Source organism: Ipomoea triloba, chromosome 4 (genome assembly GCF_003576645.1).
Source record: "Ipomoea triloba cultivar NCNSP0323 chromosome 4, ASM357664v1".
Taxonomy (NCBI): Eukaryota; Viridiplantae; Streptophyta; class Magnoliopsida; order Solanales; family Convolvulaceae; genus Ipomoea; species Ipomoea triloba.
In genome coordinates, this window is record NC_044919.1 from 10,050,165 (window position 1) to 10,122,253 (window position 72,089).

Below are 72,089 nucleotides of genomic sequence, written 5' to 3' on the forward strand. Positions count from 1 at the left end.
TTTCAGAGTATTATCCTAAGTTTTCTTATTCTCCAATAAAATAAAATCTTCAGATACCAATGTGTCTTGCGTTTCCACTAATGAATGTATAAAGAAGCTCATGTATGGGAAATTTTCACAAAATGGAACAAATTTAATGATCTCAAAATGAACAAACACCAACACTTTCCCACTTCACAAAGATATATGACACTAAACAAACAAAAACACAACAAAACAAAACAAAATTGAAGCTCAATAAATCCCAAACTAAAATGAAATCAGAAGACAACTTACGAAATCGGGTAAGAAACACTATGTCAGGTACGACAACTACCAGCCTCCGGCAACAGCAGCTTCAAACGGAAATCGAAATCTGAACAATTCGACAAGACTGTGGGGATGAGTTGCTGTAATTTGTGTGCTTCCTCCACAGATACACGCCCTAATGAGAAGAAAACGAATATGGAAATTTATTTGTTTAGTACTCCTCATTTTATTACAATATACTACTTTTTTTTTTCTTTTGAAATCATACAATATACTACTTGTTTATGCATATTTTCTAAACGAGTCAATTTCATTTTTTGTCCAACGATTTATATAGGTGGCAATCCATTTAAGTCTTTTTTTATTAGAACATTCACTTTTAGTTTTAGTATTATTGTTGGTCCTTTATTAACAAAACAGTTAAAATATCGTTAAATATAAGAGCATTTCGCACTTTAATTATGGATGTTTTCAAAAAAATAAACATAAAAAATACAACTAAAAGTGATTAAAATGTCTTTGTATTTGACGATATTTCGAAGATTTTGTTGATGAAGAACTAAAAATGGTCATGCCACAATAATACTAGGACCAAATGATGATGTTCTAATAAAAAAGGACTAAAAGTAGATTGTCACCTATAAATCTAGGAACAAAAATTAAATTAACTCTTTTCTAAACCTATTGAAGCATTGGATTCGAATTCGTGACCTTTCATTTGAAAAAGTTATAGAAGTGTTATTGAGTTACAAGTAGAGCCATCAAAACGGACTTAACTTGCCAGGCTAACCCGACTTGCCCCGAAAAAAAAAATTGATATTTTAGGCCCATATTTTGACAGGTTTTTAACCTATCACGTCTAACTTGCGGACTTGGCAGGCCGGCAGAAACCCGCCACGCCTGCCTAGTATGTATATATTATTAATATAAGTGTTTATATAAACACCATTTTATATTACAATTATATTTCATTTTTTTAACACTACTACTGACTCTATTAAAATATAAATAAATAAACATATATAGCATAGGACGTAGCGGAGGTCTTGCATTTTTCTAGAAAGATATATAGGAACTCAGCTTGGCTTGTTAGTACTCTCGTAACCATGTTGATGTCAAAGTTACAACCCCGGTATCATCCAACTGGAGATTAACTGTTTTTTACGGCCACCCGGAAAGATCACGCAGAAGAAAATCATGGCAGTTTCTTAGAAATTTAAGGTTCAGGTAAGATTTACATGGTTAGGAGTAGGCAACAGGGACATTTTGATTTTAGGTGTGTTGCAGTTTACAATTCAATTTATTTTGTCGTTTGAAATAATACAAGAAGATAATTATTTATTTAGATTCAACTCCTTGCCCTCATTCACAATAAATTTGAATATGATTGAGTATATCATCTAACCTACATTTAAATATTTAAGTTACATTTTATAATTGTGATATTAATTCGATCTAACATAAAAATAATTAAAGAAAAATAAGAAATAAGTCAAGGAAAAAATTACAGAAAGCAAATGTCTTGTCTTAGTATTCAAGTTTAGTACAAGATGATTGTCCCTTTTTTAAATAGCATAGGCTTTATACCAAATATATGATTTAATGCACGCGTGAGTAATGATTTATGGTATGCCGCCTTTGCTTGCGATTTTTAACTCCTTTATCCTAAAATTAAGATTATATAAAACTTTCATACAATGTAATTCTCTATAAACTTTAATTTTCACATTAAATAAAAACAAAAATTACAATATAAATGGTAATTAAGTTGGCATTTTTTCTATTACATGGATAAAAGAAAATACATAAGATTGCAAATTGTCTTATAAGTTTGATACTAGTGTTATCATAAAATATTCGGAGTATGTCAAATGATCCATAGGAATAAACCAAACCGAAGCATCAAAATGTTACTGCCGGTGTGCGGAAGTTTCAAATGCAAGGCAATTTCTGCCGGCACAACACAAAACTTTTTAGGCCATGTTTGGTAAATGGCTGTTAGCTGATTTTGTTAGCTGATTGGGTTAGAAGGTATAGGTCCTGTTTGGTAAATGGTTGTTGGCTGTTTGGGTTAAAAAGTATGATTTGTTGATAATATTAGCTGATTGTAGAAAATTGTTTGATAAATTGACTGTTAGCTGATAGCTATTTGGTATAATTTATTTTCTCAAAAAACTAATTGAAAATGTTTTGAGTAGCCTTTTGAATTTTAGCATTTTGGAGTTACAAAAAACTTATTAACCAAACAACTAATAGTGATCAAATAAGCCAAAATTGGTTGATAGGCTGATTATTTACCAAACAGGGCCATAATTAATTAATAATATTAGCTGATTGTAGAAAAGTGTTTGGTAAATTAGCTGTTAGCTGATAGCTGTTTGGTATTATTTCTTTTATCAAAAGGCCAATTGAAAAGGCTGCTTTGAGTAGCCTTTTGAAATTTAGTACTTTGGAGTTACAAAAAGATTATTAACCAAACACTTATATTGATTTTTTAACTAAGTCAAACAACTAATAATGATTAAATAGGCTAAAATTGACTGATAGACCAATTATTTACCAAACAGGGTCTTAATCAATTCATATCTTCTATCATGGTCAAAACGGTAAAATATAAGATATACAGGCAACCCACATTCCTAAAATCCAATAATGAGTCCATGGGATTTAGTGTAGTTGGTTTGTTGTCGGACTTAAAGGTCATGACTGAAAGCGGTAGTGTGGTGGTTTGAATCTTACTGAAAATATGTGTAGGAAAAAGACTCAATGATGATGTAAGGTCTGAATTGCATGCGCATATAAAGACTAGGATATGACCAGTAGGCTGATTGCATGACTCATGATTTACCTCCCAAGAATTCTAGGGGCGGAGTTTTGTGGGTTTAAGATTAGTCCGGCGAAGTTGGGATCACCTAAGAAGTTTTTTTTTTTAAAAAAAAAAAAGAAGAAATCCAATAATAATATAGCACATACCATCAAGTCAATCCAAATTTCAGTCATTGGGAGACCTTGACTGATCAGACAAAGACCCCTTGTGTGGAGAGTGTACAGGTAAAGGTGAAAATTCGAGAACGGACCAAACATCTCGTGATTTACCTCCTCCAACCGCTATTTGGCAAAGGCTTTAGGGCTCAAAATTAGTCTACTTAAGATGAAATACTTAATGTATAAAATATATATATATATATATATAAAGGACTTTGATGGTATCTCCACCTCTCAAAAACTAAACAAGCGCTTCCTCTTCCAAATATAAAAGTGCACCCAACCCTCCAAAAACAAAAGGGTGAAAACAAACAAACCTCACATACAATACCATTTTTCATCTCTCATTCTTTTCTTTGATTGTCTCAAAACTCTTCCTCTCTCTCCCTCTAGGCTCTAGCCTGAGAGAGAGAGCAATTAAGAAGCAATTCAACCAATTCAATTATGGGTTGTGGGGAATCAAAGCATGCCACTGCAACAGCTAACACTGCCATTACCAAGAGATCTTCCTCTTCAAGAACCAATTCCAGGAAGGAGAGTGCCCCATTGGTTCAACAACCAAAAGCACCTGGAAATGATGGCACCAACAACCCACCTCAATCTGCCCCTGAAAAGGGTGACATTAATATTATTCATATTATAAAGGAGAGCAAAGGCGAAGGCGAAAAGGCCCTCGAGGCGGCCAAGGATGGTGATGAGGGTGTGGAAGGTGCAAAGGAGACAATTGATAAAGCCAAAGTGGAAGAAAAGGAAAATGGAGCACAGGCCAAGGAAGGATCTCTTGAACAAAATGGTTTAATTTGTTAACAAACTTTTATATATTATATTCAATCATCTCTATATATCTTGCTTTCATAACTTCTTATTTGCATATAATTAATGATATAATGATGTTATGCATTATTTCATCCACAGAAGGTGTTAATACAAATGAAGAATACAGCTGCTTCTGAGGCAAAAACAGAAATCTAACCACAACCATAAGAGAAGATTGAAAAACCAAACTTGGAGGTATATATGTAAATTCATCTATCTGCTTCATTCTCAACAAAATAACATTATTCACCTTAATCATGGTGGATTCTGTGTATCTTGATGCCCGGCCCCTTAATAGTGGAATGATTTGTATTTTTTAATGGCTGGATAGTTACCATTTAATTAACATCCTCATTTCATTTAATTTATAACTACTCCTAATGACCCACACCATTTCTTTTTCCCATCCATATAGACAATTAAAAAAATATTTTTTTAAATGTTTTTACTTTTCATAAATTCAATTCAATAGGGACTAACAATATTTCAGCAAACGGGATGGGGCATGTATGGTCAATCACCTCACATGACCACTTCGGTTAAAAAACAAATAAGTAAATAACCCTATGACTCGAACTATTAACTCTCATTTAATTCTTGAAAATGACATCAAATAATCATATAGTGTTAAACATGCCCACATTATCTTTTTAAATTAAATTCATTGATTAATTACAAAGTGTGCTGGGGGGGGGGGGTTCAGTGTTTATTTATTTATTTATATGTATATAATTTACAAATATGTATATATAATTTATACATGTGTGTATAATTATACATAAACGAATATAATCTATTAACAAGAACAAAGTTAAAATATTTCAAAATAATTCTAAATTACTTAAGAAAATAAAGATAATCACATTACCTTGAAACATTATCATCATATCAACTTTATAGTATAACAATACCAAATAATCTCATAAATTAAACCAAACAAGATAATATAACATCATCATACTCATATTACTTAAGTAATTTTATATTACCTAAACCAAACGCCTCCTAAAATTTCCATGCAACATAGCCGTCCAACATGTTTTATCATGTTAGTGTCACGTCAGTGACGTTACAAGTACAGATTCCGGTGGTTCAAAATCTTTAAAATTGGGCCAAATAATTCAGTTTTTTTACTACAAAATAGCATTTCGTCAAAGCACACTATCCTTTGAAGGGGAAAACCCAAAACTACAACACAAGTAAAAAGAGTCAATGGCCGCAAGGACGAGCGATGATCATACGCGTTCTCAATAGTCAATAGGGGCGGAACTATTTTCGAAATCTCCACAACCACCGGATACTATGCATTTTGGACAAAGCTTCTACTTTGTTCAATTGGTAAACAAAAACCGCGGTCCTGTCAATCCGCGATCTGCAGAAGAGCCTTGCCTTGCAAGATTCTGAATGCGTGAAGAGAGATCCTCAGCCTGAACAAATTTGCAAACAGCCACATATGTTAGGCGGGTTGCTATCATCAACACTAACAGCATAAACGAATGAATTCAATAACAACTATATTACAGCCAAAACAATGGGATTGATTACTTTCCACATTAATGTCTAACTTCAATGCACTCAACTAACCACCCACGCTTAATTTCTAGCGAATGAGAACACAATGCAAGTTGTATTTGTACCAAATGTTGAGTCAAATAACGTGGAATGGCATGCCATAACTCTGCATATTTATTAGATACTCAATAAATTGAACCACCATATGATGATTTAATAAGTAGATAGATCGGGGGCAACCCCAGCCAAATTAGTTAGGCTGTGATTTGGTAACCACAAGGTTACAAGTTCGACTCCCAGCGAGAATGGCCTATTAGGCTTCTTGGTTTGAGCCAGTTAAATGTCATCCGATGCAAAGAGAACTTTTCAATGGATGAAAAAATGTATACAACAAACATTCTTGCAGTCCACGGGGGAAAGTTAAAAAAGACAAATTTGAAAGAAACCAGGCAAAATAATGTGTGTACTGTATGTATAGTTATTACCTTTTCATCAATCCAGACCAGTGAACTCAACTGATTGTTCAAAATGCGGACAACAACATCAAGTGGATTCATGCCATCGGTTAGTTCTCCACCCTACACAATAAAGAAAGAAAGATAATCATCTAATACAGTCAGCATGCAAGATACCAATGTGAAACAAAGTCCTCGGAAGAAAATCATCAAATAGGAGGTATGGGACCTGGTTTGCATTAAGAGAATTAATGATCGACTTTATCTGCTCCATCATCTTTTCCATTTCCCTCTCTACAAATTCTGCCTGTTCATACCTAAAATAAATGCCAAAATAATAACCATGTTATTAAATACTTGATTGATACCAGTGAATACATCTTTACATTAAAAGAAAGGTATCCAATTACAAAATGCTGGGAAACTAGGAATTGAGTTTGACAGGTCCATATATCCATATGCTTTGAGTCCACAAAATAAGCTAAAATATTAACACTACAAAACAAAGTATTGCCTTATAAACTCACATTGCATCTCTTGTATATGCAGCTTCATCATCAAGAAGCATTTCACGCTCATCTTTATATATCCGTTCAGCTTCTTCTTCCATACTCTGCAATGCCTTGTCAACCTAACAGCAGATAAAACAAATAAGCTTCTGAAATAGCGCCAACCTTCCATGAAAAATTCACAAGCAGCTTCAATGCAATCAATCAGTGAAGCCAATCACCCACAGGTATTATAATGCAGGTATACATGCATGCATACATACATACATAGGTATTGGATCAAATAAAAAGAGACGCTCAGGTAAAAAATGGGATGAGATCTCAACCCTTGATTTGGTCCAGATCAACACCCCTGATCAGCCCTTGATCTGGTCCAGAACAATTTCGAAGTTGAGGTGCATAGATTTATACTACAAAGTGTATAAGTTTTATACTACTAGTTTATAAACTTATGCACCTGTAGTATAAAACTTATGCACTTGTATAAAACTTTTGCACTTCAAAGTTAGAGATATTTACAAAAATGACACCACATTTTTCCTAACTAATTTTGAAAGTGCATAAGTATATAATATCAAGTGCACAGGCTTATACTACAACGTTTGAAAAATTCTCCTTTTTTTGGGTCGTTGATCTGTCCAGATCAACAGCTCAGATCTCATTCCATTTTTTACCTGGGCAGTGGGCACCTCTTTTCACTTGATCTCACCCCTATATATATATATAAGAGTACTATAGACATGAACATTATAAGGCATCTCCAACACTGATAGCAATGCAGAGGTTTCAGGGACTCAAGATGCATAAGATAAATATAGGAGAACCCCGCTACTAACATACCTCATCTTGATGTGTCTCAATTAACTCAAGCTGTCGCTCTAGGCTAGCCTGTGTCTCAACAACCTTTGCAACTTCACTCTGACACAAAATAAAGTGCAGACATTGAATGAAATATTCCACAAAAACCACACAATTAGATGAGATCGCACCATATTAAAGCAATACTTTGTAGATGCCAAAGATGCCAAAGATGAATGTTTTATAGATACCAAATGCACATGGTATGGAGAATTTCAACTTACATCTCCAGTCTATTGCATTCTGGCATTACATTAAGTACATTAACAATTCTCATTTACACTAAAGAATATAAAACCTCAAGCTTAAGGAGGATATCACGGTTTTGTAAGATCCTCCTGTCCCATTCAGCAATTGCATTGGCTTGCTTTCGGAAATTAGTCGTGCGCTCCTGCAGCTCTGCATTCCATTCCTTGATGACCTTCCAGAAACCCAAAAAAAAAAAAAAAAAAAAAAAACACACATAATAACACGTTTGCTATTTAGACAGCTCTATACAACAACACAAAACACGTGGAAAAGACCCAAATGCTATCAAGTATTAGATAAATTGATATCACAACAAATACCAGTCTAATTGATATTTGATAAATTACCTCCTCTATAGTTTTTCCGGTAATTTCAGATGGTAACTTAGGTGAGGTCCCCGTTGCAGCACCTGTACTCAGTGTAGTCCTGTAGGAGAAAGTGGCAAACCAGAAGAAAGCAAAGCAATCAGGTCCAATATTGTAAAGATAGTCTTCTAAAATATACACAATAGGAAGAGATGCCCAAAAGCGGTTTGTTTATCATCTCTTTACCATACAATTAAACCTCAGTAAGCACACTTATGTTTGAGCAATCTGAGTATGAAAAGATATTAGATTGGGTAGAGCCCCATACATACCCACTACTAGTTGTTGCTATTGGAGCAGATGATGTTTGAGCAGCAGAAGTGGAAACTGAAGTTGTACCAGCAGAACTAGAAGTGAGTCCACCTGAGGAAAAGGTTTACAAGAAGAATTTTAAAAAAAATTGAATATTTGAATTGCATCAAAGAAGCACTACACATAAGTGAATGGAAACAAAAGAAATACCAAAGGCTAAGAATGAAAAAGGAGGAATACACTAAATATTAATCATAAAAAATTCCAGGAAGCAGCATGAAAGATTGAAGATCATGTTAGTATATAGTTTTTATATAACCTTTATTAGGCTCTAAGGATATTTTGTAGTTCAAAATAGCATTCATTAACTAACGAGATTGGTTCAGTCCAGTCTGCTTCTATTTTCCAGTTTATGAGATGTTAAAAAAATCTTAATATGGTTACAGAATTAACTGCAGACATACAAACCAGTCATTTGGACAACAATGTCTTATATTATATCTAGAACTTGTTTGCAGAGTAAACACAACAAATCTAAAAGTTGCACACCAAGGATATTACTATAGTAATTAGATAGCAGGATTATATCCCAGACTAATTTATTACCCAAAAAAACTCACCAAGGACTGGTAATGAAGTTGACTGCGGTTGTGAAGATGGAGCAGTTGATGGTGTTTTTAAAGACATTGAAAAAGAGCTCGCAGGCACAGTAAATGAAGGTGCATTCGTGGTACTAGAACCAGAAATAGCAGTTGCACTAGTAGCTGCTGAAGAAGAACCAGCAACAGCAGGAAATGTCGAAGACAAACCAGTGCTAGAAGCAGCAGAAGATGCCACACTACCAGCAGGAATTGAAGCACTGGTGGTTGTAGTAACTGTTGAAAACTGAGGTGATGAAACAGTTGAAAGGTTTAAAGCAGCAGGCTTTGAAGCTACACTACTCGAGGTAGCTGACACTAATGTGGATGTTTGAAGACTAGATGAAGTCCCAAATGAAAAGGCAGATATACCCGAAGATGATGAATTCAAGCTAGGAATTGTGACTGAAGAAACTGAAGTGGTTGAAGCAGTTCCAGCCGCATTTGAAAATGAAAATGTTGAGCCTGAAGTGGGCAGGAAGGGTGATGAAGATGCAGAAGATGCAGAGGAGCTTGAACCAGGAGTAATGGAAAATGAAAATGTAGGCACAGCAGATGCTGTCGAACTCAAAATTGAAGCACTAGATAAGGAGAATGCTGGCATGGAAGACGTTGAAGTCACACTTGAGGTGTTGGCCAAAGAAAATGCTGGTGCCGAAGATGCTGAACTTGTGGTGGAAGCTGTTGGGAAAGAAAATGATGGTGCAGATGATCCTGAGCTTGGGGTGGTAGCACTGGAAAATGATATTGTTGGTGCTGAAGATGAAAACGAAGATGATGCCAAACTGCCAGCTGCTGTGGTGGGAAACAGAAAACCAGAGGCAGAAGAAGCTGAGCTTGAAGCTGAAGATAACGAAAATACTGGGGTTGGCGAAGCTGATGATGCTCCAAAAGCAGGAGCTGATGCCCCAAACGGTGATACAGTAGAGGGCACTGTACCTGAATTAGATGAAGATCCAGAGGTCAAACCTGTACCAAACAAACTTGGTGAGCCTGAGGAAGACCCAAAAGGTGTTGAAGCTCCAAAAGAAGTTGTTGCTCCAAACATTGGGGAACTAACGGAGGTTGTGGTCTGGAGGGAAGAAGCTCCAAATGCATTGGAAGTGGTAAACGCGCCAGATCCAAATGGTAAAGTAGAACCTGTAGTAGCAGATGAAGCTGTGGTGGCAGAAGAACCAAAAGAAGGGGTAACCACACCAGATCCAAATATATTTGTTGATGCTCCGGAACTGGAATTAGCTCCAAATGTGGTTGGAGTGGTACCCACACTAGGTCCAAATGGCAAAGTAGTACCAGTAGTAACAGATGAAGTTGTGGCAGCAGAAGAACCAAAAGAAAATGAGGGAGCAGAAGAGGCAGTGCCAAATCCAAAACTGGTCGATGAAGTACTGAAGCTAGGGTTTGACATAGAAAACCCAAATGGGGACGAGGATGAGGTGGTGGCAGCGGCACTAGGGGTTGAGGTGAAGGAGAAAGGTGAGGAAGATGATGAAGTGTTGGAAAAAGAGAAGCCCGTGGCCATTGTACTAGAACTAGAAGTACACCTGCAGAAAATGTTTATAACATTAATAAGTGAAGTACACCTAAGAAGCATTGCAAAAAAATTCATTAAAACAAAAAAAAATCCAGAAAGCTAGGGCATATATTCACCATTACAATTAGTGCTAGGGATAACCATGTTTTATATAGATCTATAACTTGACTGTGAAGTACACAGAACAAATGTAGAATTTGTGTACTTTATCCATTTGAATTCAAACACTAAACTAAAAAGACAGACAAGAATGCCAGAATTAAATTAAACTAAAAATTATTAATTTTAAAAACACTAATGACTAATCAGGTCTTAAGAACTTGGTATTATCTCAAAAACTGGTTGCTAAATTCTATTAATGCCAATGCTTTCAATCATTGGTTATTCCAAATACTCAACATTAAATGCAGGATACAAATAAATAGATTTTTTTTTTAAAAAGGCTTTTCCAAATAAATTTTAGAATAAATAATGGTACATGACACACAAAAACAGTTTCCTCTGATTGCAAACTAATTTCTATTGAAACATTAAACAAGCAAGAAATTGATTAAGTGAATGAGTGAATCAACTACAACCGTGAAAATGCATATGAAAGACAATCACGTCCAATGCATATATTACAAAACCAAATCAAACTATAGAAATTTTAAATCAAACTCCATGAAATGCTTCAAAGAGTTCGAATGAAACCCAAAACCACAATAAACTAAGTTTTTGCATCCAAATACAACAACAAAAGTTCAGCTTTAGAGTGGCATAATATTTAAATTATTTGGCTATCATATCCCAGTGCTAACTGTCAACCTAAAACAACCACCATCCATGTTACATCCAAATCAAAGAACCTGTTCATATTAAGAGATTCGGGGAAGTGGGGAACCAGCCAAATGGGATAACTTCATGTATTAAAAACAAAATTAATAATGAATATTGATACAATATTAATAAATACTTTATACAAGGATTGAACAAGCACAAAGCTTCCTGCCAGTCCGAGAATGCCAAGGGAAATTGGGAAAATTAGGGTTTAGGGTTTAAGAAAGTTAAAAAGTAGAAACAGAAAACTTGAGCAGCGATGCTTACTGCGACGACGCAGAAGATGAGAATTGGAGAGTGTGACTTCGACACCGATGGCCGACGGGAGCAAATGGCCGACGAACTGGACGACGGTCGACTGAGCGGCGATGGAACTCCGACGTCGCAGCGTCGATTGGAGTGCTGGGTGAGTGGTGATTTGCGATATGCGAAGGGATAGCGGTGATTTGCGGAAGATTATATGGGATTTACTTTGCGATTTGCGAAGAGTAGACTAGTAGCGGCAATTTCTTTTGTTTTTCAAATTTAGTTTGTTTCACTCAAAACTCTAAATTGTTTGATAAACACCGTAGCAATTAAATTTTTGTTTTGAAAAATAAAATCAATTTTTTTTTGTTAATTTTAGAAAAAATTGCCAAATCAATCCCTTAAACTTTATACAAAAGTCAATTCAAATCTTGAATTTTTAAAAATTACAATTAAATATAACAACTCATAAATTTTTTTTACGTTCAAGCTCAAATAAACATGATAAGGCTTTCACAATTAGTGGTATTTGGTTTAATTTTTGAGAAAATTTTGGTGATGTGAAGGAGAGAGATAGGTTGAGGTTTTCAGGCAAATTGAGGGTTTTTTCATAAAAAATAGCCCCACAGCTTTGGAGTGACAGGCTCACATGCTCGAGTGAAGGCAAAAAGTGGCGCCTATCTGGCGCGTGAAAGGCAAAAAATGGCGCCTAGCTGGCGCGTGCATTACATGCGCCCGTTGGTCGCGTTAATAGACTTGTTTTACTTCTTTTTTCTTTTTTGAAATCAGCATTTGTTTTAATTTTATTTTCCTTTTTTCTCACCCTTCTCATTATCTCATCCCTAATTACACCTGTAAAATTTTCTTAAAAACCTCACACTATTAAGGCCTTCCCCATTAGTGTTTGTTGGCACAGATTTTAATTTTAAGAAATAAAAACTTAAGCGTGTAGTTTTTAACAATGGGGTTATTGCATTTTGGAGAAGTTTTTCTCCTGCAACAACCCCCAATATGTCAGATTTTTATTTAAAAACAAAAAACAAAAAACAAAAGTGAGAACTGAGAGTGGGCGCCACTAAGGCAACGGCCATTAAGAGCATCCATAATAGTTGGGTTTTTTTGTTTTTTTTTTGTTTTTTGTTTTGTTTTGTTTTGTTTTTTTTTTTTTTGGTTTTTGAGAAGTTTTTGTAAGTGTGATTAGGAAAGAGAATATGTGAGGAAAAAAAAACGAGACAAAAACAAAAACTGACAATGGAAACAAAAACAAAATAAAACTGACTTTAAAAGTCAACTGGCGGGCACTCTGACTCGCCTAAGAGGGTGTGAATTTGCTACCCAATCGTGCAATTCACGTTGCTTTAATTTTTTTCTTCTTCACATCAGCTTCCTTCTTCAACTCATGGTTTTTACTCTGCCAAAACCCTCCAATAAACCACAGGTATGGATGCTCTAATTGGTCGTTGCCATTGTATAATTATAAATTTATTTTAATTTTGATATGTGTAATTTAAATATAATAAAAATAATAATTGTAATTATAATTTTTATAACGATAATAAATAAATAAATAACATATAATGATAAAATGGTGGGTCCACAAAAAACTGAGAACAAAACTTAACTAATAGAGAGAATGGTTTTTTAGATTGAGTGAGATAGTGGATGATAATGTGAATGTTGGACCTATAAAATACTTGGAGTAAAAACCCAACTATTGAGGATGGCTTAAGGAAGGTCTAACCTAATTATGCTGTGGACCCAGGTCCACCTTGCAAAGTGGACCTAGGTCCAAAACTACGTCGTTTTTGTCTCTTTTTTTTTTTTATAGTAAACATATTGCTGAATATAGAGTTGTCCAAAAATGTGTGAATGTAGAGGTTTCAAAGTGTGAATGTAGAGTATAGGAATCGTGAATGTACAGTTATGATTGTGTGAATGTAGAGTTGCCCAGAAATGTGTAAATGTGAAGGTTTCAAATTGTGAATATAGAGTATAGAAATCGTGAATGTAGAGTTATGCATGTGTGAATCTGTAATAGAGTTAAGAAGTTCTAGCAACTTGTAGCCATGTAATGTGTGAATGTGAAGTTTTCAAGTTGTGAATATGGAGTATAAGACCTGTGAATATAGAGTTTTGAATGTGTGAATGCATAACAGTGATAATATAGTTACTAAACTTATAATCTTGTAATGTGTGAATGTGGAGTTTACAAAGTGTGAATGTAGAGTATCATATAATCATGTAATGTGTGAATGTAGAGTTTACAAAGTGTGAATGTAAAGTATAGTGTATGTGAATGTGGAGTTTACAAAGTGTGAATGTAAAGTATAGTGTATATAAATGTAGAGTATAGTGTATGTGAATGTAGACCCAAGTCCACCTTGCAAGGTGGACCTGGGTCCACGGCATAACTGATAAAATAAAAACCAAGAATGATTGACTTGTCCGCCTTCCTCTTCTTCGTCTAATCGTCTCCAAATATGGAGAGGAAGACCACGTATTTTTATTACTTAAGGTGCGTGTTTTATCATTTAAGGTGCGCCATTTTTAGTTTATGCTTCTTCCTTCCAATCACGCATTTGCACTTGGGAANATGGCGCCTAGCTGGCGCGTGCATTACATGCGCCCGTTGGTCGCGTTAATAGACTTGTTTTACTTCTTTTTTCTTTTTTGAAATCAGCATTTGTTTTAATTTTATTTTCCTTTTTTCTCACCCTTCTCATTATCTCATCCCTAATTACACCTGTAAAATTTTCTTAAAAACCTCACACTATTAAGGCCTTCCCCATTAGTGTTTGTTGGCACAGATTTTAATTTTAAGAAATAAAAACTTAAGCGTGTAGTTTTTAACAATGGGGTTATTGCATTTTGGAGAAGTTTTTCTCCTGCAACAACCCCCAATATGTCAGATTTTTATTTAAAAACAAAAAACAAAAAACAAAAGTGAGAACTGAGAGTGGGCGCCACTAAGGCAACGGCCATTAAGAGCATCCATAATAGTTGGGTTTTTTTGTTTTTTTTTTGTTTTTTGTTTTGTTTTGTTTTGTTTTTTTTTTTTTTGGTTTTTGAGAAGTTTTTGTAAGTGTGATTAGGAAAGAGAATATGTGAGGAAAAAAAAACGAGACAAAAACAAAAACTGACAATGGAAACAAAAACAAAATAAAACTGACTTTAAAAGTCAACTGGCGGGCACTCTGACTCGCCTAAGAGGGTGTGAATTTGCTACCCAATCGTGCAATTCACGTTGCTTTAATTTTTTTCTTCTTCACATCAGCTTCCTTCTTCAACTCATGGTTTTTACTCTGCCAAAACCCTCCAATAAACCACAGGTATGGATGCTCTAATTGGTCGTTGCCATTGTATAATTATAAATTTATTTTAATTTTGATATGTGTAATTTAAATATAATAAAAATAATAATTGTAATTATAATTTTTATAACGATAATAAATAAATAAATAACATATAATGATAAAATGGTGGGTCCACAAAAAACTGAGAACAAAACTTAACTAATAGAGAGAATGGTTTTTTAGATTGAGTGAGATAGTGGATGATAATGTGAATGTTGGACCTATAAAATACTTGGAGTAAAAACCCAACTATTGAGGATGGCTTAAGGAAGGTCTAACCTAATTATGCTGTGGACCCAGGTCCACCTTGCAAAGTGGACCTAGGTCCAAAACTACGTCGTTTTTGTCTCTTTTTTTTTTTTATAGTAAACATATTGCTGAATATAGAGTTGTCCAAAAATGTGTGAATGTAGAGGTTTCAAAGTGTGAATGTAGAGTATAGGAATCGTGAATGTACAGTTATGATTGTGTGAATGTAGAGTTGCCCAGAAATGTGTAAATGTGAAGGTTTCAAATTGTGAATATAGAGTATAGAAATCGTGAATGTAGAGTTATGCATGTGTGAATCTGTAATAGAGTTAAGAAGTTCTAGCAACTTGTAGCCATGTAATGTGTGAATGTGAAGTTTTCAAGTTGTGAATATGGAGTATAAGACCTGTGAATATAGAGTTTTGAATGTGTGAATGCATAACAGTGATAATATAGTTACTAAACTTATAATCTTGTAATGTGTGAATGTGGAGTTTACAAAGTGTGAATGTAGAGTATCATATAATCATGTAATGTGTGAATGTAGAGTTTACAAAGTGTGAATGTAAAGTATAGTGTATGTGAATGTGGAGTTTACAAAGTGTGAATGTAAAGTATAGTGTATATAAATGTAGAGTATAGTGTATGTGAATGTAGACCCAAGTCCACCTTGCAAGGTGGACCTGGGTCCACGGCATAACTGATAAAATAAAAACCAAGAATGATTGACTTGTCCGCCTTCCTCTTCTTCGTCTAATCGTCTCCAAATATGGAGAGGAAGACCACGTATTTTTATTACTTAAGGTGCGTGTTTTATCATTTAAGGTGCGCCATTTTTAGTTTATGCTTCTTCCTTCCAATCACGCATTTGCACTTGGGAACATGCCAATACCACCCTTATAATTACCTCAAAATGATGCATCAAACACAACTTCTACACTCCTAGAATTGGAAGAAGAAAAGATGAAATGCATTCACAGATCAAATTCTGAATAAACAACCATTTCTCATTTCTCATTTCTCATCTAAAGAACAACAAAGAGCAGCAGCCACATTCTGATCAATCAGTCACAGAACATCACCAAAAAAGTAGTTGAAGACAAGGAAATTTGCAAGATAACATGCCACTTCGTAGTATTTTCAGGGGCGTGATTGTCTTCTGTACACAAAGGGGTTAAAGACGCAATTTGTAATATATCTGATACGAAGTACTGTAATAACTAGCATACGGTTTTACTCTCTTATACTGAAATATTCAAACTCCCCATTAGATCATGAAAATAGAACTTCATGTTAGGATGAAAATCTACTCAAAAGAACACCGTTTTAATTCAGAAAACATCCCGATTCCCCGTTAAGAACAACCCCATAAAGTTAGGTAGTGGGCACTGCCAAAATCAGTGCAGAAGTACACATTGATGTCCTACATTCATCATACATCTGCAACTTATCTACAGCTTTATATATATATAAAACACAGATTCACACACAAAGATGCGGGATGATGAGAAAGTCCTCCATGAACCCGGAAAGCTAAGTCACGCCTTCTGCCAGTATTTCAGGTAGCAAATTCCATCCTCAGAGATGTAGCATTAATGACTACATAAAGAGAAAACAGGAAAGTTTAATGAACTTTACGGTTCTGCCAACTGAACCTTCTAGGAATAGCCAAGATACGAAAAAAGTAAGCCAAACGCGATGATGGAAAAGATAAATGTGCAACCCTAGTGTAATAAACATGCAACAAAGTACAATGGAGATGCCATATTAAATGTCAGTGATAAGAGAACCAAAATGACACTCAGCTGTAACTATTATCAACTAACACTTATCTTACCTAATATGCTTCAGAGACAGTATTAAATTACTTACCACAAGCAAGTGATCAAGGGAGTATCTTTTTCTTCATTTTTAACTTCTTTTTTTTTTTTTTTAATTATTAATAGTTTATTTTACTGGTCATGTCAAGTGCTTAATGAAAAAGGTGGTGTGTTAAAATAAATCCATATTTGAGTGATTCAGTCAAACCTTAACGATCTTTAAAATAAAAACAAATTTAGTTCAATTTGGGGAAAGGGTGATTAAACTAGTCAGAAGTTTCAGTTGTATTATTCAGATCTTGGGGATTGTATAAATACCAGTATGGGGCAGAAAGAGCCAATCAAGAAGAATATTCAGTGATAAGATACACCATCCCTGCCCTGATCCCATGTCAAATGCCCATTTTATCTGTACAAAAAATCATTTTTACCTATTTCCCCTTTTTTGACCATAACTAAATTCATCATAAACTTGACAGAAATAGCAGTTTAAGATTAGGAAATATTTTAATAGTGCATTTATCTTTCCATCAAAACAAAACATGTAAAAATGAAGGGTATCCTTTTGGTGGTGATAGAGACACGGGCATTTTAGTTTTAAGGCATAACCCGTGAAATTTTAGTCATTTCAAGTTCTCAGATGATAAATTACTACCTACAACTGAAAAATGGGTTAACTTCTCAAAAAATCAAGAGAAAAAATCACTGAAAATTGTTTATTCTCCTAACATACTATAAAAACAATAACATATTATCAAGTATTAGTTGAGCTTAATTTTGTCAATAACTAACTGCCATTATACAACAACTAAGTCCTCAAGAGAACATCCATTTTATGCAAAAAGTGATAAGCATGAAGATGTCAAACCCTTATGAAATTAACAATCAGAGATGGAAAAAAAAATGATTTGATTTTCTACACACTGAATGTCCGAATACCTTTGATTAGTCTCTGCCTTCTTTACTGGTGCTGTTCCCTTCCAGGCGTTCCAGCTTCACCATCACCATCAGCAACGGGTGAAACTAAGCTTTCTACATAGATATCCGCTTCAAGAATAGCACTGAAGTTAATAATCTCGGGATACCGAAGTGCTTTACTTTTGGGATAAAAAACCACAATGGTTGATCCAAGCACTAGTACAACTTCACCATTCTTAGATATGCAAATCGGAGAAGAGAACGTTCGGTTCCAAGGATCATACAAGGGTGGAATAGTGAACATCTTAGTCCAAGACTCATTCACCCCATATTCCCTCATAACCCACAAATCCATGTGAGCCTTCTCATACTGACAGAGCACACAGAGGGAGCCACAAAGCACTCCCAATGTCAAATCCGGGTTACCTTCTCCGAAATCGGGCCGCCCCACCTTTCCATAAGTTTCCTTAGCTAGGTCTAGTGAAACAATTTCCCAGCCACTACTAGCCCCAAAAGGAGACACTGCCCAATGAATCTTGCCATTGGCATATTTACCTGCTTCATTCAATAAAAACCCACCCTTCAAATCCTCAATCTTCCTCCAAAAATCGCCTTTCATACTATACACCATAACCTCAGTCTCACATGAATTAGTGGCATGAAAGACACAGAAAACCCCAACCACCTTATAATCATCATTCAACTCATCATACCCAAATCCATACATAAAATAGAACCCAGCCTTCAACTTAACACCAGGATCAGGCACTTTCTTGAATTTTCCAGTGGTAGGGTTCCATATAAACAGATATTTCTCTTCAATGGCAATGCAAACCAGACCATTGCAAGAACCAATTATCCACACTGAATTATGGGGAGTTTTCATGGGATAATCAATATGAAATCCCTCGGCCGGACGCTCTGACATTACAGATTGAAGGGAACATTGCATGACAGAAAAGGATCGCGGCCCAGCAAAACTACATAGAATTCTGTGGTGAGCGTAATCCTTCCTAGAAGCCGATGCTTTGAGATGCAATTTCACGAATTCGGAGCTGGAAATTAGAGCGCACCATGGTTTGGATACGCACCTGAATCTGGAGAGGGATTTGGCAGGCAGTCTTGAGAGGATTTCTGAAAGAATCTCGGGAAGGAGCGGAGGGAAAACGAAGAGTGGATTTGTGTTAGAAGATTGCGTTGAAGTTGTGGGGATTTGGGTTTGAAGATGATGGGAAGATTTGCTTCTCTTTGGCTCTTGATGCGAAGGGCTTTTACATTTGGGTTCCATTTCAGCACACTCTGCACTCTGCACTCTGCACAGAGATTTGATGCTTTAGGTTTTGGTCCGTGAGGGAAATGAAACATAAATATCACTCAATTTTCGTAGTCATGACCAAGGTTCGGTTCAGGTTCGATTTCGGTTCAAAATGGATGATTCCCGATTTCGAAATTGGAACAGAACTTTCTATCACGATTTTAGGTACAGTTTCGGAATCGGCAGTTTTGATTCACCGAATTTAAAAAAAAAAAAAAAAAGAATTGCTCAATTTTTTTTCTTTTAAAATTGTATAATTTGACAATTAATATATTTTCTTGAAAACTTTCCATTCGAAAGTGTTTTTAAAATAGTTATATTAAATATTTAAACTTCAAAGTTAAACTATATTTAAAAAAAATTGTTATAGTTGAATTTTAAAATATTATTTAAAGTTTAAACTTTAATCAAATAATAACTAAACTTTAACCAATAGTTAATAATTAAAATTGTGGACTTTGGACATGCATGATGAGGTTGATGAGATCAAAGAAGTTCCCGAACAAGACAAGGAGTAAAGTCATATAACTTGGGATTGAGAATCCCTTGTAATAGCTTTGCATTAGGTTCAAATTAAGCCCTTTGTAGTGCTAGTTCAACCAATAATACGCAACATTTGAAGACACTGTTTAATGTTTATTTGGTGTTATAAAAAAATTAATTTTTTACAAAGGTCCTGTTTGGTAAATAATCAGCCTATCAGCTAATTTTGGCTTATTTGACCAGTATTAATTGTTTTGTTAATAAGCTTTTGTAACTCCAAAATGCTAAAATTCAAAAGGCTACTCAAAGCAGCCTTTTCAATTGGCTTTTTGAGAAAAGAAATTATACCAAACAGCTATCAGCTAACAGCTAATTTATCAAACAACTTTCTACAATCAGCTAATATTATCAACAAATCATACCTTCTAACCCAAACAGCCAACCCAATCAGCCAACAGCCATTTACCAAACAGGGCCAAAATAATTTCCAATTTAGAACGGAAATCGGCGGTTTCGGTTCCAAATATTATGGAATCGGAATCGGAACCGTCTGTACAGTTCCGGTCTGATTTCAATAGTGCACAGTTCAGTTCGAACCGAATCGTGGTCATCCCTCGAGAAGCTCAATACTTTTTATATTTCTCCTGTATGTTAATTTATTCTAAATTTTTTAATCATGTCTGTAAAACTTTATAAGTTTGTTATACTATTTGAACTATGTTGGATAAAGATCTCTCTTTTTTGGATTTTTTTAGATTTATGGAAAAATTGTAATTTATACCCCTCACAAATATGCCAATTATCAATGTAACTCTTGACTGTGATTTAAATGTTGTCCCTCAATTTTCAAAGCGTGACATATATTCCCCCTCTCTTAATAGGAAGAAGGAGAAACATGGTTGTCGGCGGAAGGAGAACAAATGAAGAAAGAAAAATAGAGGGAAAAAAACATGGTCTTCAAACATGAAAAATGGCGGGTAACCACATTTACAACACTAATAATAGAGGAGCAATATATGTCACATCTTTAAAATTGAGGCATTTGAGAGACAACATTTACACCACCAATGCCATAAAATTAAAACTACTCCTACATTTATGCTCTTTGCCTGTTTGCTATGGATTTACATTGTCATATAATACACTGTCACTAAACTAAAAAAAGAAAGAAGAAAGTTCTACTCACTTGTAAAATTACAAGTGCAATTCTCTGACCAAAAATTTTAAGGGCACAAAGTGCATATTCTTAAAGTTGTATAAGAAAATACTTGCCTTGGTTGGCAGCATTGAAGCAGTAGGAAAACCAATTATATATGCTGTTGGCAGCATTGAAGCAGTAGGAAAACCAATTATATATGCTAAGCTATGTAGTTCAAAATGATTGAAGCAGTAGAAAAATCCAATTATATATGCTAAGCTATGTAGTTCAAAATGATTGAAGCAGTAGAAAAATCCAATTATATATGCTAAGCTATGTAGTTCAAAATGATTGAAGCAGTAGAAAAATCCAATTATATATGCTAGGCTATGTAGCTCAGTTTATATACCTAAGACCAAGGGACCAAGGTGCATGTACTGAAATATATGCTACGCTATGTGTTTCAAAATGACTATTACAGTTTGTATACCTACCAGAACTAATAGAAGAAAAACAAACAAAAATAAAATGAAAGACCATGGTGTACTGAAATAGGTGCGCTTTAGTGTTGCCAAGTTGCTGTTAAAGTATGAATTTACATCTCTGAATTGGGTTGACAGATAGCAATTTCTAATATTGATAGTGCAATTTTCTCCCAATTTGTGAAACAGACAAAGGATGTCTTGGTCATCCTGTGAAAAACTGGTGATAATTCCATCTTGGCCAAGAAGAGTGACATCTCTGGTGGAATTGATCAGGCAACTCATGAAGGCAATATAAGCTGAGAAGTGTGTTCGAATATGGGGGGTGCACCGTTCCAGTGCGATGCAGTTGATGAAGAGGGTGGTGGTGTAGTCATTGATGGCAATGGACGGGATCTGAAGTGTGGCTTTCTTGAAATTTATTTCCCGGAAGCTGTTTGCTTTTACTCGCCTGATCTTGATTCCAGATCTTTGTAGCAGCGTCACGCATTGGATTGACTGATCTGAATATGGTGGTGTGTATGTTGCTGGTTGTTGGTTTACAGTAGATGGCAGATAGCTTGAGTGAACCAAATCAAGGAGATGTTAGGGTTTTGCAGTTACTGATAAACATTTGAGAATTTCTTCATCTCTCCTTGGCAATTTCAGATTGAAGAATTTCAAGGCAAGTAATTCTAGTGAATCACCATTGATAGTCTTCATAAGATCATACATCATTTCAAGAATGAAAAATGGGGTTTGATTCTCAAGCTTTAGTAGGTCTCTGGTGACAATTGGAATAGAGAAAGTGGGTTCGTCTTCTTGGCTCGTGTATAAATACATATACCCAAGAATAAAGCAGCTATCCAGTATCATCATCTCAACAAAGTCTGCGCTTGAAATTAGAGTAGCATCTGCGCTTCTTTCCAAGTCTGACATGGATCGTATGATCTTGTCCAGATCATTTCCGTTCCTCCTGGTGAAGGATAGGACATAGTCAAGAAAGCTCCATTTGTAGTTCTCAAATTTCAAGACCGTGTCTCGATCACGATGGTAAGGCCCAATAGACACGATCTCAGGCGCTATGGTGTTAGCGCTGACTTCTGTGAGGCTGGGAGGCACTCTGTATATACATACTGAACTCCTGCGGCTTGTTGTCCTCTGAAGAAAACTTCTCCTATCTTCCAGCTGTTTGTGCATCCGGGCTAACGTTTCTGCTTCAATCCTGCTTTCAATGTCATCATTGTCAGGCTGAATAGCTCTATGATCAGATGCCCCAAGAGACATGATTTATACCAATTAAAATATAGAGAAAATAAATATGAGAGAAGAAATATGTTGTATCCTCTTTTATGGGGTACTATTTATACATATTTTAGGCTAATTCTATAAAGAATAAGGGGTCGTTTACTTCATTTTTCTGTTTTTCTATTTCCAATTTTCCATTTCTCCAGTTTTCCATTTTTCCATCTCCATTCCTCCAGTTTTCCAATTTTCCTTCTCCATTTCTCCAATTTTTTCATTTCTTTAGTTTTAGTATATAGTTTGATTACAAAACAAAATACAAAAAACTTCATTAAATACAATCATCCCATATAACATTTGTATATTTATACAACAAAGATAATAATAATAATAATAATAATAATAACAACAACATCGATAATAATAATAAATTATTATTATTATTATTATTATTATTATTATTATTACCAATAATGATAATAATAATAATAATAATAATAATAAAGAAAACGGAATTAGGCGTAAGAGAAAATGAAAACAATAATAATAATAATAAATTATTACTATTATTATTATTATTATTACCAATAATAATAATAATAATAATAAAGAAAACGGAATTAGGCGCAAGAGAAAATGAAAACAATAATAATAATAATAATAATAATAACAACAACAACAACATCGATAATAATAATAATAAATTATTATTATTATTATTATTATTACCAATAATAATAATAATAATAATAAAGAAAACGGAATTAGGTGCAAGAGAAAATGAAAACAGTAGTAGTAGTAATAATAATAATAATAATAATAATAATAATAATAATAATAAAAGAAAAGGGAGTTAGGCGCAAGAGAAATAGAAATCAGAACTGAATTACCAAAAATATAATAATAATAATAATAATAATATTAATATTAATAAAAAAGAAAAGGGAGTTAGGCGCAAGAGAAATAGAAATCAGAATTGAATTACCAAAAATTGGCTTAGCTGTGCACAAGGGAGAAATTCAATGAAGAAATATGCGTCCAGTAGGATTCGAACATGGGACCTCCGTGTAAGGTGAGCACTGTTCACGCGTCTTTTCTCCATTTGAATGGAGAAGTCTGATTCCCTACTCTCCAAATTTGTATAAGATTTGGAGAAATGGAGTTGAAAATGGATTTGAAAAAATGAATTTAGTAAACAATCTCTCCATTTTTTCTTTCTCCACTTCTTCATTTCTCCATTTTTTTGAAAAATTTTCTATTTTTCCAAGTTAGTAAACAACCCCTAAGAATCTTAGACTATTTGGAGTCCTTAGGAATAGTAAGTCCTAATTATTTTGGGAATGGAGAATAGTCATGACCACGATTCGGTTCAGGTTCAATTTCAGTTCAGACCAGGCAGTTCTCGGTTTCAAAATCGGAATCGAACCTTCTATCACGGTTCCAGGTACGGTTCTGGAACCGGCGGTTTTGGTTCACCGGATTTAAAAAAAAAATGCACAAATTTTTTTCTTTTAAAATTGTATAATTTGACAATTAATATTTTTCTTGAAATTTTTCCATTCTAAAATGTTTTTAAAATAGTTATATTAAATAATAAATATTTAAACTTCAAAGTTAAACTATATTAAAAAAATTTTTATAGTTAAATTTTTAAAATATTATTTAAAATTTAATTAAATAATAACTAAACTTTAACCAAATAATAATTAATAATTAAAATTGTGGACTTCAGACATGTATGATGAGGGTGGTGAGATCAAAGAACCTCCCAAACAAGACAAGGAGTAAAGCCAACCAATGATACGCAACATTTGAAGACACTGTTTAATGTTTACTTGGTGTTATAAAAAGATTATTTAAAAAAAAAAATAAAAATTTACGATTTAGAACGATAATCGGCAGTTTCGATTCCAAATATTATGGAATTGGAATCGGAACCTTATGTTCCGCTTCCAAATCGAAACCGAAACCATAACCGTCCATACGATCCAATTTCAATAGTGCACGGTTCGGTTCAAACCGAACCGTGATCATTCCTACATTTTCCCACTACTATATCCACTTCTTTGTTTTTGAGTCTTTGTCTCTTTTATTTATTTATATTTTTCTCAATACTATATGTCTATACCCACTTCTTTTTTCTTTTTTCTTTTTCTTTTTGTGATTTTCTCTTTTATTTGGGATACTAGTTTTTTTTCTACACTTGTGCTCAATATTTAAACCCAATTAGTAAATCATTTTGAAATAGATATAATGCATCTTTTTCAAGTTGTCGAAGTTTCATAGATATTCGAGTAAAATTTTTGTTGTGTATGTATTTTAAATTAACACAAGAAATTCAAATCCATTGTAATGAATATATTCCACTATAATTTTAAGGGTACTCAACATTGTATTACAACTTTTTTGTCTTTGAAAATGAATAAATTTTTTTTTTAAATGTAGTCTTCTCCTGATTAGAGATATATCCCTTATAGATTTAAATTCATATATGGATATACATAGTAATTGATTTCAACCATCTCAATTCAACAACTTTCACATATTGATATCCAAAAATCCTATCTCAATTCAATTGCAAATGCATTATGTTGCTGTTCATTTATAATATTAACATAAATTATATAAACTAACAACAAAAATTAACAGAAAAAACGGATATAAACCAATGTTATAACTTGAATTGAAACTTATTATGTTTTTAGATAATAGTCAAATATACCCCTCTATTATAGATTAAAATGTAATTAAACACTTCAATTAAAAAATCTAATTAAACACCGTAACTCTTTACTTTTATGCACTTTAGATAATGCTTTATAAAATTTATATAATTAGCTCAATTTGCAAGTAAACTCAAAATAATTGTGGGTAAAATTGATTTTTTTTTTATAAAACAAAAATAACAAAGTATTGACTTCTTTGTCAAGCCGGCAATTTTCTCCATCTAAGGCCGACTTCTATGTCCAACTGAATGAGAGAGCCATGATGGCTTCTCCGTCCAACTAGACAAAGAAGCCAGGTCAATTTCTTCGTCCAATTGAACAAAAAAGTCAATATCACTTTTTCCGTTTGATTAAACAGGGAAGCTGCGGACGAAGATTTTTTTTTAATTAAATTAAATTTTATTAAAAATATGTTTTTTTAACTATAATTTTTTTATACTGATTGCAGGGTAACATGTTAGTCAACCCAATTGCATCAAAATGAGGAGTCAATGTGTCTCATTAGAATTTGTCTTGGTTTAGGGGTTTGATTATACTTTGATTTATAGTTGAAAAACATATTTGACCCTTATCCCCTTTTATTTTTACTCTGCATTTCATATAAAGGTGTCACTTGTGATTTTTTTTTCCCGTTTAACTATTGAAATGATTCATCACTTTATAATGCACTTTTTTTTTCTTTCCTTTGTATTTTTCAAGGAAAAAGCATCTAAGAATTGATAAAAATTCTTTTTGATCTTGTAGTATCCCTCCGAACCTTTTGGAGTGAGATGTTTGGTGTGGTGGTTATGTAGTACAGGATGGTAGAAGATTCGACTATATATAATGACAGTCATGGTTGTTGTGGTTGGAATCATCTTATTTTCATTGTCAATCCCTTCTAAAACTCGAGTGATAACGACAACTTGAAAGTCCTTTGTTATTGATGATGATTTGACTTGCTTAGCCATTGTTGCAATTGTGTTCAAGAAAATGATGTTCCAAGGTATGGTTTCTTGGCTTGTCAATTCTATGTGTTCAAGGTCTCTACGCGAATTGAGTTCTTGTCGTGCTTCTCCATTGTCTTTTTCGATTTGATTTTGGAAAAATTTACTTTGATCCTCATAAATGACGGATTGTTCCCCCTTATTGTTTTTTGAATGTATGCGGACATCACAATTTTTTTTTGTTGGAGGGAAGGGATTCTAATTGCGTTTCGTGCTCTTGTTGTGCAATTTCATATTCCATTCCTCATTCATTTGCAAATTTTTACATGCTGGTCACTTTCTTTAAAGGCAGTCGACATAAGTTGCTGGCATGGTTGCTAGATTTAGTTATTGGAGTGTCATCGGAATTAGCCGGAACCCTAGTGATTGGCTATTACAGGTCATTAATAAGTTTTGAGCTTAGATGCATGAAAATAACATGTTACTGGACTTAATTGTAACTTTTAAAAGTTCATGAGTCCAATTGATTTCTCATATAAAGTTTATGGACCTATTTAATTATTTTTCCCAAAAAATGAGAATAAGACATAGTAGCTTCTAATAGTTGGCAAGTGTGTCATATTAAAGAGTTTTATAGTCAAATATTTTTTGGTATGACTGATGACATCATTGATACCATTCCAAATGAAAGGTTTAAGGTTTGAGCCCCCATTTCAATTAAGATATAAGTTAGATTGTAGTATAAAAAAAACAGAGTTCTATGTTTCGTGAATGCGGACTTGATTATAGCAAATTAGCAATATGGAAAATTGTAATTTATGTCCTTCCATAATATGCCAATTATCAGTGTCACCCCTGAATTATTAGTGGTGTAAATGTTGCCCCTCAATTTTAAAAAACGGTACATTAATTGCCCCTCCCGTGGTGTAAATATTGCCCCCGGTAGGTACGGAAGAGGCAATATATGTACCATTTTTTAAAATTGAGGGGCAATATTTACACCACTAATAATTCAGGGGTGACATTGATAATTGAGATATTATGGAAAATTACAATTTTCTCTTTTGCAATATGAATAATGGATGTGATATGTAAAAAATAAAAAAATCAAATTTGGTCGATTTTAAAATTAATATTTGGCTACTTAGAACCTGGAATAAGCAAATTTTGGCTCTTCTGCTTTTACCGCATTGTTTGAGAAAATGCAGGGGTTTTGGAAGGTTGGCCGGCTAGCTAGGGTTTTGAGGAATCCATCGTCAATTCTGCTCAACTCCGAACGACTTCACTCACCCACTATCCACGCCATTGATGCTTCTTATAGCTCTTCTCTATGGCGCTGCTATCCCACAAACCTTCTTTCCTCCTCCTACTCAGGTTTACGCTCCGCATCTCTCTCTCCATCTGTATATATGCGTTAGCGTGTGAATCTGTAATGAAAGAAATCATTTTTGTTTTTGGTTGTGAAACTTCAAATGCCTAAGTAGAATGCAATTGGAAGACAAATTACAGATGTTTCTTAAATCTCAATGGTTAATTGACGTCAGTATAAGTGAAACTTGGGAGCTTGTATTTGCAAATGGCTTGTGAAAATTGAAAATTGCTTGGAACTATAGTTTTTGCAGAAAATGCCGATAAAATTTGAAATCTAATGATATAACTTCAGTTTTGAATTACAAAAGTACAAGTGTAAGGGAAAAGGATTTGGAAGAAATTTCTGTGCTGCCTTTTATTTGCTTACAAAGAGTATTTAAAAACAACGCTGCGAAGAAACGAACTTCACGGCGAAGAAATGACTAATAGTAATGGGAATTTTACTTGAAAACATGCTATGGAAATGTCCAAAAAAGTATGGCTAGTTGCAACAGAACATGAACATTAAAAGAAACAAAAATAAAGTAAAATTGAAACCAAGTCCTCATATCTCGTTGCTGTGGAATTAGGCTTAGGCTGACGCGCAAACCCCTGTGGCAAGCTCTCATCATCTAAAATGTTCAGGTTCTTCTGGATATTGCAGTTTAGGAAAAGAAAAATTAAAGATGTAGAAATTCACTTGACTGAAAGAGAAAATTAGTGTGTTGTTTAAACCTGGAGAGTTAACTAGTTAAGCTACATATAAATAGATAAATTTTGGATCTTTTTTTGTGTGTGTGGTCTACATTTCACATTAGCTTTGTGGTAATTTATTTTTACTCAAATTGTTTAGTCATTATATTCTCCCTAGCATCTAAAAAGAAATATCTAGCACATAGATTTACTAATATTGATATTATGGAATATCAGGGATTTCTGGAAATCCCATGGAGATGGAATCAAAACTTCAAAGAGAAGTGTTGTCATCTTCTATATGCCATATGATGCAGAGGGTGTCATATTCTTCTGAAGCAACTGTAGTTGAAAGTGGCTCTACAGGTGATAGTTGTTTTATGAATAGTTTGAGCTCTGTTTCTGGAAGAATAGTTGGCCAAGCTAACTTACATTGCTGTTCTAAATGCAGAAACTGCGAAGGAAATATATGAAAAGATTCTGAAATCTATTGTGGATAAAAAATCGGCTCCCCCAAATGCTTTTTTATGGTCACTAATTGAAAAATGTTCAAACCATGATGATATTAAGCTTCTCTTTAACATTTTACAGAGACTTCGAATATTTGTTAGTTATTCTTCCTTACCTGTAAATTGATAAGTGCTCCTATCTTTGATTTTAATTGACCCATTTGGCTGTATTTTATGCATATGTAGAGACTGTCTAATCTACGTATCCATGAAAATTTCAATTGTGCAATCTGTCAGGAAGTTACAAAGGCATGCATACGCATAGGTGCCATTGAGTTTGGTATGAACACTGATATGTTCAGTTCTACTTTTAGCTATGAACTTGAGAACTTTGTTTGAACACTTTTTTCTAGAATCATTATGTCTGCTTTATCATGTGCAGGTAAAAAGGCATTATTTAAGCACAATGTGTATGGATTAAGTCCTAATATTGGATCTGCTCACCATTTATTGGTATGTAAGGATTTTTGCTTCTATGAAGTTTGATGTTATGCTTTCATAAACAAAAGGATACATGTATAAGTACCCAATGGGGTAGCTCAAGTGGCAAGTGAGCTCTCTTTGTGGGGAAGAATTTTGGGCGAACCCGGGTTCGATTCCCACAAGTGACGATTCCCCCTGGGCCAGCTTCTGTGCCTCTCGGAGCGAATGCGGGTGGGCCCGGACCATTAAACGGACGGAGAAAGACCCGGTGAATTTACCAAAAAAAAAGGATACATGTATGCATATGCATACATGTGTGTGTGTGTGTGTGTCTGTTTATTTATTGATTGTGGTTGCACCACAAAACTTTCATGCAGAAATTTCTTGTGGTTCTTTATTTGCCAAGTCTGGGTTTTATATGACTGCAGATGTATGCTAAAGAGCATAATGATGTTAGTCTCATGGTAGATATTATGAGACTCGTGCAGAGTAATGATTTACCTCTACAGCCAGGAACTGCAGATTTAGTTTTGAGGTATGCAACAATAATGCCAAATTCCAACATCCTTGTATCTCTACTATTCTTTTGGTACTCAAAGCTCTTCCTTCTTTATAGTTGCATAAGTCTTACAATTTTTTAGGCATAAAGTTTTGCTAAATCCACACTTCTTACGTGTGGAACAATATTGATGAAGACGCAAGACACCCAAAATGAATAATCCATTTGGATTAATACTGTTTCATATAATATTAAAGCAAATGTATTTAGGTACAGAGAAATGCATGAGACTCATAGTTATCCTCATTGGATATGGCTATTTGCAGGATTTGCTACCAAAATAATAAGTGGGAGTTAATGTGTAAATATGGAAAAAGATTTACCAAGGGAGGAGTAAAGTTGCGTCAGGCTTCATTTGACTTGTGGATGGACTTTGCTGCAAAAATGGGTACCTGCAACCTCCTCAATGCCTATAGTAGTCTACTACTCTACTAGTGTATAACTTAATATGTAGGGGAAATTTATCCATTTTTAACCCTCTTTCATTAAAGGGGGTTGTTGAATGTTGATATGTTCCACTAATATTTTACTATCCTCTGTAGGAGATGTTGATTCTCTTTGGAAAATTGAGAAGATAAGATCAGAATCCATGAAACATCACACAATTTCCAGTGCATTTTCATGTGCTAAGGTAACGGTTTGCCATCCACTTTTATCCCTAATCTAGTTGTATATGTCCTCTATTCCTGCTTCCCCGTTTTTGATTAAGCAGATTCATAGGGATATATAAATGCATACTGCATAGGTATATTCATGATATAAGCTACACATTTATTATGTATTTCACAGGGTTTGTTGATTGGTAACAAACCTGAAGAAGCTGCTGCAATCATTCAAGTATTTTATGAGGTAGGTAATAATTCCTGAGTGATTTATAGGAAAGTTGTTACATCTTGTTCTTCCATGGAATGTAATAAAATAAAAAAGCAACGACTCTTTCTCTCAATCTACCTCCGTCTCTTTTAGGCTTATAAGTTTCAACAGAGCTAGAGTCTCTTAAATACTTCAGCAACAAATTTCCTTGTGGTTAAGGGTGTGTTTGGTAGCTCGGATTTCTGGGCTTTTGGTGTTTGGCAGTTCCTGGAAAATACAGTCAACGGAAAACAATTTCCATTGACCAAGATGAGGCCATTTTTTCGGAAAATGACTTCCGTTTTTTTTTTTTTTTTTTTTTTTTTTTTTAAATAATAATTAAAATGTAAAATTATACAATTTAATTCATTTTCCAGAAAATGAACCAAACACACAAAAACAGTTTTCGAGAATGCAACCAAACACCGGAAATGAAACTATTTTCCGGAAAATGACTCATTTTCCAGAAGTCATTTTCCTGCTTTCCAAACACACCCTAAATGTGAATATTGGTTGAACTTTTTTACTGTTATCTTGTATATTTTTACATTACTGTAAGCACCTGGCAGAGTTTACCTGACTCGAAGAGGCCAAGTATTGTGGCTGAACTTCAAAAGCTAGCAACTGAGTGGCCTTTGGAAGTTGTAAAGCGTCAAAAAGAGGAGAGCAGAAAGGTAAACCTACCTAATCTGTGATGTGGCAGTAACATTGATATCTCTTTAGGAGACTTAATGGATGTGGTTTATGGAAATGCTTTATCACACCGTTGTGTTCATTAGGAATTGGCTAGCACTCTACAAAATGGTGTTCCTGCCATGATCAATGGACTATCAAGCATAGGTGCAAATGTGAAAGTAAATATGGATGATCTGACCCGAGAAGGCGTGTTGTCTTGACCAAGGGAGGGGAACATTTTGCGGTCATTTGATGTCTCATATTTTCTATACTTGGTATACTGGAGAATGAGCAACTACTAGAAAGCATGCCGAAGTTGACCTCTCTTTGCAAAAGATGCAACGATACAAACCTTTATAGGCTTCTACCTGACTTAAGAACACTTATTATTAGTTTTTTCATTTGAGGCTCTGTATCAATCTTTCTGAAAGTTTGGTGTTCTAAGGTTATTAGTAGGAGTTTCAGTGGGCTTACTCAATTCAAACCATGTTTTTCTTCTCAAACTCCAAGTCTGAGAATAATATAATGTCCATTGCGTGCATTTTTCCTTCATAAAATGTATGCATAACTCATTTTCAAAAAAAATGTATGCATAACTCTAAGAATAAGGTTTTTGACTTTTTTTTTTTCCTGCATTTTTGGACTGGGTTATAGAATTGGTGGAATTGTCAAATTTCAAATTTTGGTACTGAATATTCAGGTTTTCGATTATATTTGTTACAGAAGATAATGCTTGATCTTTTTTCCTTTTTGTTTCAATCCTTGAAGATTGACTATGTTATAATATAGTATTTGTTTATACTTATTTTTCCAACCTATTGATGTACAATGAGTCAATACTGTCTCCATTGAGCCATACTTTTCCAACCTATTGAAGTACAATGAGTCAATACCGTCTCCATTGAGGTTCAAACTCATGTCCTCTCATTTGGAAGAGCCACTTTATGTCACTATTATAATTTCAGTTGAATTGAGGTTAGTGTTTGGAACAATTACAATTTTAGTCTCTCTCTCTCTCTTTTTTTTTTTTTTTTTTTTTTTTTTTGAAAAATGTCGTAAGCAAAAAATGGAGGGGCATTTTTCCTTTTTAATTTTTTATTTATTAAAAAAAAAATTTAGAGTTGTCAAACAACGAAAAAGGAATTGAATATATTCTACCATTTTCATCCATATATATATGGCTCCCAAAACGATGATGTATACAAATCATATATTCTTATTTTCTGTAACAATCATATCTGCACACTGCACCCATCCAAAAGAAATTCCAAATATCTGCACTCATCCTTCCGTCTCTATGCACAATTTCACTCCATAATATATTTCATTTTTTTTTTATATAAAATCTTTATTCTATTCATTACTATCGTCAGACAAATGAATGCATAATTTCCTCCTCTAGTGGCTGTGCTCTGTTTCTAAATTTTGAATACAACGTGACTCAATGTTTTTTTTGAGTTCTCGACCTACTAAAGAACAAAGAGTCAACAGATGACTCCACTGAGGCTCGAACCCACTTCCTTCCACATGGGAGTGTACACCGGATGCCGCTTGACCACAAGGTCTTTGGCACAACGTGACTCAATGTAATTTAAGTTCTGTTTGAAAATTTTAAAAATATTTTCTAAAAATGGATTTCTAGAAAATGACTAATTTTCTAGGAATAATTTAGTTTTCTAATGTTTGGATGAAAATAAGAAAATTATCTTTTTTTTTTTTTTTAATTTGTTTGAAAGTTGAGAAATTGCATTTTTCCTATTCCATTCATTTTCTTGAAAATGAACATGTTATTTGTTAATTAATTAATTAATATTAATAACAGTAATAATACCCCGAATAATTGGTAGTGGTGGTGGGTGTGGTTGTGGATAAATCCTGAAAAATAAAAAATCTGTAAAATGTCTCCCGACTAAAAATTTAGGAAGACATTTTCTTAAAATTTGAGCATTTGTTATATTGATCAGGATAAATATTTTCCTTAAATATCCAAAAACAAAATAATTCATAAAATAATTTGCGAAAGTTATTTTTAAGATTTTCAAACAGACTATTAAAGAAATTCTCTATATATGTATGCATGTGTATTGTGTGCGAGCACACATGTATATGTCCGATGCATGTATATATCTTGGTTATTTAATTTTATTTCTATATTTTAATATTGTATAAAGAATCATATGCTGTAATAATATAACCCAAAGGGTAGCTCAACTGGCAAATGATAAACTTCTTCACGGGAACGATCTTTATCCAAGACAGACCCATAGTATCTCGTGGTTTACACAAAAAAGAATATAATTTAATAATATAAGCATGAAATATGCATGGTTACTAGAGTTGACATATTTTGTTTATTATTCTATTCATTTGTGCCAAAAAAAAAGAGGAGTACATCATAAATAAAAACAAAACTTATTTGTTTACCAATAGAAATAAAAAAGGATCAAAACATGGAGATTAAAAGACTTCATAATAATGTATAACAAAATTTATTAGTCTATTAGTTAGTTAGAGTGAGGCACCCTACCCGCCTTGTGTGTACTGTGTACATATATATAGAGGACACAAATCAGATCATAGCATGCATGCACTAAGTGTCAACCTCCACCATACAAAACTACAAAATTACACTCTATAATATATAAAAGTGCATTTAAGAACATATATATCTTATGATGATATGTAAACGTATAACTCATAAAAAACGAGTGTATTTTATAATTTCTTATGGTGCACTTTTAGCTGTTACACATTTTTTGAGTGTACTTTTACATATTATAGAATGCAATTTATAATTTTAAGTAATGTATTTTTTTGTTTGCACGTTCTCACATGATGCGACATATATATATAATCAATGAAAATGTGTAATTGTGATATTGTACTAATAAAAAAAAGAAATAGTAATAAAGCAAAATTTATTAATAGCACATACAAAATAAAGGGGGGAAATACCCTCAACAGCTTGCAATACAAAAAAGAAGCCGCAGCAGTGGTACAACACATTATTCATCATTACTCATCATTGCTCCATATCTATAGAGTTAGGAAAATTGGAGCAATAACTATATATCATATATATATGCATTATTCATAGACCCGATTTCTGACGACGAACTCTAAATTTTAAACCACTTTTTCTAGATATATAAAATATAATCTCGAACTTTCCCTAGCCACTTATGTTTTGACATTTATTAAAGTATTAAAGAAAAATTGTATTTTTGATCCTTTAGTTATACTCATGGTACAAATTTGGCCCATAAGTTATATATATGTATGACCATTTTAACCCTTATGGCTTAAGTTATGCGTGAAATAGCTATTTTAGTCCATCGAAAACTATATCTTCCACCAATATGTTACTTAATAAAGTGTCCTTTAGAGACTAAACTCGCCATAACTTAAGGGTTTAAAGTGGTCACGAATATAACTCAATGACTATTAAGTCAGTACCACGCGTATAAGTAATAGTACCAAAAATGCAATATTTCCAAGTATTAATATAATTAAACCCATAATGCTCCTGCTTTCTTAAGCATTGGCTTCAAAGATCTCTGGAGATGAAGGGTCATGACCTCACTCTCTCCCCCCACCAACTGGCCGCCGATGAACACCGCCGGAACAGTGGGGTTGCAACCGAGCGCCGCCAGCGCTTGCTCGACGTCCCGGCCCCGGGGCATCTGGTCGAGCTCGTGCACCGCCGGGTAAACCCCAAGGTCACTAAAAAGCGCCTTGATGGAGTGGCTCATGCAACAATAGCTCTTGCTAAAAATCACCGCCGGCTTCTCCGTCACCATTCTCCTCACCCTCTCCATTTTTTTGGGCTCACTCAAATCTGGGTACCTGTCTGTATGTGTTTGCTAAGGTTTGGTGGGAATGGTGGCCGGCAAGAACCCGTATTTATAGGGTGATTTGGGGCGTACGATATTTTGGTTGGTTGTGGTTTTACGTACGTAATAAGACGTGTGTTTTTTTGGGGTACATACGTAAGATGTATCATTACTCATTAGTTGATGTGATGATAGTGATTGGTGTGATGCAGATTGCCACAAAGATATGCAACTAGAAAAATGGAGAGAGAGAAAAGAAAAAGCTGTGTTGTAGGTAGCTACTAGCTAGCATGCATGCGATAACGATTCTCTGCATACGGAAATATAATGGAGAATTGACTCCTTTTTTGCATATATGATACTCTATATATCTTCAGCCATAACTCTATATATCTTGTACTCTTTTTTTATTTAAAAAATAGTACTTTTAGTCAATCAAATATACGAGCTATTTAATTTAGAACAACCTCACAATGAGAGTTTTTTTTTTTTTTTTTTTAATGATGTTTATGGTGACAATTAAGAGAGATGAAAGAGAGAAGAGGGAAAAAAAAAGAAAAAAATTTAACAATTTTTTAAAAGTACAACAATATTTATGTGTCTAGCTGGTGCGTGTAGCTAGGTGTGACAGGTGCACTTAACTTTTAAATTTTTATTACCAATTAATAGGTCTTACAAAAAAAATTAATTTGCAGGAGAAAAACCCACCTAAAAGCTTTATCTCTCATCGGCGAAAAAATCACCCCTAATTGGAATTGCCACTTATGACAAGAAAAAATCAAACTCAGGTTATCCCAAAGTTCTTCCACACAAAGAAACTTCTTTGCCACTTGAGCTACATACTCCTTTGGGTTTTTTCACCTCATGGACTAATTTTACCACAAACTTAATAAGTTAAGGACTGTTTTAAAAAAAAAAAAAGAAAAAGTTAAGGACTAAATATGGTTACACCTATAATATAATTGAGGAATTACATTAATTATTTGCCTACTATTTGATGTTCAAAGTTGTCATTTTTTCCCCTTATATCACATCCCAATATATCCAAAAATAACATTAATTTAAATGAATTTTGAATCAAACTATATATTACCAAATTATATAATTTTTCATATGGTATAAAGTATTCCCACGAATATTATAAAACTAATAATTTGAATTGATCAATATCACACCATAAAATTTACGGAGTAACTCCTATTAAGAAGAAAACTTGACCTATAAACCTCTCCTACCTAAAACTTTGCGTTTATCCAACATTTTGGAATAATTCTTTCTCAATCTCAAAAAAGAATATTGACATTTTCATTTTAGTATATTTTAAAAGATTTTAGTTTAGCTAGTAATTATGCTTGAATTGTGGATGAAAAGTAAAACTTGGGCGGTTTGTGATGGGTTATATATGTTATTATTGAGGTTTGCTTTCCAAGTGGGATGAGCTTTCCACTTTCAACTTTGGAACTGTGTTTTGACCATTATCATTAAAGTTTTTACCATTGAGAGTGGCTGCTGATTTAACCAAGATTTCCCATGATATTATTGTAGATAAAGGAATTGAATATGTACTTAGATTATAAAACACTTTGTGATCGACTGGTATAACTGTGATTTTTTTAAACGGGATGTCACAGGTTTAAACTTAGTAGAGTTGTTGAATCTTTGTACTTCAGTAGGTTGAGAAAATATGTATAAACAATGAGTAGTACTAAAAAAGATATACGTACATTACAAATTTACAATGTTTGTAGATAAGAATTTTTAATTTGTTAACTGACCTGACAATTAATTATTATTTTTTAGGAGAATTTTTTTAATTTAATTTTTAATTTTTAACCAATTATGGCTATGTTTGGCAAACCTAGCTGAAAAGGTAGCTGAAAGCTGAAAAGTGGCTGAAAATTGAAAAGCTATAAGCTCGAAGCTGGAATCTGAAGATTTGTTAAGCTAGCTGTTATGCTTAAAACTGTTTGGTGAAATTAGATTTTGATAAGCTGATAAATGTAAAAAGACTAAAAAGGGCATCTTCACACAATTTAAATAATTTAAATTTAAATAGGTTTGTTTAATATTAAAATATAAAATAATGAACTCAATATATTTTAATAAAATATAAAGTAAGAACATATATTTGAAAATATATAAAGTAAAACAAAATGTTTATAATTCATAAGATTAGTTCATAAAAAAATTAATGTTCAAACACAAATGTCAAATTGAAATTATAACCAAACATATTGAAGAGAAAATAACAAAAGGATTTTAATTGGGGGAATACATGATGTCATTTATTTAAAATAATAAGGATAAAGATGGAAAAAAGTTAAAAAGCTAGTAGCTTATTTTGAAAAGCTACCTAAAGTAGCGTTTCAAAATAAGCTCTTATTTTAAGCTACTAGCTTATTTTGAGAACATTACCAAACAGAGCTTATAGCTTATTAGTAGCTTAAAATAAGCTATAAGCTCCTAAATAAGCTCTGCCAAACAGAGTCTATATAACTCATGTAATAAGCTGTATACGTAAGTTAGGTTTTTTGTTTTTTGTTTTTTGTTTTTTTTCAAATTATGATAAATGAATTTGTTGTTTAGAGCTATTGTATTAGATGACTCTGACCATATAAGAAAAATTAAATTTATTAATTGAAAACTTTGTAGGTAAATTGATGAAATTCAAACGTATATACTTTACCTGTGAATTTTTGTAAGTAAATTAATAAAATTCACAAGCATCGTAGGTATTTCAGTATTTTCTTGTATTTAGTGATTTATTTTTGAGAAGAACATTGTTAGATCAATTTTCAATATTCATTCACTACTTAATTAATGGATTCTGTCAAAATTAATCAAATGAGACTGCATCAATATGTGAAAAATTATGAGTTACTCCCATTTTTAATTTGGTCATAGATTAATAGGTGACATGACAGTTCATTTTTAGTTTTTTAATCAGAACATCCTCATTTAATTTGGTCCTAATATTATTATTGTGGCATGACCATTTTTTGTCCTTCGTAAGCAAAATCATTGAAATGTTGTTAAATACAATGATATTTCGACCTTTCTTATAAAAATTCATAATTGAAGACCGAAATGCCCTTGTATTTGATGAAAATTAAACTGTTTTGTTGATAGAGGATAAAAAATGGTCATGCCACAATAATACTAGGATCAAAAGCGAATGTTTTGAAAAAAGAGAGACTAAAAGTGGACTTCCACCTATAAATTTAAGATTAAAAATAGAATTAACTAATATATATATATATATATATATATATATATATATATATATATATATATATATATATATATATATAAATTTGTGTAAATCTAACATTAACACTAGGACTGAGACATAACCCAGACTCTGTACTTGGAGAGGTTTTTTTTTTTTTTTTTTTTTTTTTTTTTTAAATTTCATATGGCTCAATACTAAATTCTTTTGGTTTATTTTGACAAAATATACATTAAAGTGCAATTATATTCAAATATAATGGGTTCTTTTTTAAAGATAACTACTACAAGTGATCTACCAATGGCACGTGGTTCAAGTGAAAAGGATTTGAATTCTCTTGATCAAGTAAAGTCAAATTTGAATTTAAATCTTGTAAATAAAATAAAATGTATTGAGCATTGCTTGATTCGATAAAAATTTGAAATTCTAAAGGAATTATGATATAAGATATAGCTAAGGGTTGGATGAGAGCAAATATGATTATGATTTATGGATGAAACATTCTATATGGGACGCACCTTTCCAAAAAGGCATCTGCTGAGTTGGAGAGAAAGAAGTTGGAATTATCCAATTGGGAAACTTTATTTTGTCTTGGAATATAATAAAAAGGATTGGCATCTAATTCACTGCCCCAAAGTGCAAAGGGCAGCCAGAGAAAGAATATTGAGGACACAAATTTGTATGTAATTCCACCACACATATCATCCCATTGCTTGCCCACTCCTATTCTCTAAACACACTTTACCAAAGTCTTTTTGTTTTCTTAGCTTGGCACCTCATATATATCTCTTCTCATTTTGGACTATATGCATACATGCATTTGTTTTTTGGGATATCATGAATGTACATTATAATGTATGTGCTACAATTAATTACTCCGTAATAGATAAATATTGTTAGGTGAAGGTTTGAAGAGCCATGGCGCTAGCTACTACGTAAATATAAGAAAATAAAATTGCACATTCGCTACTAGCTAGAACGTCTGATGTAGCAATAAACACATGATAATTAGTTTCAGACCAGCTGGTAGGAGTCTCAAGTCCAACATCTTGCCAAACGGGTATTAATTAGTGTCAAATTAAACTTACATCTTGTATTCTTAATGATCATCATAAGTGTAATTTATTTTTGTTTCTAAGTATCTTCACATTTAAAAGCACAATTCCACTAAAACAATATATATATATNTATATATATATATAAATTTGTGTAAATCTAACATTAACACTAGGACTGAGACATAACCCAGACTCTGTACTTGGAGAGGTTTTTTTTTTTTTTTTTTTTTTTTTTTTTTAAATTTCATATGGCTCAATACTAAATTCTTTTGGTTTATTTTGACAAAATATACATTAAAGTGCAATTATATTCAAATATAATGGGTTCTTTTTTAAAGATAACTACTACAAGTGATCTACCAATGGCACGTGGTTCAAGTGAAAAGGATTTGAATTCTCTTGATCAAGTAAAGTCAAATTTGAATTTAAATCTTGTAAATAAAATAAAATGTATTGAGCATTGCTTGATTCGATAAAAATTTGAAATTCTAAAGGAATTATGATATAAGATATAGCTAAGGGTTGGATGAGAGCAAATATGATTATGATTTATGGATGAAACATTCTATATGGGACGCACCTTTCCAAAAAGGCATCTGCTGAGTTGGAGAGAAAGAAGTTGGAATTATCCAATTGGGAAACTTTATTTTGTCTTGGAATATAATAAAAAGGATTGGCATCTAATTCACTGCCCCAAAGTGCAAAGGGCAGCCAGAGAAAGAATATTGAGGACACAAATTTGTATGTAATTCCACCACACATATCATCCCATTGCTTGCCCACTCCTATTCTCTAAACACACTTTACCAAAGTCTTTTTGTTTTCTTAGCTTGGCACCTCATATATATCTCTTCTCATTTTGGACTATATGCATACATGCATTTGTTTTTTGGGATATCATGAATGTACATTATAATGTATGTGCTACAATTAATTACTCCGTAATAGATAAATATTGTTAGGTGAAGGTTTGAAGAGCCATGGCGCTAGCTACTACGTAAATATAAGAAAATAAAATTGCACATTCGCTACTAGCTAGAACGTCTGATGTAGCAATAAACACATGATAATTAGTTTCAGACCAGCTGGTAGGAGTCTCAAGTCCAACATCTTGCCAAACGGGTATTAATTAGTGTCAAATTAAACTTACATCTTGTATTCTTAATGATCATCATAAGTGTAATTTATTTTTGTTTCTAAGTATCTTCACATTTAAAAGCACAATTCCACTAAAACAATATATATATATATATATATATATATATATATATATATATATATATATATATATATATATATATATATAAAAGAATTCACACCCATTCTTATATGGTTGTTCTTATAGTGAAACAACAATTCATCTTCTAAACCATATAAGAATGGGTGTGAATTCTTATATATATATATATATATAAAATTTGGGAAGAACACTTGTGTGGAGAAATTCAAAACAGCTCAACAGCTGCATATTATTATTATTATTCTCTATATATACCATCCACGTACCTTTGCGGCTTCTCGATGGTTAGCAATTGAATTGGAATATTGATATCTTGGTCGTGTTGATATATGGTCACGTAATATAAAAAGTGTGTCCATGTTAATTGTATGAGTCTCAAACTATATATTCTTTGTTTACTTTTCTTGCTCCATTCTGATTCATATATACACCTCTATTCTAGCACCCACAAATATATTGTGCACCAGGTCCATTTTTTGTTGTGGATACTAATCTAAAATAACGTTGCTTTGTTTAAATTCATCAACACTTATCTTTGTTAATATGCACATAATTTGTTAACAGCAAGTACATAAATTTAAATATGTAAGTAATATGCTATCTAGAAATTTCCTCAAGTTAGGGCAACCCATCACATAAAACATTTGTGTGAAGAAAATAATTTAACCTCTTGACCTCTACTACATTAAGTAACTACCTTGCCAAGTAACCCTAACTCATCTTTTGATAATTTGTATCTATATTACTTATATGCAACCATTTACTATATATATACACACACAAAGGGGCTACTATATATAAGGGGATGGGGTGGGGGAAGGGGCCCCTGATTCTAACCATGTTATAAGTTCATTTTATGTGAACTCTAAGTAAATAAACTTAAAGCTTGACGTTTATAAATTAATTGAGTACATTAATATATACCTTTTGAAGTTAATGTATTGAGTTTATGAATTTATATTATTGCGTGTAGGTAATGTCTAAACTTGTTGTATTGACTTAGTAGTCTTATTCCTTGTTTTAAAAATACAATTATGTGGTTGTATTCAATTTTCATTAAATGTATACTAGTTTTGAATCAACATTTGACCTATAATCATGATTATGATATAGATTTAAGCTATATTTAGTTGAAAATTAGCAATTTTTTTTATTATGAGTTTAATGTATTGATTTTATGAACCTATAGTTAAAAAATTATATATCTACAGTTAACAGATTGTACATGTACATACAGTTAAAAAATTATATATATATATATATATATGCAATACCAAAGCTATTTTAGATTGAGCATAAAATAACAGTGCCATTAAAGGCACAAATTCTAAAAACTACGAAATTGCATAGTTTTGGACTAAGCAATGTAAATCATGGTTCACGATATACCAACTGCTTAGTGCATGCCTTAAATTTATATATATATTCGACTCTTCTATGTAACTAGAATAGTATTTGTCTTGTATATATTTGTTGCCCATAACTAGCTCTATTGGATCTCAAAGGGTTATGTATATACACATACATTTGAGAAAAGAATAAAAATGAAGTTGCATTGCATAAATCTAGATCAAGGGACTTCAATAGTATCAACACAAAATTTAGGAAGGCATAATGCCTTCTGTCTTTTTGGGAGTGTCTAAAAACGATAAATGTCGTAGCTGATACATATATTCTTACATATTGCTTTCTCAATATTTTAAACTAATTATTAGTAGATAAAGTTTTGAAGAGAGTATTGCAACTTGATCAATCAGACTGAATTTGAAGATCTATCATGTACTTTTGATTACATCTAATATTTCACCTTACAAATTTGAATAATAACTACTTTTACTAAATCAATTTATACAAACAATTATTAAAATCAAGTGATGATTTATACAACTAATAATCATAGAAATTGCATGTAAAGTGTTTATGATTGAAACATAACGACATGCATAATTTATTAGGAACCAATAGTTATAATTATATATCATGAACCTGAATTCATATTGGAGTATGAACTCAAATTATAATAAAAATATACCAAATAATCTCTAACTTCTATATCTCAGTTTTCTAAGAGTTCATTTTTTTTTTCAAATAAAATTAATGTATAAAAAACATGTCATTACAAAACTCTAATTGATATCTTAAAATGATAACCATATCAATATTTAAATAATAATAATAATAAACTTACATGTCGATTAAATCACTACTACAAGTTCATTAAGTTATTGCTACAAGTTATTAAGATACTAACTACAAGTCCATCAAGATATTATTGCATGCCCATTAATTTACTACGAAATGTTCATCAAATCACTACTACTACATAAGACCCTAATTCAGTACTATAAGTTCATTAAGTTACTATTGCAGCTCTATTGCAAAGTCATTAATTAGTCAATATTGCAAGATCTTCAAATTACTACTATATATATAGGTCCATTAAGTCACCACTATAAATTCATCAGCTCACTATTATAGAAAATCCATCAAGATATTGCTACAGGTCCTTTAACTTATTATAGATTTACAGGTCAATCAACTTAAGTTCATCAAGTCATTATTATAGGCTTATTAAGTCATTACTATAGGTCCATTATACAATATAATTATTGAAATTAAATAAAATATTGAAAAATATATCAATATATATGTCATGTACAAGATTTCAATGAGATATATATGTTTTTTATATATTGATTTTAAATATATATACAAAAATAATATGTTTCGGTGATGATATATTGGTCAGTTGATCGATATCACTTTTATTATTATGCAGTATTATTTTAATGAACATGCATTCATATTAGATGTATTCGAACTTTTATGAATATATTGTGTTATTTTAATGAACTTAAGTCAATAATATAATATAAACATCGGTCTATGATGTAACATAAATTAAATTTTTTAGGTAAAACTCAGGGTTTCTACCGTTAGACGCAGTGACTAATTCTTTTGATAAAAGCAACAGATCTCTTGACGTTTGGTTTAGGATTAATGAGTCTTTTCCACTCAATCGTACCTCTATGTTTATGTAACATAAACTATGATCCACAATATAAGTTACTATTAAGAACACGAAAAATTATACCATAGTCCATAGATCAGCGCGTCTACCAAAAATTGTGGACTCTGGTCCAAAATGACATTTAAATTATGTGTCTGCAGTTAACATATTATATGCCTTCAATTTATTTACAGGCACATAATTTATTAACTAAAGAATAAAGACACATAATATATTAATTGCAGACACATACGGAGTAATTATTAGACAAGAATACACAATTAAAAATGAACCCTGTTCCATACTATATTATTGCATAGACCATGGTCCACACAGCTGTGTGGACCATAATAAAATGCATATTTTTAATATACTAAATATACATTATTTTTATACTGAATGTACATTATTTTTATATTATAAAAATAATGTACATTCAGTACACAAATAATGTATATTCCCTGAATACAATGTACATTATTTTTATATTGAATGTACATTATTTTTATATTGATTATACATTATTTGATAGTATGGTCCACACAGAAATGATTGCAATTGTAACACACTAATCTTTTGATGGGGAAGAAAGGCCCAAATGGTAGCACATGCATTAATTGGGTCAACTATTATTATTCGGCTATCAAACTGGACAATTTCTCTTAAACTCAAAAGGCCTTGAAGATTCACTGCATTGCTAACTTGGGAAACTGAGATTTAATATGAAATTATTAATTAATTGATCTTGCTTCTACCATCTAACCAATTAACTTGTGAAATTACGTCTAGCTGGATTAAAAGTTGCTTCTACTATCTAGTATTGTTCTATGTTTGAATTACCTTATATCTTCTCCATCCACGCAGCTGTGTAGACTATACTATCAAATAATATACATTTACTACACAAATAATACACTTTTAGTATATTAAAAATGTATATTATATTCAGAAAAATATATTATTTAAGTATTAAAAGTACATTATTTTTGTATAATGTAAATTATATAATGTAAATTCAGTACACAAATAATATACTTTTAATATAGTATTTTTTATTATAATCTATATAACACTATATAGACCATAGTCCACACAATAATTTGCCCTTCTCAAGTATGTCGGCCAAGACCTTTCTAGATAGATTAAAAGTTGTACAAAATTTTTTGCTAAATACTGGGATACGATATATTGTCATTAATCAATTTGAAAGAAGTCTCTTTTAAATGATTTAATAACTAACAATATGTCACATCAATATTTAATAATACCAAACAAGGCTATATATATATATTTCTCCACTATTATTTCCGGCCAAAAGAATCAAGCAAAAGAGCATGATAAAAAAAAAAAAAACAAGACCATATATTTCTTAAGTTTTTTTTTTAAATTTAAATTTAAATTAGGGTTTAGGGTTTAGGTGTCATGATAAAACAATATTATAATAAAAATTTGGGTCACACTTGTGTGAGACTGTAGACGAGTCGGGTTGGGTCGAAGCAACATATAAATGTCGTACTTATATATACAAATGTCATACTTATGTGCTCAAATATAATACTAATCAAGAATACAATTTTTGTTACTTTTAACAGAAAAAGTAATATATTTTTCATAATAAGTAATGTTGGCAAATGCCCCTTACTTATAAGGGAAAATATAATACTTTTGTGGAAAAATGTAATACTTTTAAATCGAAATGTAAAAGTATTGTATTTTCCCTTAAAAGTATTACATTTAACCTTATAAGTAACAACAATTTTATTTCTAATTAGTATTACATTTGGGCATATAAGTATGACATTTGTGCATACAAGTATTACATTTGCATCTTGACCCGACCCGACATGTCTCACGGTGAGACGGTCTCACACAAGTTTTTGCCTAAAAATTTATTTTGATTATTTTACAATATAACAAATCATGCATGCCTGAGAGCAACTCTTCTAATCTACTGATTCAACCGCTGGTGAATTGAACAAATTAGGAACAAAAAGATCAGAAAGTCCAAACAATATATATAACATGATATTATAACAACTAAAACAATTGTCTTGAAAGGAATCATGCATGCATTGATTTACGGTCATTGGTTCACAAATCCAACACAATATTATAACAACTAAAACATTTGTTCCTTTAAAAGGAATCACTGCACCAGCACCAGCACCGACACCATCAATTTCATTGTGGATTTGCACTTCACCATTAGTAAGACTTTCGCCATCAATTTCATCACCTTGTATTTCATCAATTTCCACAGCCACATTGCCATTTTGTTCTTCTACTTTTGCAGGGGCGGTCGGATGACAACATGTAGGAGGTGGTCGAATAACAACATGTTGGCTACTGGCAAGGGGTGGTCGGGTAACAACAGGTGATGGGTTAGGATTATTTAAATCTGGCCAATTCCCACCATTGTAGCCAGCAGGAAAATAACTATTATAACAAAATTCACTGACACCATAAGAATACCAATTAATTGTTGGTGCCGTATAATAAGGAACAGGAACATAGTTTACTAATTGCGGGTTACCATTAGCCTAGTTAGTAGTAGGGAAAATTGGGAAAGTCATGTTAGTAAGGGAATTCCTCATACCATTGAGGCCAACTTTTGCATTAACCTCCGCAACCTTGACCTCCACCCGCTTTTTCTTCATATACTGAAAAGAGGTTCTCAATGCACTTTTCACACCTTCTTCAGATTCAAAGGTGACAAACCCAAACCCCCTCGGACGTCTAATCTCCGCATATTCCACAATACCAAATTTCTCAAAATGTTCACCAATTCCTCATCTGTGGAGTCTGGCGGTATACCCCCTACAAAAATCTTCTTAACACTCTTGAGTCTCCAACACAGCTTCTCTAGAACCCTTAGGTTTAGCCACCTTCACTTCCACGTACATACACAACATTAAATTATATTGTATAAACTACAAATTCTTTGACCAAATATTTTTAGGCTAAGGTTATAAGTAATAAAATACCAATTTACACGGAGTTAGATCAAGATAGCATTATTAGGATTTTTAAAACTAGGGTTTTTTAATAAGGGGTTTTATGTCAGGAAAAAAACAAGTAAAAAAATAAAATAACAAAGGGTGATTTCTAGTTGGTGATCACTTTTAATGTGCCCATTAGGCATTGCTGGTGCACAAAATGTACACTATTACTATTATTATTATTATTATTATTATTATTATTATTATTTCTAATGAGATCCACTTTACCAGAAAAAATCTTTCCCTCTGCAAGCATCCCTCTCTTCTCTCCCCTATTTTTCTTCCCTCCACCAAAATAAAAATTCACAAAAAAAAAAAAGAAGTTACATAGAAACCATTGTTGTAGGCTTTAAGTATTATTAGAAAAACTGTCAAATCGATCATTTAATTCGAATAAATGGTGCAATTAAGTCTCTTAAGTAAAAAAAATAAAATTATATTAGGATACCCTAAATTACAAAAATTGTGTAATTATATCTTAATGCAATTGCCAATGATCTTGTGGTCTAGTGGTACGAAGTGGCTCTCCCAAATGGGAGGTCATGGATTCGAGTTTCACTGGTCACTGGTACTAAGAAAAAAGGTTAAGCCTAATATTGAGTTCAAATCTAGACCTTTGTGAAATAAAACAACAATAGATGTCTATATATAATGACCAAATTGTACTATTTTATCAGTGTAAGGTATATCATCACATTTTTTTTTTAAAAATTAGAAGACTCAATTAGAATATTCACTTGACTTAGATGTAAGTTTGACACATTTTGTGATACTAGTTAAATCAATGTCCAATGATAAAAGAAATTGTAGAACTACTTTATTAAAATAAATATAAAACTATTATATGCATGGTTTTATTAAATTGTTAATTTGTTTAGAATTTTATATTTATTATCGTATTTTATCCTAACAAAATATTTGTACAATATATTAAGTAATTAAAATCATCACCAATTATATTCAACATTCAACAATTAGTCAATTATACTATCAAATATATGTTGTTGATAATAAATTACTTCTTTTTGTTGAAAAGCAAAGAAATGAAAGAGAAACTATTAAATATGTTTTAGAAATGAAAGAGAAACTATTAAATATGTTTTTGAACATCACAATATATGAGTTAAAAGTTTATATATACAAACACTATAAAAATTATGCAATAAAAATATACCCAGTTAGAAAATAAATTTCAACACAACCCATAGAAAGGGGGAAAAAAACAAACAAATCCTTGGATTGAAAATGGCGTAGGCAAAACTAAGAAAAGTGTAAAATTAGAAATTATTTGTAAAAGTACAAGAAATGAAGACTAATGTATAAGTTATTAGTGCAACCAATTACGTAAACATAGTTTTAATTCCAAATATAACAAAACGATATTAAGAATATATATATATATATATATATAGAATCCTAATCATATGAGAACTATGCCCCCAAATGAGAACGTGAGGACAAATCCAAACCATTGATTTGCAAGATCTGACGGATGAAAAATCAAGTAAAAAATGAGCGGGGTCATTTTCATAAATATTACAAAATTTTGTTTATTTCAACCGTTAGATCTACTAGACGAATGATTTGGATTTGTCCTTACGTTCTCACCTGATTAAGAACCTATATATATATATATATATATATATATATATATATATATATATATATATATATATAAAGAGGCCGGGATAAAATTGAAAACTATTTATAACGTAACGATAAATGGCATTAAAAATAACATTATTAACCACTCAAATCCTCTTTTTTTTTTTCTTGGTAATAAAATTGTTATCAATTTATAAGCATATTGCAAAATCCAAAAAAGTGCAATTAAAAAAATCACATGTCTACTTCATGGCAAACCTTAAGTTTAATGCATAAATCTACTTCATAAAAATCCATAAGACTTGTGGTTCTATTACCAAGAAGAAAAAACAGGAGAATTTTGAGTTCGTGGTCAATAACAACATTTTTAGTGTAATTTAAATATATTTGTTGACAGATGACAAAAAATGGTCATGCCACAGTAATGCTAGGACCAACGGGGATGTTTTGAAAAAAAATGACTAAAATTATAAATCTTGGACCAAAAAGAGAAATTGACATAACACTTAGAATTGAATAGAGCAAAATGTCATTGTATTTAACGTCATTTAAACGATTTTATTGACAGATGACAAAAAATGATCATGCCACAACAATACTAGGACTAAAGGAGGATGTTATTTTGAAGAAAAAAGGACTTAAAGTGGACTAACACATATAAATCTATGACGAAAAATGAAATTAACTCTTTCGTTTTTGGTGAAATGATTGTTTTTGATTGGTGCATGTCTAAAAAACATGTTTGCTTACTGTTAGAAGAGATGTTGTTGTCAAGTGTCCTTGGAGAGTATGCCTAATAGCTCTTATAACAAAAGCTTAGGAAACATTCCCCATAAACTCCGTACGTCTTCTGGTGGACCTTTGAAGTTGCTGCCAATTAAAGGTTTATCAAGTCCCGACTAAATACTTTTGAGGATCAACCAAGATTAGATGATAGAACGACATCTATCGGAAGACCTATACACATGAATTTTGGGGTCTGTCGTTGACCTAACTTGACCAGAGATGGGATCTCCTGCACCCATCTACTGGTGTGAACTAGTGAGTTCTTCCAAATAAGGGTGAAATTGATAACAAGACCTTCTAGTAGTCTACCGGAAGTGAGCACAATCAACTACAAGAGGCTACTTTGAACACTTATTACCGGTATGATCACTTATAGCTTAAGGCCTAAACAGTGCAGCTAAGTCCTAATTTTAGTCTATACATAAATTAACCACAAAGATTATTACAACAAAAATCTTGAGAAATCTAAATTCCTAAAATACATCAGTTATCATCATCAAAATCTATACAAAAGTTATTCCAAACAGTTGTAATTAATTTTCTCTTTTATATATATATATATATACACACACACACACTATTAATTTAAATATATACTATTAATTTAGAAATATGAGAGAAGATTTATGAAACCTAAAATATTTTGAATAAGTGTAGCTTTGCATTTGTGTTATTCTTGTAAGGGAATCCTGATCATGTATCATTTATCCTAGCTTTTCACTCCACAGAAAGCCACACCCCAAAATTTAGGATGCTCTTCTCCCTGTGCCAATATCTATATATTCTCCACAATCATCAACAAATAACCTTTAATAATGCATTTACTTGGGGAGGTTAGTTTAGCAATAAAATGCACACGTAATAGTACTTAATTTCCACGTATGCATGAATCTATTTATCTCTTATTTCCACCTGTCACTAGCTAGGCATCTTAATTATGTGTTGACATTCCTACATTTGCCAATTGCCATCTCCATTCCATTCTCTAAAATACACTCTACACATTTCAATAATTAAACAATTAAAGTTATATCTCAAATAAATCTACAAATGCTATCAACAGTAATTCACCTGAAAATTTAGAATTAAACAAAATTTTATGTGAAAATCCGAGTACGAGAGGAGAGAGTTTGATTAATTTCTAAGAAAAATATCAGTAGACAAAATATAATAATAATATATCAGGTTAGAACTCCGATATATGATATTTCAAGTGATCGAACTCATATTTATTTATTTTTTAGGGATAAGGATGATGAGGCAAACTACAACCAATATTTAGAGGTGTGCACAGAATAATTCTCGCTCTTATGCTCCATATTTAGTATTTTGTTTAAGACTAAAGATGCTAACTCTCATGTTTTCTTGGGAATGGCTTGTTAGTTGCCAATTTATTGACAAGGTGGGTAGGAGATACGAAACCGTCTTAAATGAGTCTTGTATAAGACCTTATCATATGTGACGTGTTATCATTTTTAAGTAAAATGTAATTTTTTTAATAGATCTATAAAAATATATATTACATTTTAGTTAAAAAATATTACACGTCTTATGTGAGACGGTCTTATACAAGAGCTACTCAACCATTTTAATAAAACTAAAAAGTTCTATCGTCATGTCCTAACTCAATTTCTTTAGCTCTAGTCGTGTGATGTTTGTTCTAACTTCCTCATTCAAGGTTGAACTTAAATAAAATATATACTTCGATTTGAACAATTTTATATAAAGAACATGATTTTGTATACTCTTACACATTATAATTTTATTAAGCCAACATAAAAAAAAATGATTTCAGTATATATAAGGAGGTTCAAATAAGATCAGAATACAATCATCCTATAAAAAGTGAGTATGAATTACAACCGGCCATCAAGATTCATCAATGATTGAGGATTTTAGTAAAAAAATACAGGTCAATTTTATAATTATTATAAATTTTTAAGTTTGTGATATTTATAAAATTGACATCACCTATTTTCTCTTTATTTTTAGCAACCTTTAACTATTGATCTATCTAAATGAATGGATCATATCAGTTCTTACTTTTTCCCTGAAGTCTATTTTCACAACTCTATATATATATATATATATATATATATATATATATATATATATAGTATTAGCACAACCAAGGGTGGGGATGAAAATGAGTGGGCGAGTTGAGAATCCAATGGAGGGGCTAGCGACAAATATGGGTTCTGTTTTTGATGTTTCAATTCTTGGCATGTCTAAAATCTACCATATAAACTCACAAGAATATGCATATATCTTTGTGTAGCAATATTATAGCATGGCATCATAGAATCTATCCATATATCTCCAAGAATTTTCACTTTTTTCACATCACCTTTTCTTTTCTTTTCTTTTATTAATTAATTAATTGCAATAATTAAATTCGTCCGTACACGTTTCATTTTCATTTTACGTCTGCTTTGTTTTGTCACACTCCTCAGTAATAGGATTTCAAACAATTTGTATTTCGTAACTTAGCATCCATAGTGGAGTTTTTTTTTGTGATTTTTGAGCAATTTTTTTTTGTAAGTGTGATTATGAAAGAAAAAATAGGAGGGGAAGAAAAAAAAACAATATAATTTTAAAATTAAAAAAAAAAGAGTATTTGCCAGGCGCTCGTAAGAAGTGCTTGACGCGCCCAGCGGGGTTCAATTGTTGCAGTCACGCGAGAGTGGCTCGACTGGCTTTAGAATCTGTGAGTCCTATTTACTATTTCAAAAATCTCTTCTTACAAATCAATCAAATTCTTCTCTCTTTTCATTTTTCTTTCATCCATGTGTGCATTTACTGTTCCAAAAACCTTGAAAAAAGCCGCTGCTAGGGATGTAAATAAATCATATTCATTATTCAATATCCCAAGGAGAGTATTTGTGTGTAATAATATGGCCAAATTGTTTAGAAAGTCATACTGCATCCCGTCTTTAAAATCACTTCTTACGTTCATTTTTAATTTTAACAAATTATTATTATTATTATTATTATTATTATTATAGTGGAATTTTTTTAAAAATAAATTATATTGTCTATTGGGCATGTGACACAATTGTTATATCATGAATTATGTCCACCTTGCATTGTTGACCTGATCCAAAAATCATGTGAATGCAGTTAATAAATTATGTATATGTAAATAAATTTAATGTACATAATAAATTAACTACTGAACATATAATGTTTATGTAGTTAACATATTATATACCTTCAATTTATTTAAAGTAACATATTTGTTAACTGTAGATAAATAATATGTTAACAATAAATACATAATTTGAATATCATTTTGGATCAGGTCCACATTTATCAGGATCCACAATGCAGTGTGGACCATGGTCTATGGTATAATTTGTCCATGTGACATATTTACCATTGTGAGATTGATTTGGATTCCACCATGTTACAAGAGTGTAAGTGGTTTTTTTGTGGGTCTGCAGGGAGGAAAAAAAAGCATAATTGGTGCGCGTTGCGCACACTCGCAACGCCTAACTAGTGCGTTTAGTGGTGCTTTTTGATTTTTTTTTCTTCATTTTTTTCTCTTTTCTCCCCACCCCTACTTGATTAAAAAAAAAAAAAAACTTTACTATTGAGATTGCTCTTAGTCTGTTTACACCCGTTATCGCAAACTATAGATAGTTTTGGTCAATCAACTGGAATGACTAATGAATTTAAAAAAAGTTTATTATAATGTCACGTTAAGGAATACAAATAAAGACCAAGTGATTTTAAAGAGTGAAAACGAGATTTTTCTAACCGTAATACGTGTACATGACGCATAAAATAAGCTAGCAGGTTTACAAAAAAGTAATAAACAAATCTAGTATAGAATAATATATTATATATTATGGCATCCACCACCAAGCTCATCAATATAAATATCTGGTCATCAAAACTCCAAACACCATAACAAGAAATCCCCTAATCCAACTCAACTACTAGGAAAAAAACATCTATAATATCTATCTTATATTATATATTCATATATGGATCGCATAGTGAAGGTGGCATCTCAAAAGGCGGTGGTGATATTCACCAAGAGTTCATGCTGCATGTGCCATGCAATCAAGAGGCTGTTCTACGAGCAAGGGGTGAGCCCCATGGTGTACGAGCTGGACGAGGACGTCAACGGCCGGGAAATGGAGAGAGCCCTCGTCCGCTTCGGCTGCAACCCCGCGGTTCCGGCGGTGTTCATCGGCGGCAAGTTTGCCGGCTCCGCCAACACCGTCATGACTCTTCATATTAATGGGTCGCTCAAAAAGATGCTCAAAGACGCCGGCGCTATCTGGCTCTGATCATCATATCACTACTCTATGTTTTGTGATGCTTGACTAATTAAGCTAGTGCAAGGTCATTTTTAATTGTATTTTTCAACAAATACTTGACCTTGTTCCCCCTTTTTGTTTTTGTTTTTGTTTTTTTTTGTTTGTTTGTTTTTTTTTACTTTATAAAATTTTGTGCTTTTATATATTACTCGGATCCGTACCTTTTATTTGCGGAAAAGCTTTCCATTACTATATGAGTAAATTATTCAAATATTGGCTCTATTTGGCACTTCTAGCTAAAAGGCTAAAGTTGAAGGCTGAAAATCTAGTAGCTAATAATAAGTTAAATGATTGAAATTAAAGTGGTGGTAAAATTAGTTGTTAAATAAGTTTATATTATAAAAGACATTGAGAAGATAATTGGATAAGGCATCAGACTCAACCCGACGCTCTTGGTTTAACCCGTTAGAGCAGTGAAGGCAGTCAAATAAGTAATAGTCAGAGTCAAATTAAATGAGGTGGAACGCACTTATGGAGGAGAGCGCCTCAATTACTATGATGCAGAGACACTTATTGAGAGAAGTCGTTGTAGTTATCAGGTAGCCTTGTAACATTAGCTACTGTCTATTATAAAACCTGACCCCATTTATCACGAGGGGGGACACGCTAAAATTCTTGTACACAGAACTCATTGTAATACCATTTCAAATTAAACTACTTTCCTAATATATTCCGGTAGCTTATTTACCTTCAGACATAAAAGAGTAACATGTGATATTAGGGTTTTGACATGTATAGATTTTTGGTCCCATTTTTGGTTATATATTGCCACCTACTAATTTTATTATTTTTTTAATTGAGTTAACATGTAATATATTGCCACCTACTAATTTTATTGAGTAACATGTGATATTAGGGTTTTGACATGTATAGATTTTTGGTTATATATTGCCACCTACTAATTTTATTGAGTAACATGTGAAATTGAGTTATCTTACTTTTATGTATAGATTTTTTCCCCAATTTTTTTAGGGTGATAATACTTTATAGTTGTAGATCTTATAAAAATATATTTGTAATGTATCAATCCTTTCAAAAATATTAATTTTAAAAGATTGTATCTCAATTTCGAGAGTCTCACTGTTCTTTTGTTAGAGAGTTAGTGGATGAGATAATTGAGGGATGTGTCTAAACTTCAAATTTCAAGTGCCGAAATGCTATATTTTTAGACGTAATTTGAACATCAACTATATATAAAGATAATTGTTGGGGTTATTACCCAAATTTATTGGAATGAGCCAAACAAATTCAACACACTAATTTGACAATAGATGATTCAAGAGTATCACTAGCTAGCTGATTGAGAGTTACATCTCGAGACTTAATCATGTATTTAACCTCTCAATCACAAGCAAGTCATAAGAGTATAAGTTTTATGAAAGGATGGGTTATAAACTTATAACTTCCTTCAAAATCTAACTCCAAAAATGTCAACAAATTAACTAATTGGTACATCTATCATGTCTTTTTGGTCCGTTAAATCTAATTGGACATATACATTATATATTGTATAAATATAGCCTCTTATCACTTGGGAGGGGATTCCAACTTTCATTTAATACATGCATTCTTAGCTCTCGACCCACTCTAGGTGGCTGGAGCAATTCTTTTTTTGAAAACCAACCAAAAACCATTCATATTAAATTAAAACCAAACGAAGAAAGAAAACGAGGTAAAGAGTCCAGGTATTCAACCCGCTCCCACCCAACAGTACTAAGAGCTCTTTTGGCTATAACATGAGCAAACGTATTACTACTACGTCTAACAAACCGAAAATGAACTGAAGACAAATCACTTAAAAGATCACGAATTTCATGGATAATGGACCCAAAAGGAATTAGGAATTCGCCATTGTAGACAGCTTGAGTTACCACTTGAGCATCAGTTTCAAGAATTACTTGCGCCCAACCCTTTTGCTTTAACCAACTAAGAGCCTCCCGAGCACCCATAGCCTCAGCCTCTTTGACCGAATACAAACCATTAATCCTGGACATGAGAACTCCAACAATTGCGCCAAATTCGTCTCGAACAACCCATCCAAAGCCCATACACCTGCGGCCGGTATCCATCGCCACATCTATATTCATTTTATAGTAGCCTGCAGGTGGGGGTTGCCAGCACTCCATACAATTCCCAAGTCCTGCACTAATACTGCCCATGTTTGCATTCAGATTCTGCCAGGTTTGAGCACAAGACAATGCATGGCTGGAGCAATTCTAGTGCTTCAATTATTGCTTTCTAACTCCTAATTCAATATTTATAGTTTTATATAGGGATGACAACAAGGTAGAGTGGAAGTAGGGAGTAATTTCTCGCCTCCGTTATCAATTTTTTATCTTGACTTCATCCCATTTTAGATCAATTCCTAGTCAAAATGTATTAGTACAATGGGAATTGCAAATAGTCCCCATTCTCTTTTTTAATTTTTTTCCTGTCCCTGTTGAGATGGGGATCAGGAATCTCCATTGAGACAGAAAAATTGTCATCCCTAATTTTATATTAATTATAGTTTTTGTTCTTGTTTCTCTTAAAATGTTACCTCTTATATTAAACGTTCAAACTATTTATTTTAGGCAAAAACTTGTGTAAGACTGTCTCATGGGTCAAGATGAAATGTAATACTAAACCATGAATATATAAAATATTTATTACTTATATATGGAAAAATGTAATTCTTTTACATTTTGATGTAAAAGCAATACTTTTTTTTTATTTTATCAAAAGTATTATGTGTGTGTGTGCGCGCGCGCCCAAATAGACCCTAGGTGTTTGGTTCGAGTTATATAAAATAACCATTAATGTTATATTTGTTTGAAAATATAAGGTTCTCATGTTTAGTTCAAGTTATGTAATTTCCTTAAAGAATGTAACATAACCTCCCACAAGGTTTTTAGCTATTTGAACGGAATGTGAGATACACTTTCCTTTCTTAGGTGTTCTCACATTCCCTTATCTTATTACTAATTTTGTCATTTTAATCCATTGATTTTTCTCTCTCTCTCTAGACATACACTATTTCTAAAGTTGAATTCTTAGTTAATTAATTTTAAATTATTTAATTCTATATGTTATCATTGCCTTATTTATTTATTTTAATCTTAAAATAAAATGTATTGAAATGCATAAAAATAGGTTAACGTTATTAAAGTAATATAACCATCATAACATTAAAAAAAAAAAAAAACTCTTCAACCTAATACATAATTTAATATTTCGTGAACAAAATGCCCAAAAGCATTTTTTTAAGGTGTACCTAGGGTCTTCATTGTTGTACAAAGTGACTAATCCCCTTGTCAAATTGTAGGGAAAATGACCTCTTTGGGTGGGACAATTAGTATGAAAATTTAAGACTGCTTCATATCCAAAATAAAAAATTAAACTCTTGACCTACCTTTAATTAAGGATATATGAATCATTTTCACTCAACCACACCCCCAACTCCCCAAGCTGCCTAAAAGCATTTCTCGTAAGATTATATTTAATTTGTCCCACATGAAGATATAAGTGATTAAACTAGACCTTTTATTAGATCACTTAAGATACAATAATAGAATTCACTAATATAAAATTCACATATTTGTTCATGTTGTAACAAAGACAAGAATCATTGTAATATTTTTCTATAGCAAAGAATATAAAGAAACTTTTCGAATGCAAGTTTGCAACAAAACAATGAGCTTCCAGTGAGAAGAGGAGAGCTTTCACTATTCATAATTGTTATCATAGCTCTTCCTGAAAATTCATGCATGGTTTAAAATTCAAAATTACATCCGAAAAGGTATAAAAACGCCGCCAAATTTGAACCAAAATCCCAAAAAGTTGCAACTTTTTTTACATTTTGATTTTATCCACCCAATTTAAAAACCATCCAACATTTTGTTGTAGTACTTCTATAATAAATAAAAGAAAAAATAGCACTTTTGATTCTTTATATAAGTTATACTTCATATATCTTCAGTAGAGAATTAATCCTTTAACAATTTAATATGTTCTTTTTTGGAGTGACATTTCTAGTCTCTTACAAATAGCTTTTGTAAGCTTCTTTCAAAAAATTTTATTTGAACGCTTTTTGTTTTGTAAGTATTTAAGTATCATTATGTTTTGTACATATTACCTCACTCGAACTCACACTATATTTTCTACTCAAGAGATTACAAATTAATTTTGTACAAGTATTGTACCTTGTACCATATCACACTAGATAGATTTAAGTTGAAAAAGAAAAACATAAGGTGAACAATGTGATACTAAAAATATTGTTTATGAAGGACTGAAAATACAACTTTATGATAAAATAAGAACAAAATTGGCATCACATATTACTAAATGTATAACTTATAAACAAATAGTATCATCTTTTCTTAATAAAGTTAAGAATATATAAAAACTAAATCCACTTACAATTTTAAACGTATTTAATACGTAGCTATAGGATTTTGACCGTCAAATACAGTGGCTAATCCCATCGCTGACTTGTAGACACTCCTTTGGGCGAGACAGCTGATTTGGAGATTTAAGATTGTTTCATACCCAATACCAAGGATCAAACTCTTGACCTTTGGTTATGAATGGATGAGTCATTTACCACGCAATCACACTCCATGTTTAATTTGTTGTTATAGTGTAGACAAATAAAAACATATTATCATGTCATTGTCAAGCTAATTTGTTGATATTTCTAAAATATATATATATATATATATATATATATATATATATATATATATATATATATATATATATATATATATAAGTAAATGAAGTTGGCCAGAAATTAATTATTGGTGTTGCAGACATGTTACAGCCTGGTGGCAATAGATGATAGGGTTATACAAAAAGGAAAATGGAATCAGAAGATTCAGCTTCACAAAAAAGAAAAAAGGGGATTGCAAAATTCTCAAGAATTGATGTGACCTTGCAATATGTATGGATACAATGAAGAATTGTAACGTCATTTTGGGGATGGATATATTCTGATATGCAATAACTATAAACCAAGATCACCCCTACTTTTATTTTTATTCTTCAATTCTCTCTTTAATTTGTTTCCTCCTTTTACCCAATTTGATAACTCTTTAATAATAGTGCATGCCTAGAGGAGTTTTTTCAGGGATACGAATTTCGACATCTTATCAAAGATCAAATTCTTGATAGTTTATGTGACAATCGATGATGATGTTTTTATTATTTTATTTTAAAATAGAAAAATTAGATATTTTCGTTTCATTATTTATTACTTGTTATGCAAGTTTAATTTTGCAATGCCAATTTTTAAAAGTCTAATTAATAGGGAAACCCTCGGGCGTGTGACCGTATATCCGCTCGGTACGTATTCCGTATGCCCGAGGAACATTTCTCGATCCTAACTGACCTCGTGTGGCTCCAACTTGACCCTAGCTGAGGTCCAGATTCGTCTCTCTTAAATTATTAATTATTACGCAGCGCCTTCTGAGTTTGGTCCCAACCTTAACGCTCAGACCGGGCGCTTCTAATGAATGCTTCCTACACTAGAGGACAAAGTACCTCTGACATCGCTTTGCCCGAGCACATAATAATTAATTAGACTCAATAGGAATCATTCCCCACGTGGACTTACTAAAGGAGTCACCAACTGCACCTGTGTATGTGAAACACGTGGCAGGCATGCCGAGCACCTGACATGTGTTATTAACCCCTATAAATAGCTCATTTGTGGGTTGTTTGGTTGGATGTAGTTGCAATTCGATTACGTCACAATTCTTTGGTCAACCGAATTACAGTGTTTGGTTGAAAAGAATTGCAATTCCACCGAATTGCAATTCATACCCTCCCCATATGAATTGCGATTCAATGGGGAAAGGAAAGGGAAAAAGAAGAAAAAGACTTCTTTAGCCTTGATTATTATTATTATTATTATTATTATTATTATTATTATTATTATTATTACACAATGACATTTTAGTCTTTATATCACTTATTCCCTTCTCATTCATAATAATTTTATTCTTCCGGTCCTCTTACCAAACAATGTAATTTGAATTCCTACTTTATTTCTCACATTATTCTTTTCCTACCGAATTACAATTCCTTTCACCCATAATTCCTTCCTTCAAATTAAACACCCTGTTAATGACTGTTGAGGAGATTTTTGGATTTTCTCACTAATGTATAGCTCAGAAATGGCCAACCCATTATCTAAGTTACACGAGCTCAGTGACCTACTTCGTAGACTATACATATGTGTGTTTTTAGATCCCAATATATTTTTCACATCACTAAATTTTCAATTTCAAACGTTGTTAATTTGGTTCCCCATATCAATTACGTTATCATTAGCCTTACCCTCTGCTTGTTTTAATTTAGGGTTTGCTTGGCTTTTCTTTATAAAAAAAAGAAAACCTATATAAGACTTATGAAAAACTTAAATTCCTTTATGAGTGCAAACACATGTTGAAACAAAAACAAGAAATGCATATAAAACACATATTTAGGGAGCATAACAGAATTGTAGAAAATTTGGCAGAGGACTCACTCTTTCACACTAGAGGGTACGGTCGAAGTAGCTTGCAAATATATAGGAAGACTTGGGTTTGTGTTGGTTAAGTGTTGTCCCTCAAATAAGGATTTGTACTTGCTTTGTTATTGGCTAATCCTCTCCCTAAAAAAACAAAACCAAACAAAAACAAAAACAAAAAACAAAACAAAACAAAAAACAAAACAAAACAAAAAACAAAAACAAAAAACAAAACAAAACAAAACAAAAAAAAAACAAAGATAAAACAAAATAAAACCAAATTGACATGTAACAAAAAATCTAATTCTAACAAAATTGAAATTAAACAACGAACACATGGAGACAAAATTGACAATGTTTTAAACAATTAAGGAACTGTATTTTAAAATATTGAGAATGAAGGACTAGACTCTGTTTGACAAAGCTTATTTAGGAGATTATAAATTATTTTAAACTACTAATAAGCTATAAGCTCTGTTTGATAAGTTTTCAAAATAAGCTAGTAACTCAAAGGCTCTGTTTGGCAGAGCTTATTTAGGAGCTTATAGTTTATTTTAAGCTACTAATAAACTATAAGCTATGTTTGGTAATGTTTCTAAAATAAGCTAGTAGCTTAAAATAAGAGCTTATTTTTGAACGCGTTTCAAAATAAGCTAGTAGCTTCCTAACTTTTTTTTCCATCTTTAACCTTATTATTTTAAAGAAATGACATCATTTAACCTTCCCAATTAAAACCTTTTTGGCTAAACCTTTTTGACTTTTTCTCTTCAATATGTTTGGTTGTAATTTCAATTTGACATTTGTGTTTGAACATTGATTTTTGTAATTTCATATTCAAGCTTATAGCTTTTCAATTTTCAGCTACTTTTAAGCTTTCAGCTACCTTTTCAGCTAGGTTTGCCAAACATAGCCAAAATAAGAGCTAAGGTAGCGTTTAAAAAATAAGCTAGTAGCTTCTTAACTTTTTTTTTTTCATCTCTATCCTTAAAATAAATGACATCATTTACCATCCCAATTAAAATACTTTTGGCCTTTTTTCTTCTCCTATATTTTTACTCATCCACTCCCGCAACTCTTCACCGCCTAACAATTCTTAAGATTGATTATCTTTTATATATATATATATATATATATGATGAATAAGATTGTATTAGATGTATTGGATTAAGTGAGATCTCTATTAAGATGAAGGAGATTCGTAACAATATTGTTATTTCATTATGAGATACTAGATCATAATTATGCTAATAGTTTTGAAATTATGTAATGCAGATATGTAACATAATATGAAGCAATAAAAGAAGTGTCAAAAGAAGTACACAGTTGAATTTGATAACGCAGTTGGAGAACACCTCCTAATCTGCGGGGTCACGCCCAAAAACTTTTTCACTCAAGATCAACCTACTGATTTTTACAATTACAAGGTTCAACAAATTACAAAACTAGGTCTATCACCTATTTAAATATTAACCTCATAAAATAACTCTATGAAAAAGTTTACATGTACAGTTTGAACTAATTCTGCCAATTAAACAAATTGTAACCAACATGGATTTTAACACAGCTTGTACTAATATAAAGTGGAGCTGATTTCTCCGGATAGTACACAAATCTTTCCCTGTTTTGAAGTTTCCTTGCAGCACCTTCTAAATAATTCCTTGTAGCACCCTCCAGAATAATATTATTATTTTTCCCGTTTTGGAAACTTCAAGACCCGTTTACTAACTGGAAAATTTCTCCAGTTCTCTAGAAATTTAGAAAACTGGAGAACAGAAAACAGAAAACATGTTTACTATCACAGTTTTTCATTTTGAAAACAGGAAACAATTTTTCAGTTTTTTAGAAAACTGGAACACTATTAAAAACTGTTTTCTAAATGAAAAACAGAATCATCTATAATCTATTAGACTATATGTCACTATAATCACATTCTCACCATTATCTACTTACATATTTATTCATTACTATGATTACATCCATCATTATCATATTCTTTTACTTATCATCATCTTCTAACTTTCACATATATTACTGTATTAGAATTCAAAATAAAAAAATTATATATTATATACATGTTATTCAAATGAATATTTCAAAAATATTTTAAATATTAGTTCAAAAAATATTAATATTATCTAAACTAAATTTATGTGAACTTAATAGGTTATTGGTTGAGATATATTTTTAGTTATGTTATATACAGATATAAATTTGGTTCGGATATCAAATGTAAAATTTTAACATATATTGAATTTAAAAGTAAAAATTATATTTATTCTATTTAAACCAAATATATATTAAAATATTTTAAATATAAATTCTAAAAATCATTTGAAATTAAACTTATGTTAAGAGAATGAAAGAAATTACATCTTAGGACAAGAGACTTGAGTGAAAATATTACACGTTTTTTTGTGCGTGATAATATTACGATTAGGCAGTCTCTTCATTGTCCAAACTTTATCCGGTTGGTTTGTAGCCTCAATTTAAAATCTATTCTTATTAAGATGATGATGATGATGATGATGATGATGATGATGAGATGATGATGATGATGATGATGATGATGATGAGATGATGATGATGATGATGATAACAATAATACTCCGTAATAATAATAATAATCCAAAATTCTTAATATAATTTCCTAAACTAATTTTCATAATATTAATATAATAATAGTAATAATCCAAAACTCTTTAATAAAAGTTCCTAATTAAATTTTCCTATTAAATTCGTTTATAACATTAATTACAAATATAAAATAAGAAAAAATTAGCATAATTGCAACTAGCTAATCAATTTCGTAATATAATTCCTCTAATATAATTTTTCTGTCATTCAAATATGGAGGGGGAAGAAAAAATTAAAAGCGATATGATGAAAATGAATATACTTAAGGTATAAAAGTATAATTGCACATATATTAGTGTAGTTGACTAATAATAATTGCCTAATAATTATTATGGTAATTAAGCTAAACATTGGTCGTTGAATTTATTTTATAATAATTATAATTAAATTATTTCTCATTTTTCTCATATTTATTTTAGTAATAATATAATTACATAAGTCATATTGCATATCGATCTTTTTAAGATAATTGTAGACAAACAAATTATATATTATTCAATTAATTAAGTAATACTTTTGCACTTATCTTATAATCAAATAAATGTACACGTTCAATATTAGATTTTTTTATAATTTTTTTATTTTTATTATCTAAATATATAATAAAAAATTATACGTGTTTCGCACGAGTAATTGAACAATTATTTGCTCTAATTCAAGCAAAGAAAACATAATTGATCCAACCAATTTTATCAATCACGCTATATAATATTCTATGTTATAATTTATATAATTTTATATCGATCCAAATATTTATAAAATATTATAACAAATCTATTCCGTGCAACGCACAGGCGAAAATACTAGTATTGACAAAAATTATAAATAGCACTAGTGGTTAATGCCCAATGTTTATATTTAAATAAATATTTTAAAGTATATCAATGCAAAATTATATAGGAGAAGTTTATACATGGGTAATTGAATGTCGAATTTTTTTATTTAAATACCTAACTCAAAGTATATGAATCTAAGATAATATAGAAAATTCATTATAATTATTACTAAAATAAATGTTTGCAACCGTGTAAAATCGATAGTCTAAATATTTGGTCTAAAAATGATAGTCTAAGTAAATACTACTTTTAATTTGAATTTTTTCTAAGTGGTTCTTAATTCTATTTTGAGTAAAACTTAGTCATTGTCTTCATCTTTACTATTTGTTCTATTCTTTTTTGTTGGTAGTGTGTTATTTGCAATTCGGATATCGTTGGTAGCATAGATGACAACGTCATGCAATGAGATTATGATATAGGAGCTGAGCTATGGACTTTCCTTTAGGTGTTCTCATTGGGGTTCATTTGGTTCAACTATTATTGTTGAATGAATTATTGTGGATAAAGAAATCCCTAGTTTAAGAAAAACGATTAAATAGATTAATAGAAAATTGAAAATTGAAAATATTATGTATTCCAAAGATATTAAAAGGTAGTTTCTCGCTTCAATTTGTTGGGTAATGGGTTATTTGTGTACTTTCATTGTCAACAAATCTCCCAAGTAGTTAATATGATTGGTTTCAAACTATTCTTTTTTTATTTTTTTCATGGTATTAAAGAAATACATATGTATCATTTTTTGGTGTAACTACTAATTTATTTAATTCAATAAGAGTAAAATAGAGTGATTTTGTTCCAATTTGTTTGGTTATTATTTGAGTACTCTCTTTGTCAACCAATCCCAAGTAGTTAATATAATTAGCTTCAAATTATTTAAAAAAAAAAATTCATAGTATTAATAAAATACTTGGTAAATAAATATATAACATTATTTTGTACTATAACTTTGATATTTAATTACAAGATATTGTAAAAATAAGATAATGAACAATGTAATGAATATCAATTGATAAATTTGAATGTAAAGAATATTTGCATGAGAGAAAATAAAGACAATATAACTAATGAAATTATTTCTTTTATTTAATTTAATTTTTTGATAATGAATAATTTTTTCAAATAAAGTATTGTAGACACATAATTCTAAATTAAAGAAATACATATGTATCATTTTTTGTTGTAGCTACTAATTTATTTAATTTAATAAGACTAAAATAGAGTGAGAAACTTAATTATTTCAAATTTGATTGAGATAAGGTTCGAACCTAAGACTTTTCTTATAAAAATGAATGAGTAAGTTAAAAGTTAATGGAATATTAACGGAGAAGAGAATATTTAACGGAAAACTTAACGGATAATCATAAAAGTAAGGTTAAATTAGGCAATCTCTATTAATAATATTAATATGAATTATCTTAACCATCTATTTGATTAAATAATTCATCTGAACCATCCATTTGATTAAATAATTTGACAGGCATTTTTTCTACCCATTTTAGGCTTAACTCTCTTTGGCTCTTATTAGTATAGTAGATATGGAAATTGTCATTTTCAACATAATTAAAATGGAAAATTTGTAGAGAATAATAATTAATGGACTAAGTCAGGAACGGTTTTTTGATTTGCGTGGCCTTGTGCTGGTAAATAAGTGAGGCTCTATCAAAGTATAAATAAACTGTGAATTGAAGAAAAATTGCAAAGAGAAAAATGCAAAAAACTTAATTTTTGACCAATGTAATAACAAATACATATACTAACTATTAGGCTAGGGCTGGACTAGGGCCCCTCAAAATTTTGGGGCCCTGTGCTGTTGCCCATCTTGCACGCCCTAAAATACGGCCCTGGACTAAGCCTACCATTTAGGTATAACTAATAAACTAAAACTGTCTTCTTCTTCTTTTTTTTTTTTTTCGAAAAAACAAACAAACATTTAATGCTATTTATACTACCAATATGAATTTTATTCGAGTTAAGGAGTAACATTATTGACTTGTATTATATTTTATATATAGATGAGATATAAGTGGTGTATGTTTTGTTCCTATTTTTAGCATTTTTAATTTTAATTATTTAAAGGGTTTAAAAATAAGTTTAGAATAGATTTCGAAGTATTCCTGTTTGAGAACAAGCTTGACATTAAAGAAACCAGTTGTTATTATATCATTATCCTTTCTTTCTTGGTGGGAAGCATGTCTATTCTGATACATTTTGGATAATCTAATTTATTCAATTCTTTGAGATCTATATATTGATATGTGAGTCACATCCCAGGTGTTGTTAAAGGTATAAAATGGTAGATATATATGGCTGCACTCTTTTTTTAATAGAATTTGCAATTAATTTATTAGGTTAAAATATAATATATAGATTCACCATTAGGTATGTAAATATGCACCACACAATATTCAGAAATGCATCACAATGAAATGCACTAATGCACCACATACCAAAAAAACACCACTCCGCACGTTCGTATCATACCTAATGGTGCATTTCCGAACACTTTGTGGTGCATTTATGCGTACCTAATGGTGAATGATCGCATGGTCGCACAGAAAACACTGTCCACACAGGAACCTGACCCCTCTCTCTCTCTTATATATATATATATATATATATATATATTAGTAAATGACAATATTATATAGAACAAAATAATTAAACATACATCCCTATGCTGTAGTAATAATAGTATAACACGTCCATATTAGTTTGTAAGTTTTTATGATGCACAACTCTCATGCTCATCTATAATAAATTTGGTGATTTTGTTTTATAAACATTTTGTGCTTGTTTTATGCTATGATGCATGATGAAAACTCTTATGGGTAAGCATTTTTGTGTTTCAGAAAAATTTCCTCTAGGGAATTTACGAGAACTCCATAGAAAGTTTTAGTATCATTACCATTATTAAAATTAGAACTAAAAATGCATGTCTCAAAAACGAACTAGTAACCAATTAATATGTATGTATATTTAAATAAAAATATTTGCAAATATAACTTATATTTGTAAAATTTATACTTTTGCCACTCATTCTGTATGTTGTGTTTTTCATTTTTGTACAATTAAATTTTGTGCTGCAAAAATTCCGCCTAAGTGTTGATTAATCGGTGCCTAGATGCTAGGCGCTGGCCGGCCGGCTAGGCCGCCTAATTAGCACCGCCTAGGCCACTTAAGCACTAACTACCTAAGCATCCTAGGCGCCAACTAGGTCTGCTAGGCACCGACTAGGCCGCCTAGTCGGCTAATTAACTATTGTTTTTTTAAATAGATTATTTCGCTAAAAACGATATTGTTTTGAGCGAAATAATCATAATTTGTTCAAATTTTAGATGTTTTTAGGTTAATATTTAATATTTTAGTATTAACTATTCTAGTATTAAATAGTTTATAATTATTAGTTTTAAAAAATTTAAACAAATCTTTAAAAGATAAAAAAAAAAAAAATACACGGGCGCCTAAGGAGTGCTAGCGATTTTTTCAACCATGTAATTTATTATGGACTTGAAGCTTAATTAAAGCAAACTCACATCAATTCAGTTATTCAGAGCAGTTAATGGAAAGAAATGTAATTTACAATATTTTGGAACTTTGATGTCATAAATTTGGTTAGCTAGTAGCATGCATGGGTGTTGAAATTTTGTGCAATATGTCGACAATATTATCATGAGTTGATGTAATTTCATAGTACAAACAAAAATTTAGTGATCTGCAATATATATATATAGAATATTCAGTTTAAATTAAATATTGAATGTTCAAACACTTCTTTTTTTGTTAATTATTAGTCATGCTATAATTCCCAATGAGTTGAGCATGCCTAAGAGTAAGAATGAAGTGGAAAATAGATGGATGATCCTGCTCACGAGATTGATCCACTCAAATCAATCATTGAAGAATCATTGTTATAGTTAATATAATTATGAAAAATCGCACATTAATACTAGTGAAAATAGCGAGGGGAGTATTATTCCACCATTTTTCATCATATGTATGACCAAGAATGTCCATTAATGGCTTGTCATGAGTGTCACTTCCTCCCCCACTAAAAAACACTTACAACTAAGGAGGAAATGAACGCTCGACTTTACATTCCATAGGGTACATACTAGAATTTCTTATCATGATTTTTAAAATTCTACGAGCATCCTTGTAGTTCTTTGTCGGCTATAGTCACAAGGCGGTGGCGGTGTTTACATCTCTAAGTAGTGGCTGTGAGTTTTTCTCGTCACCCATAAAACAAATAAAAAATTGATGAAAAGAACCAAATATAGCACGAATTTAATAGTTATGCATCAAATGTAAAAAAATTGATAATAAGAGACTAAATGTGGGATAAATATAATAGTTGTAAGACCACAAGTGAAAATAACTTAACTCAAAACCTTCCCAAAGTTTTTAACTTATTCTTAGTACCAGGGTTGGATTTTAGGGCATGCAAGATGTGCAATAGCATAGGGCCCCAAAATTTTAGGGGCCCCTAGTCTAGCCCTGACCCAATAGTTAGTATATGTATTTGTGCAATCGTTATATCGTGGACCACGGTTCACAGTGCACTGTGGACCCTGGTCCGAAACGACGTCGTTTCGATGCTAGTGGACGTGGACGCGAATGACTCCAGGGAATTCATTATCTATAATACACATAATCATTATCTAGAATACACAGAACGTTTGCCTACAATACACAGAACGTTTGCCCAGAATACACAGAATATTAACACAAAATACACAGAACTCATCCTCCTAACATTCGAATGCACAAACACATCACAATCTGTGTTAATAACATGAATACACAGAATATTGACATAAAATACACAAAACTCATCCTCCTAAACATTCGAATGCACAAACACATCACAACATGTGCTACTAACATGAATACACATAACGGTTGCCTAGAATACACAGAATGATTGCCTGGAATATACAGAGCGATTACCTAGAATACACATAACTCATTTTGGTACGGGGAATGCATTGAGCACCGTGGTCCACGATATAAATTGCCGTATTTGTGATTATATTGGCTCAAAATTAGGTTTTCATGATTGATTTAAATTCTATTACGTATTATTTTAAAAAAATTCTACTTTGTAATATTCACGCGAATCATTTTTCTTCAATTCACAATTTATTTATACTTTAATATGGTCTCACTTATTTACCAGCACAGAGTCACACAAATAAAAAAATCGGTCCTACTTAGTACAAGTGACACCAATATCGATCAACATCGTATACACTTTAATTTCCTAATATACATTTATATATTTATCCTGGTAGAATATGCCAAGGATCTTGTAGTCCAGTGGCATCAAATTCTTCCCTTTATACGGGAGGTGATGGGTTCGAGCCTCATTGCAGTCAATATTGACTCTTGTGCTTCAATAGGTTGAGAAAGTAGTTATGAACAGATACTGCATTGTAATAGAGTCAGTAGTCTTAAAAAAAAATCCTGGTAGAATATAGTATTCTATTTTTATGAAGGAACTAGCTAGGTAAGTAGGTAGCAAGCAAGTGGAGGTAAAAGAATGTCAACTTTTTAGAAAGAGAATATTAACTTTTTCATCAATGTCGTGCCATCCATCACAGTTATACTTGAGGGTGGTAATGACGTAATGTCTTACCATGCATTCATGGTTGTCCACATTAAGATTGCTAGCTAGCTAGCCGCTTTATTCCTTTAGAATATGTGATTGATATCAATGTTTGTGATCAAACACATCAAGTGCGTTCATTTTTATATTTTTTTTTTATAACCAAGTTTCTCGACTTCTCTAGATTATATCTTAGACCTTTTAGATCAATCGCTTACCACTACGTCAAAGGTATAGTCAGTAGTAAAGATGTAACTTTATTTTTTAATACTTGTGTAGCAGTCAGCGTAACAGTTCAATAGCAAGATGTTGGACTCGGACAGTTATATCATGGACCCGAGTTTACCTAGAAATACACAATTTACATACTGAATGTTCACAATATACATACTAAACGTTCACAATTTTTACATAATAAATGTTCACAATTTGAATTGTGAACATTTAGTATGTAAATTGTGAACATGTAATATGCAAATTATGTATTTTGGATTCGAATCCACCTTGTAAAGTGGACTCGAATTCACAAAATAATTTGTTAGACTCAACTCCAAGTCGCATCCCAATAGGACCCTATGAACCTGCCTCAGGCATTTGAAAAGATAAATTAGGGAGTTTATTACCGAAATGGTCCATCGACTATTGTGAAATTACCAATTTGGTCCTCGACAATTTTTCGTGCCCAATTAAGTCCCTTAACTTTGAAAATTTTAACCAATTTGGTCTTCCGTTTATTTTTTCGTTAATCATCCATTAAATCGTGACCAAATTGGTAATTTTGCTATAGTTAAGGGACCAAATTGGTAATTGATTTTTCACTGAAATGGTCCCTTGACTATAACAAAATTACCAATTTGGTCCCGGTTTAAAATATGTTTAACGGAAAATTAAACGGAGGACCAAATTGGTTAAATTTTTCAAAGTCGAGGGACTTAATTGTGGACGAAAAATTGTCGAGAACCAAATTAGTAATTTTTCAATAGTCGAGGGACCATTTCGGTAATAAACTCTAAATTAGGTTAATTAATTTAGTTTAAAACACCAAACTATAAATTTATGTACACAAAGAGTCATTCCAAATCCAAACCCCTAATTTCTATGTTTGTATTTATCTTTTATCAAAACGGTGAGATTTATGAAGTATTAAAATTGATAAGAATCAAATAAAAGTGCGCGGCGCCCCAAATGGCCTAGTAAATTAGTGCAAAATTGTTCCTTTAGCATCTCACGAGATGTTTAATTTATCTTTATATCAATCATTAAGGATCAGTTACATGACAAAAAAATTTCACCAAAATTCTTCAACATTTGATGTGACAATTTATTATTTGTATTTAATTAATAAGTAGTTTTTTTTTTTAATGAGTGGGATTAGTTTTCATGTTTTTTGGGTGCATGTAACTAGGGTATAGTTTTCACCGTCAAACACAGTGACTAATCTCCTCATTGAATTGTATGCACTTCTATCGGGTGGGACAATTAGCTTGGAGATTTAAGATTGCTCTATACCCAAAGCCAAGGATCAACCCTTGACATTTGCTTAAGGATGGATAATTCATTGCCACTCAACCACACCCCCGAGTTATGGGATTGGTCTTTATGACCAATGAATAAAAAGGGTTTTATTCTTATATCAAATGTTGTAAAATTTTTAGTCCCTATAACTTTATACTTTTATTAACCATTTTCACATTGAGAAATTCATATCCTCTTAAGAGTTATACTATACAGCCTTCCTATTTTCACTCATTGGCAATTAAGAAGAGTAAAATTACTCGACAATTCAACATTGGAATAAATTATCTAAGAAGAGTGAGAGCATGACATGATCTCTAAATTCTCAAAACATTCACTACAATATTGATGTAGTATATACCGATGGTATTAATTACGAGGTACGGTGTTAAGATCGGTTCCGATTACGATCCAATTACTTAGTTTGCTTGTTGGTTTAACTGACGGAGCTCGAAAGACGTGACAGTGAGTCAGAGGTTCCTGAGTATATATTTAGCATATAGGAGAAGTCAAAAGTCCCTCCTCCAATAATAAATGCGGTATTTATAGGGAAAATGAAGGGATAGGTTCCGATCTCACGGCATGTACGTAAGGATGACAATTTCAATCCACCCCGTGGATATCCACCCGAATCCACCCTGCATGGGTCGGGGTTTTTTCGGTGATGGTGTGTGGTGGGTCGGGGTGGGTCTTAAAAAAAAAAAAGTAAACCCACGGTGGGTCGGGTTGGATTCAAGTTCTATATACAAAACCCGCCTAGAACCCCACCCGACCCGCCATGTGTGTGTATGTATATTTATAATAGTAAAATGAGTACTAGTATGTAGTTTATTATAAAAGTTTCTATAACTTTAGGTGACTTTTTACTATTTTTATATTTAAACAACTAAGTTTATTTTTTAAAATTAACAATTTAGTTATTATATTTGAATATTTTTATTATTTTTTATTTTAGTATAACTAATGAATTTTATGATTTTATTATGTGTAAGTAATTTAAATATTATCTTTTGAAAAAAAAAATTAATAAGATGATAAGTGGTGGGTACCCATAGTGGGCACCCGCATCCGATGGAGTGGGGATGGGTTTTGAAAAAGTCCACCCGATGTGGGTTGAGGGTGAGGGTGGGTGGAGAAAATATAAGGTGGGTCGGGTGATGGATGTAGCCCTCCCCGACTCACCCCCGACCCATTGACATCCCTACATGTACGGCACGTGGAACCTATGCACGAGCTCAGGTGGGGGCCCAAGGGCGCTTGACCACGTGCCCTAATATTCCTGAGGATACTGTATTTTACTACTAGAACTAGGTCAGTAGGTCAGTCCCGACCTGATTAGGCCAGGACACGATGATTGCTAGAGCACTCGCGTACGCTACCCTCCGGCGGAGCTCAGTACTTGAGATGGTTGGGAGGATGATGGTGGGAGGTCGGGGAAGGTCGGTTCGAGCCCTACTTACGTAATGGGTTTGCTTCTAACCATAATTCATGCACGTCTATCGATGAATAATCCCCATCTAGTAGCCTCTGTAGCCTGGGGCCTGACAATGGTCCAAGAGGAAGGGTTTGGGCTATAACTCGAACGACGGCTACGACTTGGCGTGGATTGGATGTGACCAGTACGTGCTGTTCCAATAAAAAAATGGGGTCCTGTGCAATATCTTAAATTGGACCCCTTTTTTCAAATAATGTGTATATATATAAATAATAGTTGTTCAAAAAATTGTGTCAAAAAT

At 32.0% G+C, this 72,089-nt stretch overlaps 9 protein-coding genes across 14 annotated transcripts in view; 3 read left to right on the forward strand and 6 right to left on the reverse strand.

Annotated features, from left to right (window-relative positions):
• LOC116017859 (pentatricopeptide repeat-containing protein At4g19890-like) overlaps window positions 1-460 on the reverse strand; it is a 9,853-nt gene extending 9,393 nt beyond the window's left edge. For all 4 annotated transcript variants that reach the window (XM_031258508.1, XM_031258507.1, XM_031258505.1 and 1 more), the window contains exon 1: window positions 277-460. The gene's annotated coding sequence lies outside the window, so the exon portion shown is untranslated. The remainder of the gene's footprint in view (window positions 1-276) is intronic.
• A 3,090-nt stretch (window positions 461-3,550) lies between these two features.
• Window positions 3,551-4,438, forward strand: LOC116014861. The gene is made up of 2 exons (XM_031254817.1): window positions 3,551-4,027; window positions 4,150-4,438. The coding sequence occupies exons 1-2, from the start codon at window positions 3,679-3,681 to the stop codon at window positions 4,185-4,187; spliced, it is 387 nt and encodes a 128-aa protein (XP_031110677.1). The 5' UTR covers window positions 3,551-3,678; the 3' UTR covers window positions 4,188-4,438.
• Window positions 4,439-4,997: 559 nt separating this feature from the next.
• LOC116016794 (nuclear pore complex protein NUP62) lies at window positions 4,998-11,774 on the reverse strand. Of its 2 annotated transcripts, XM_031257200.1 has the most exons (11): window positions 11,509-11,774; window positions 9,828-10,432; window positions 8,871-9,731; window positions 8,271-8,361; window positions 7,981-8,059; window positions 7,683-7,805; window positions 7,367-7,444; window positions 6,545-6,648; window positions 6,247-6,334; window positions 6,048-6,140; window positions 4,998-5,477 (listed from the first exon to the last, which is right to left on the reverse strand). In XM_031257200.1, the coding sequence occupies exons 2-11, from the start codon at window positions 10,408-10,410 to the stop codon at window positions 5,382-5,384; spliced, it is 2,196 nt and encodes a 731-aa protein (XP_031113060.1). In that variant the 5' UTR covers window positions 10,411-10,432; window positions 11,509-11,774; the 3' UTR covers window positions 4,998-5,381. The 2 variants fall into 2 exon arrangements, with proteins under 2 accessions (XP_031113060.1, XP_031113059.1); XM_031257199.1 differs by having other exon boundaries at window positions 8,871-10,432.
• A 4,582-nt stretch (window positions 11,775-16,356) lies between these two features.
• On the reverse strand, window positions 16,357-19,169 carry LOC116017529 (F-box/kelch-repeat protein At3g23880-like). Its single transcript, XM_031258139.1, has 2 exons — window positions 17,849-19,169; window positions 16,357-16,688 (listed from the first exon to the last, which is right to left on the reverse strand). The coding sequence occupies exon 1, from the start codon at window positions 19,113-19,115 to the stop codon at window positions 17,871-17,873; it is 1,245 nt and encodes a 414-aa protein (XP_031113999.1). The 5' UTR covers window positions 19,116-19,169; the 3' UTR covers window positions 16,357-16,688; window positions 17,849-17,870.
• Window positions 19,170-21,212: 2,043 nt separating this feature from the next.
• On the reverse strand, window positions 21,213-22,511 carry LOC116015769 (UPF0481 protein At3g47200-like). The gene is made up of 3 exons (XM_031255941.1): window positions 21,857-22,511; window positions 21,437-21,772; window positions 21,213-21,262 (listed from the first exon to the last, which is right to left on the reverse strand). Exons 1-3 carry the CDS (start codon window positions 22,509-22,511, stop codon window positions 21,213-21,215), a joined length of 1,041 nt encoding a protein of 346 aa, XP_031111801.1.
• Window positions 22,512-27,280: 4,769 nt separating this feature from the next.
• LOC116015056 lies at window positions 27,281-31,790 on the forward strand. 2 transcript variants are annotated; one of them, XM_031255053.1, is made up of 11 exons: window positions 27,281-27,495; window positions 28,402-28,530; window positions 28,616-28,770; window positions 28,860-28,953; window positions 29,056-29,126; window positions 29,525-29,631; window positions 29,922-30,043; window positions 30,198-30,286; window positions 30,445-30,504; window positions 31,077-31,181; window positions 31,287-31,790. In XM_031255053.1, exons 1-11 carry the CDS (start codon window positions 27,324-27,326, stop codon window positions 31,401-31,403), a joined length of 1,221 nt encoding a protein of 406 aa, XP_031110913.1. In that variant the 5' UTR covers window positions 27,281-27,323; the 3' UTR covers window positions 31,404-31,790. The 2 variants fall into 2 exon arrangements, with proteins under 2 accessions (XP_031110913.1, XP_031110914.1); XM_031255054.1 differs by having other exon boundaries at window positions 28,911-28,953.
• A 2,293-nt stretch (window positions 31,791-34,083) lies between these two features.
• LOC116015313 (monothiol glutaredoxin-S3-like) lies at window positions 34,084-35,055 on the reverse strand. Its single transcript, XM_031255355.1, has one exon. The coding sequence runs from the start codon at window positions 34,998-35,000 to the stop codon at window positions 34,692-34,694; it is 309 nt and encodes a 102-aa protein (XP_031111215.1). The 5' UTR covers window positions 35,001-35,055; the 3' UTR covers window positions 34,084-34,691.
• A 17,788-nt stretch (window positions 35,056-52,843) lies between these two features.
• Window positions 52,844-53,413, forward strand: LOC116017330 (monothiol glutaredoxin-S10). Its single transcript, XM_031257891.1, has one exon. The coding sequence runs from the start codon at window positions 52,932-52,934 to the stop codon at window positions 53,238-53,240; it is 309 nt and encodes a 102-aa protein (XP_031113751.1). The 5' UTR covers window positions 52,844-52,931; the 3' UTR covers window positions 53,241-53,413.
• Window positions 53,414-54,904: 1,491 nt separating this feature from the next.
• Window positions 54,905-55,429, reverse strand: LOC116015770. The gene has a single exon (XM_031255942.1). It carries the CDS (start codon window positions 55,427-55,429, stop codon window positions 54,905-54,907), a length of 525 nt encoding a protein of 174 aa, XP_031111802.1.
• Window positions 55,430-72,089: the final 16,660 nt, after the last annotated feature.

Bases quoted from the DNA above. Each gene is read 5' to 3' on its own strand.
- LOC116014861 (XM_031254817.1), top strand. From the start codon at position 3,679: ATGGGTTGTGGGGAATCAAAGCATGCCACTGCAACAGCTAACACTGCC. The intron at 4,028-4,149 runs GTTTAATTTGTT...TTTCATCCACAG, and splicing joins AGGATCTCTTGAACAAAATG to AAGGTGTTAATACAAATGAA.
- LOC116016794 (XM_031257199.1), bottom strand. From the start codon at position 10,410: ATGGCCACGGGCTTCTCTTTTTCCAACACTTCATCATCTTCCTCACCT. The intron at 7,806-7,980 runs GTAATTTATCAA...GGTTTCTGGAAG, and splicing joins CCGGAAAAACTATAGAGGAG to GTCATCAAGGAATGGAATGC. The intron at 5,478-6,047 runs GTAATAACTATA...AAATTTGTTCAG, and splicing joins TGGTCTGGATTGATGAAAAG to GCTGAGGATCTCTCTTCACG.
- LOC116017529 (XM_031258139.1), bottom strand. From the start codon at position 19,115: ATGGAACCCAAATGTAAAAGCCCTTCGCATCAAGAGCCAAAGAGAAGC.
- LOC116015769 (XM_031255941.1), bottom strand. From the start codon at position 22,511: ATGTCTCTTGGGGCATCTGATCATAGAGCTATTCAGCCTGACAATGAT. The intron at 21,773-21,856 runs GTTTATCAGTAA...ACCAACAACCAG, and splicing joins AGATGAAGAAATTCTCAAAT to CAACATACACACCACCATAT. The intron at 21,263-21,436 runs GTCTGTTTCACA...TTCTTCTATTAG, and splicing joins GGATGACCAAGACATCCTTT to TTCTGGTAGGTATACAAACT.
- LOC116015056 (XM_031255053.1), top strand. From the start codon at position 27,324: ATGCAGGGGTTTTGGAAGGTTGGCCGGCTAGCTAGGGTTTTGAGGAAT. The intron at 28,954-29,055 runs GTATGAACACTG...TATCATGTGCAG, and splicing joins CATAGGTGCCATTGAGTTTG to GTAAAAAGGCATTATTTAAG. The intron at 30,287-30,444 runs GTAACGGTTTGC...TGTATTTCACAG, and splicing joins GTGCATTTTCATGTGCTAAG to GGTTTGTTGATTGGTAACAA.
- LOC116015313 (XM_031255355.1), bottom strand. From the start codon at position 35,000: ATGGAGAGGGTGAGGAGAATGGTGACGGAGAAGCCGGCGGTGATTTTT.
- LOC116017330 (XM_031257891.1), top strand. From the start codon at position 52,932: ATGGATCGCATAGTGAAGGTGGCATCTCAAAAGGCGGTGGTGATATTC.
- LOC116015770 (XM_031255942.1), bottom strand. From the start codon at position 55,429: ATGGGCAGTATTAGTGCAGGACTTGGGAATTGTATGGAGTGCTGGCAA.